This window comes from Lotus japonicus, chromosome 3 (genome assembly GCF_012489685.1).
Source record: "Lotus japonicus ecotype B-129 chromosome 3, LjGifu_v1.2".
Classification (NCBI taxonomy): domain Eukaryota; kingdom Viridiplantae; phylum Streptophyta; class Magnoliopsida; order Fabales; family Fabaceae; genus Lotus; species Lotus japonicus.
In genome coordinates, this window is record NC_080043.1 from 37649540 (window position 1) to 37721628 (window position 72089).

The 72089-nt window shown below is 38.5% G+C and overlaps 2 protein-coding genes across 2 annotated transcripts; one reads left to right on the plus strand and one right to left on the minus strand.

Moving 5' to 3' along the window:
• The first annotated feature begins 182 nt into the window (after positions 1 to 182).
• Positions 183 to 2789, plus strand: LOC130744087 (uncharacterized). The gene is made up of 5 exons (XM_057596282.1): positions 183 to 497; positions 985 to 1883; positions 1964 to 2196; positions 2312 to 2589; positions 2706 to 2789. The coding sequence occupies exons 1-5, from the start codon at positions 183 to 185 to the stop codon at positions 2787 to 2789; spliced, it is 1809 nt and encodes a 602-aa protein (XP_057452265.1).
• A 20173-nt stretch (positions 2790 to 22962) lies between these two features.
• On the minus strand, positions 22963 to 56595 carry LOC130748452 (gibberellin 2-beta-dioxygenase 8-like). The gene is made up of 4 exons (XM_057601670.1): positions 56496 to 56595; positions 55495 to 55943; positions 44869 to 45190; positions 22963 to 23193 (listed from the first exon to the last, which is right to left on the minus strand). Exons 2-4 carry the CDS (start codon positions 55935 to 55937, stop codon positions 22963 to 22965), a joined length of 996 nt encoding a protein of 331 aa, XP_057457653.1. The 5' UTR covers positions 55938 to 55943; positions 56496 to 56595.
• Between the last annotated feature and the right edge of the window lie 15494 nt (positions 56596 to 72089).

Consider the following 72089-nt stretch of genomic DNA (forward strand, 5'->3'; position numbering starts at 1 on the left):
GGCCTCTGGGTTGAGGCGCAAGTCCTTGGTCCGCTCATCACCCTGAGCTGGCGCTCTTGGGCGAGGGACCCTTGGGTCTCGCCCAGTCCATTCGCCGAGTTTATGTCGGCGATGTCAAGCTCACAGGAAAGGACAAGCATGGGAACATTGTGGAGATTCAGCGGATAACAGGAAAAATCATCATGCCTTATCCACCACCAAGGTTTTACTACCCAGAGGACGTAGGTTCACAAGTCGCTTCAGTGGAGACAGATCCTTCTGAGGAAGTACCTGTTGAAGTCCAAGCACCAGTGGAACAAATTGTGATTCCAGCTCAGGAGCCAGTTGAAGAACCCAAACTTGATGAACATATGGAGTTGGCTAATCGTGTTCCTGTAGCACCGGATTGGTGGTGCGATGAGAATGCTTGTTGCAGTCTTGGTTCTTTTGATCTTCCACTAGAGTCTCTGCCAGTAGCTGAGCCACCTTTGAAGAAGCGCAGCTGCAACCAAGATTCAGTTGGGGTTGAGCTTTTTAAGATCTCCAGTGACGATGAAGACTAAGTTGGAGGGTAGTTTACTTTGGAAACCCGAGAGCGAAGACATCGAACTTTGATTACTCTATATTTTTGTTGAACTTTTATCAAGGTTTAATTATTTCTTTCAGTTGTAATTTAGTTGACGGTTTCCATACTTGGTTTTTACACACATGGGTGTTGCCATAGTACTTTTATTTTTAATTACAGGTTTCATTTCATTTATTTCGTTAATTCGTATTTATTCGCGCGGTTTGATCTTAAATGATTTACGAATGAAGTTAAGGGTTTTTGGTAAAATGAGTCTTTGTCACTAATTAATGGATTATAATTAAACCGACGAAAATTCTTTCGAAAACTCATGATGATTTGTTACTAAGTGACACTCGAGAAATCGAGGCATTACATTGGAGACTCTTGCTGATGTTGCTACTGCACAGGATGTCGCACCAAATGTTGAATCATAGTAGGATCGTGATCCTGATTCTAATTCTGAAAAGAACTCTCATGAGTCTGATGCAGAGGAGGGCGATGATTATGATGTTGCAAGCCATGATTCTTCAAGTGAGAAGACTCCCTCTATTGAGATCCCCCCTGAGAAATCTCTTGAAACCTTATCCAGAAAGGGTAATGAACCAGTGTTGATTGCCTCTGAAGAAGAGGAATCTGATGATAAAGAACTAATCAAGAAACTTGCAAGAAAAAATGCTACTGCTTCTGCAAGCAAGAATACTACAAATAAGAAGAAAAAAGGTTATGGTGCTCAGACCCCCAAGACTCGAAAAGCATCTCAGGTCCCAGTTCCTGAGAAGAAGAAAAAGAAAGAAAAGAAAGAGGAGAAGGTTGCTGCCTCTACTGGAAGGAAGAGGAAACATGTTTCTGACACTAACTCTAAACCAGATGTCGAGCAAGTTGTCCCAGACATCTCTACCAGTTCAAAGAAGAGAGTCAAGGGGAAGATGATTCCTTTGAATGTTCCAGATGCACCCATGAATAATGTGTCTTTCCACTCTGCTGAGTTTGCTCAGAGATGGAAATTTGTTTTTCAGAGGAGAGTTGTTGTTGAAAGAGAATTGAGTGAAGAAGCCTTAAGCTACACTAAGATCATGACTATTATTGAACAGGTTGGGTTGATGAAGACTGTGACTGGACTTGGTAAGTGCTTTATTCAACTGGTAAGGGAATTCACTGTCAATATTCCCTCTGATTGTGATAATGAGGATAGTGCTGAGTATAGAAAGATGTTTGTGAGAGGAAAAGACATTGATTTCTCTCTTGAAGTGAACAATACCTATTTGGGCAGAAGCCCTGATGCTGTGACTGATGAGGAGTCTGACTTGGACAGGGTTGCTAACACCCTTACTGGGAAGTTGGTCAAGAAGTGGCCAAAGAAAGGGTCGTTACCCTATGGAAAGCTGACTACTAAGTATCTTGTGCTATACAAAATAGGAACTGCAAACTAGATGGCTACTCAACATCTCTCTGGAGTGACTCCACCCCTGGCCAAAAGCTTTACCTGATTGGCACAAGAGGTGATTTTGATTTTGGTAGTCTTGTTTATGAGCAGACTCTCAAGCATGTTGGTTCTTTTGCTGTGAAGCTGCCTATTTTGTTTCCTTGTGTTCTCTTTAGGCTCATTTTGCAACAACATCCCATCATTCTGAGGGCTGATGAACCTCTAGGTAAGAAGCCTCAACCTCTGAAATTTGACTATCACATGTTTGTTGGACCACATGTTCCAGACATTATGCTATCTGTTGCTAGAGGAACTACCAAGACACTGTGGCTGAATTGCAGGAAGTTTCCAAGACACTACAAGACACTATACAGGCTTGCAGGTGAGGAAAATTAATATTGATCAACTGATCAAAGCCCTGACTGGGGTTCATGCTGTTGATGAGGAAGAAAAGGTTGAAGAGGAAGCTGAGAATGCTGAGGATGAAATTGCTGCTGTTGAAGAAGAGGAAGCTCAATATGAAACTAATGGAGAAGAAGACAGTGAGTCTGAAAAAGAAGAAGAAGAGTCTGATGGAGAAGAAAAGGAGGATGTAACCGGTTCTACCAGTTCTGCCTCGGTTAGTGCTTCACTTTAAGTTGTTTTTTAGTTCTTTTGTTTTGGATGTATTTGTTGAAGACTGATTCTCTCATGGTCTGTAATAATTCTACAATATTTTTTGTACACTTTGGTTAGCTACTATGGCTCAATTTCCTGGATAGGTTTCTTCATATGATCTTCACTGAGCGTTTGCCAAATTGTGCTAATAATGGGGAGTAGTGTAGTTGTGGTTTGCAGAGTAGTTCTGGTTGTTTCTTATCTACTGTAAAGGTTGTATGCAAATCAAAGGTTATCTGATGTGCACTCTGATCTGCCTTGTGTGTTTAGTACTACTTCTGGACTATTTCTGATTGTGTAAAGTTGCTGTTAATAGCTATGTGTGATATGTTTCTTTAGCTACCTTGGCGTGTTCCGATGCTCTTATACTGCTGGATGAAAAGAGCTTTATGGTTGTGATTGGTATTAGCTAAAATTTGACAAAGGGGGAGATTTTTGTTCCCTTGTTATGGTTGTCTGCATTTTAGCTAATGTTTGTGTGTGCCAAGTTTTTGGACAAGATGTTGTAACATCGTGTTATGACATTTGTCCCCGGGAGACGTTCTGTTACTTGACAGTTTTTGTGAAGCTTTGTGTTGATTACTTTGTGATCAAGTTAGGTTATTGTTGGAAGTTTATGTGCTCAGTCAAAGGAGATATTTAGTGTTATCAAACCCGGCTCACAAGGGTTTGATTTGGGGTTATTTGTGGAAGTTTGTATCTGCACCTTAATTCACAGTTTGGAGATTCTGTGCAGATTTGTTACTTGTTTGTTTCTGAAACAACTTCATGATTGCGTGTGTGTGGACTCTGTACTGTTTCAAGCCCTACGAAGACAATGCCTGGAAGACTACTACTTATGAAGACCCAAGACCTAGTTGCTAGGTGCTGACCGTGTGTTTTGTATTAGGGTTTATTGAGTTCATACTTGTAAGATCAAGTTTTGATCGAGTAGTACAACTCTATGTTTTGACGATTAGAAGTTAACATTTTAGTATGAACAATTATGGTACTCTAACGTGTTTTTCTGAGTATGCTATTTACAAGCTCTGACCTCTATCTTATCTCACACGAATCAGAAGCACTGTGCATAAAGAGTGACCCAAGCAACGCTTTCGCAACATCTATGTTCACTATGAACAGTAGAAACGCTTCAGAAGATCTGAAGTCATACAAGCTCTGATATGGACTCAGTCACTTGAAGTTCTGAAGATCTAGACGTTCTGACAACCAAGAAACTCTGAAGGTTCAGATGTTCTGATGGTGTAGAAGACTCTGAAGATCCAGAAGCTGAAAAGTGGAAACTCTGATGTCCAAAAGCAAGATGACTCTGAAGACCATGTACTTCCCTCTGAGTTCAGAATCAGAAGATACAACGGTTAGAGGATCTCTGCTTCCCTCTGACTCTGATCAACGAGCTTCACAAGTTCCAACATGAAGCATTCCCCTGATCCGAAGTCTACTAGGTTTAAAGGTCAAGTCACTATCCAAGTACAAAAGCAAATGTACTATCCTGACGACCTACCTAACATTCTCAACCACAGCAGAAGCTGGAATTTCCAGAACTGCCCTCCAACGGTAGCATTCCCATGCAGCATTCAAACCCTAATCCTTTGAGTATAAATAGAGGTTGAAGATTGAAAGATGTGGTTGGAAGAATCACACACGCGCAAGCTATATTCAAACCTTCTAAGCATTCTTTCATCTGAATTCATTGTGTTTACTATTAGCTTTTCAGAAGCAAATTCTTTGTAAACATTCTTTCTTAAACAGTTGTTTAGTTACCTTTAGGAGATCAAGTTTGATCGGATCCTAGAGAAGATTAAGAGAGTGAATCTTAGTGAGAGCTAAGTCAGTGTATTGTTAGTCACTTGTAGGTTTCAAGTGCAGTTGTAACATTTACCTGATTAGTGGATTGCCTTCATTCTAAGAAGGAATAAATCACCTTAACGGGTGGACTGGATTAGCTTGAGTGATTCATCAAGTGAACCAGGATAAAATCCTTGTGTGCTTTTCTATCTCTTATCTTAAGCACTTTGTTCTCGAAAGATTTGTTAAAATCTTTAAGGTGGAAGTTTTATTTTGAAAACGTTATTCAAACCCCCCCTTTCTACCGTTTTTCATACCTTCAATTGGTATCAGAACGCAAGTTCTGATTACCACACCTAACAGTGTTCAGTGATCCGGGCCGGTGTGAAAAACAATGGCTACCACCAGTGAAACGCAAAAGGATGGTTACAATGCAAAGCCTCCTATGTTCGATGGTCAAAGGTTCGAATATTGGAAAGATAGACTTGAAAGTTTCTTTCTGGGTTTTGATGCAGATCTCTGGGATATTATTGTGGATGGCTATGAGCGTCCAGTTAACGAAAAAGGCAAGAAGATCTCAAGGTCAGAGATGACTGCAGATCAAAAGAAGCTTTACTCACAACATCACAAAGCTAGAGCAATTCTTCTAAGTGCTATCTCTTATGAAGAGTACCAGAAGATTACAGATCGTGAGTATGCAAAGGGCATCTTTGAATCCCTGAAGATGTATCATGAAGGAAACAAGAAATTCAAAGAATCAATGGTGTTGTCTTTGATCCAAAAGTATGAATCCTTCATCATGGAGCCAAACGAGTCCATTGAAGAAATGTTTTCCAGATTTCAGTTGCTTGTAGCTGGAATACGACCTCTCAACAAGAGCTACACAACAAAAGATCATGTCATAAGGGTCATCAGAAGTCTTCCTGAAAGCTGGATGCCCTTGGTGACTTCAATAGAGCTTACGAGAGATGTTGAGCGTATGAGTTTAGAAGAACTCATCAGCATACTGAAGTGCCATGAGCTGAAGCGCTCAGAGATGTAAGATCTGAGGAAGAAGTCAATAGCCTTGAAATCCAAATCTGAGAAGGCTAAAGCTGAGAAGTCAAAAGCTCTCCAAGCTGAAGCAGAAGAATCTGAAGAAGCATCAAAAGATTCTGATGAAGATGAGCTGACTCTGATCTCTAAAAGACTCAATCGTATCTGGAAGCACAGGCAGAGCAAGTACAATGGCTCTGGAAAGGCCAAAGGAAAGTTTGAATCCTCAGGTCAGAAGAAGTCCTCAATTAAGGAAGTCTCATGCTTTGAGTGCAAAGAATCAGGGCACTACAAAAGTGACTGTCCAAAGTTGAAGAAGGACAAGAGGCCAAAGAAGCACTTCAAGAACAAGAAAAGTCTGATGGTGACTTTTGACGAATCAGAGTCAGAGGATGTTGACTCTGATGGTGAAGTCCAAGGACTCATGGCCATTGTCAAAGACAAAGGAGCAGATTCAAAGGATGTTGTTGACTCTGACTCAGAATCAGATGGAGATCCTAACTCAGACGATGAAAATGAGGTATTCGCTTCTTTCTTAACCTCTGAACTGAAACATGCTTTGTCTGATATCATGGATAAGTATAACTCTTTATTGTCTAAGCATAAAAAGTTGAAAAAGGACTTATCTGCTGCTTCTAAGACTCCTTCTGAACATGAGAAAATCATTTCTGATTTGAAAAATGATAACCATGCTTTAGTGAATTCTAACTCTGTGCTTAAGAATCAAATTGCTAAGTTAGAAGAAGTTATTGCCTACGATGCATCTGATAGTAAGCATGAATCTAAGTATGAAAAATCTTTTCAAAGATTCCTGGCTAAAAGCGTAGACAGAAGCTTAATGGCTTCAATGATCTATGGCGTAAGCAGAAATGGAATGCATGGCATTGGCTATTCTAAACCGATTAGAAATGAGCCTTCTATGCCTAAAGCTAAATCCTTGTATGAATGCTTTGTTCCCTCTGGTACCATTTTACCTGATCCATTACCTGCTGAAGCTGCTAAACCCCCTCTCAAAAAGGGGTCTTTCTCCATGTCTAAATATCATGCAAAAATTCCTTTACATTACCATGTTGAGAAACCCAAGGTGATCAGAACCTCTGGGGTAACTAACAAGAGAGGACCCAGAAAGTGGGTACCTAAGGATAAGATTATCTATGTTGCAGATATCCTTGATAGCTCCACTGAAACACCAATCATGGTATCTGGACAGTGGATGCTCGCGTCACATGACGGGAGAAAGGCGTATGTTCCAAGAGCTAAAACTTAAGCCTGGAGGCGAAGTTGGCTTTGGTGGCAACGAAAAGGGTAAAATTGTTGGTACTGGTACTATTTGTGTAGATAGTAGTCCATGCATTGACAATGTTTTATTGGTAGACGGCTTAAATCATAACTTATTGTCTATAAGTCAATTAGCTGACAAGGGTTATGATGTTATCTTCAATCAAAAGTCCTGCCGGGCTGTAAGTCAGATCGATGGCTCTGTTCTGTTTAACAGCAAGAGGAAGAACAACATTTATAAGATCAGATTATCAGAGTTCGAGGCTCAGAATGTGAAGTGCCTTCTGTCTGTTAATGAAGAGCAATGGGTATGGCATAGACGGTTAGGGCATGCCAGTATGAGAAAGATTTCTCAGCTGAGCAAGCTAAACCTTGTCAGGGGCTTACCCACTCTGAAGTTCTCTTCAGACGCTCTTTGTGAAGCATGTCAGAAAGGAAAATTCACAAAAGTCCCTTTCAAGGCAAAGAATGTTGTCTCAACCTCAAGGCCGTTGGAACTTCTACATATAGACCTGTTTGGACCAGTGAAAACTGAGTCTATAGGTGGCAAGAGATATGGGATGGTCATTGTTGACGACTATAGCCGCTGGACATGGGTAAAATTTCTAATCCGCAAGGATGAGTCTCTTGCTGTGTTCTCTACCTTCATAGACCAAGTGCAAAACGAGAAGGCTTGTAGGATTGTGCGTGTCAGAAGTGACCATGGTGGAGAGTTTGAGAATGACAAGTTTGAGAGTCTGTTTGATTCCTATGGAATTGCACATGATTTCTCTTGTCCCAGAACTCCTCAACAAAATGGTGTTGTTGAGAGGAAGAACAGAACTCTTCAGGAGATGGCAAGAACCATGCTCCAAGAAACTGGCATGGCTAAGCACTTTTGGGTAGAGGCAGTAAACACAGCGTGTTACATTCAGAACAGACTCTCTGTGAGACTAATTCTGAATAAGACTCCCTATGAATTGTGGAAGAATATAAAACCCAACATTTCTTATTTTCATCCTTTTGGTTGTGTTTGTTATGTTCTTAATACTAAGGATAGATTGCATAAATTTGATGCTAAGTCTTCTAAGTGTCTATTACTTGGTTACTCTGAGAGATCTAAAGGTTTCAGTTTCTATAATACTGATGCTAAAACAAATGAAGAATCTATTCATGTTAGATTTGACGATAAGCTTGACTCTGACCAGTCAAAGCTAGTTGAGAAATTTGCATATTTTAGTATAAGTGTTTCTGACAAAGGCAAAGCTCCAGAGGAAGCTGAGCCAGAGGAAGATGAACCAGAAGAAGCTGGTCCCTCTGATTCACAAACTCAGAAGAAGAGCAGAATCACTGCAGCTCATCCTAAGGAATTGATTCTGGGCAACAATGATGAACCAGTCAGAACCAGATCAGCCTTCAGTCCCTCTGAAGAGACCCTGCTTAGTCTGAAAGGATTGGTGTCCTTAATTGAACCAAAGTCAATTGATGAAGCTCTTCAGGACAAGGACTGGATTCTGGCCATGGAAGAAGAATTGAATCAATTTTCCAAGAATGACGTTTGGAGCCTAGTGAAGAAGCCTCAAAGTGTCCATGTAATTGGAACAAAATGGGTGTTCAGAAACAAGTTGAATGAGAAAGGTGATGTAGTCAGAAACAAGGCAAGGCTAGTTGCTCAAGGCTACAGTCAGCAGGAAGGAATAGACTACACTGAAACATTTGCTCTAGTAGCAAGACTAGAAGCAATCAGACTGCTGATCTCGTTCTCTGTGAATCACAACATAATTCTACATCAGATGGATGTTAAGAGTGCCTTCCTAAATTGATACATATCTGAGGAAGTCTACGTTCATCAACCCCCAGGTTTTGAAGATGAGAAGAACCCAGACCATGTCTTCAAGCTGAAGAAATCTCTCTATGGTCTGAAGCAAGCTCCCAGAGCATGGTATGAGAGACTCAGCTCATTCCTCCTGAAAATGAGTTTGTAAGGGGTAAAGTAGATGCAACTCTCTTTTGCAAAACTTACAAAGATGATATCTTAATTGTGCAAATTTATGTTGATGATATTATATTTGGTTCTGCTAATCAATCTCTATGCAAAGAATTTTCTGAGATTGTGCAGGCTGAATTTGAGATGAGTATGATGGGAGAACTCAAGTACTTTCTGGGAATACAAGTTGATCAAACACCAGAAGGAACATATATCCATCAGAGCAAGTACACTAAAGAACTTCTGAAGAAGTTCAATATGCTGGAATCTACAGTTGCCAAGACTCCAATGCATCCTACATGCATTCTGGAGAAAGAAGATGCAAGTGGTAAAGTTTATTAGAAGCTCTATCGTGGTATGATAGGATCACTTCTATACTTAACTGCATCTAGGCCAGATATATTTTTTAGTGTTCACTTATGTGCTCGTTTCCAATCAGATCCAAGGGAAACCCACTTAACTGCTGTTAAGAGGATCCTAAGATACTTGAAAGGTACCACTAACCTTGGCTTGATGTATAAGAAAACATCAGAGTATAAGCTTTCAGGTTATTGTGACGCTGATTATGCTGGAGATAGAACAGAGAGAAAAAGCACTTCTGGAAATTGTCAATTTCTGGGAAGCAACTTAGTCTCATGGGCAAGCAAGAGGCAATCAACCATTGCACTATCTACTGCAGAGGCAGAATATATCTCAGCAGCAATATGCAGCACTCAGATGCTCTGGATGAAACATCAGCTGGAGGATTATCAAATCCTTGAGAGCAATATCCCAATCTATTGTGATAACACTGCTGCAATTTCATTGAGTAAGAATCCTATCTTACATTCAAGGGCAAAGCACATTGAGGTAAAGTATCATTTTATTAGAGATTATGTACAGAAGGGCGTACTTCTTCTGATGTTTGTTGATACTGACCATCAATGGGCAGATATCTTTACAAAGCCCTTAGCAGAGGATAGATTTAATTTCATTCTGAAAAATCTGAATATGGACTTTTGTCCAGCATGAAGATGAATCAGAACCTCTGACTATGATACTTCTTTATCAGAAGATGTCTAGTCCAGAAGGTAACTCTATCAGAGTTTATGTACCCATTGGTGCTGACTCTGAAGCTGAGACAGTAAATGTGTGTCAGTATCTCTGATACATAGTTCCTTGTGCCCGTGCTGACAGTCTGTCGTAATGAGTGTTGATGTGCTTCTCTCCTACGTGTGATACATGTATTAACTGTTACTATGATGGCTTTAATTTTTTAACCGTTGATTTTTAATTTGCTTTTTGATCAACAACGGTTATTTTTCAAAACCCACTATACACACACGTTCTCCTACACTTACGGTTTTACCATCTCTCTCTTCAGTTTTTCAAAACTTATCCCCACGATCTCTCTCTCTCTCTCTATTCATCATTCTCCTTTCTACCCAAAACCTTCAACCGACCGTAAGATGGTGAGACAAAACAGAAACGAAACTGCAGCAACAACCAGATTTACTCATATGGTAGTAGGCCAAGCTACAGGTCAATTGGGTCCTGAAACTCCAAGTCAAGGTCAGGCTCAAGAGAAGATGATTCCAATTGCAGAACAGGGCTATGCCGTTCACTGTGTTTTTGCTCCGGAAGAACTCCAAGTGTATGCTGAATGGAGATTCGACCTGGATAATATAGCTGCTAATGGGTATGATCTTCGTCCTGAAGTTCATGTTCAAGGCTGGGAAGAGTACTTCAACAGGCTTCGAGGTCCAATCTATGACAAATTGGTCAAGGAATTCTGGAAACATGCGGACTGCGATGACACACAAGTGGTTTCCTACATTGCTGGAAGAAGAATAATAATTACTGAGAAGTCCATTGTGAATCTTCTGGGTGCACACACTGGAACTGGGTATAGATTCCAACTGACGGAATCAAAGGTGAAACCCAGAACCAAGGATGAAACCAACAAGGCTCTTTACACAACATACAAACCTGGCAAGAGCGACTACAAAGTGGTGGATCTTCATCCCAAGCTAAGAATCTGGCACAAGATTCTGCTCCACTGCATCAACCAGAGGCCAAAAGGAAGCTCTCCTCACTACATCTACTTCTGCCAGAAGGCGATGCTGTTTTTCATTCAGGATCATACGAAGATCTGCCTTCCTTTCTTCTTGTTCTCTTACCTGAAAGAGTGTATCAGGAAATCCAGAACCACTGCCTCCATCAAGTCTGCTATCAAGTACATCCCTTTTGGGAGACTGCTTTCAGATCTCTTCATTGAAAGCAAATTCATAGAAGATCTTATCAAGGCAGGATGTACAGAGGATCTGTCGACAATTGTCAGTGATGTCTTCACATCCACATCTTTGAAGAAGATGGGATTGGTCAAGAAGAAGGTTGCCCCTGCTCATGAAGATACTTCTGATGAAGTAAGACAAGGAAGGGTGCCTCTGAATGATTACCCTCTGTGGTCCCAAGCAGATAACCCTGAAGCTATTATGTGCTACATTGATGATCTGAAGCAACAAGGGTATGAGATTGATGTGGATGAGTTCTTCAGAAAATTGCCACCAGCTCTAGAGTTTGACTGTCTTCCCAAGAAGAAAGTTCAGAGGAAAATGATCTTGGAGGAATCTTCTGAAGAGTCTGATGCTCCTCAGAAGAAGAAGAAGAAGGCTGACAAGCCTAAGAGGAAGCACGAGGAAACCACCAAGCCTGATGATGACGATGGTGATAATGATGATGCTCCTTCTCCTCCAAAGAAGAAAAAGAAGCAAGTGAGGATTGTGGAGAAGCCTACCCGTGTGGAACCTGCTGCTGCAGTCATCAGAATGGAGACTTCTGCCAGAGTGACTCGGTCTGCCGTGCGATCATCAAGTAAGTCTGCTGTTACTGAATCTGATGATGATTTAAATTCACTTGATGCACTCCCCATCTCTACACTCCTTAACCGCACAGCCACCCAACTCACTCCTATCCCAGAGTCTCAACCAGCTGCCCAAACCACATCTCCACCAAATTCACCAAGGTCTTCATTTTTCCAACCTTCCCAAGAAGAAGCACCTCTGTGGAATATGCTTCAGACTCCACGTCTCTCTGAACCAACCTCACCCATTACCATTCAATACAACCCACTAACCTCTGAACCCATTATTCTTGAACCCTCTGAACCTGAACACAGAACTTCTGATCACTCTGTCCCCAGAGCATCAGAACGTCCTATTCGTAGAACTGCTGATACAGATTCTTCCACTCCCTATACTTATGTATCCTTTCCAACCAATGATGCTGATTCCTCACCTTCCAACAACTCTGAGTCACTTCGTAAATTTCACAAAGTTAGGAAAGAAAAAGTGTCTGCCATTCCTGAGTACTACCTCACAGTACCAAGCCCTAGGAGATACCCTGGGCCTAGACCAGAACGTCTAGTTGACCTAGATATTCTATTCATGCTGACCCTTTACATGAAGCAGACCCTTTAGCCCAACAAGTTCAACAAGAACCCATTCAACCAGAACCAGAAAACTCTGTGTCTAACCACTCTTTGGTTAGATCACCACATCCACAGGTTGAAACCTCTGAACCAAACCTTGGAACCTCTGAACCAAATGTCCAAAATTTTGATGTTGGTTCTCCTCAAGGTGCCTCTGAGGCAAATAGCAGCAACCACCCCACCTCTCCTGAAACCAATATCTCCATTGTTCCCTATACCTACCTCAGGCCAAACTCTCTTTCTGAGTGCATTAGTGTTTTTAATCCTAAAGCTTCACAGATGATTCGCAATGTGCAAGGTCACACTGACCTGAGTGAGTACTCTGACTCTGTTGCTGAAGAATGGAATCGTCTGAGTACTTGGTTAGTTGCTCAGGTTCCTGTTATGATGAGTCATCTCACTACTGAAAGGGATGAGAGGATTGAGGCTGTTAATCAGTGGTTTAACAGAAGAGTGGCTATGCATGAACAACAGCAAAGAACTAAGTTACTTGAAGCTGTTGAAGAAGCAAAAAGAAAGAAAGAGCAAGCAGAAGAAGCTGCACGTCAAGCGGCTGCACAAGCTGAAAATGCAAGATTAGAAGCTGAGAGACTAGAAGCTGAACCTGAAGCTCTTAGATGTCAAGCTCTTGCACCAGTGGTCTTCACTCCTGCTGCTTCTGATTCCACTCAAGCTCCTCACTCTGCTTAGCATGTTCCCTCTACCTCTACACAGCCAAGTTCTTCCAAACTTGACATCATGGAACAACGTCTCAATTCTCATGAGACTCTGCTGGTGGAAATGAAGCAAGTTCTTCAAGAACTCCTGCGTCGCTCTGACAAGCCTTAATTTTTAGGATTTCTTTCGTTTTTCTTTCTTAACTTAATGTATTTTTATTTCTATTTTATTTTGCATTATTTGTTATGTTTTGATTACTTATCGTTTATCATTGCATATATATATATGACATTGTGTTTGCAATTTTTTTTTCTTTATTCATATCAATCACGCTATTACATCATACATTTTATTCCCTACATCTAGAATGGAGGATCCATCCTCATTCTTCTGCACTTCCGGCGTTGCTCTGTTCTATCCTTCTCCAGCCGCTCAAGCGCATACTCTATATTGCCAAGCTTGATGCTAAGCTCAGTCTTCTCCAGACTATCTTCTATAGTCTTGATTCTTCTTTCCACTGACTCCTTCTCTTCCAGAAAATTCAGTTCCAGCTGGCTGAGCTCCTGAATTTCCTCCACGAAGCCAAGGAATTCTTTCAGATCTTTCTCCAGCTCTGGACCAAGATCTTCTTCAAAAAGTGTCTTCGTCAGCTCTTGTATCGTTCGTATACCATCAGGGTGCCGGATGTTAAGGAACATGTCTTCCTCGAAGGCCTTCCTTCTTAGCTCTTCCAGTGCAACCATGTATGAAGCCATTTCTTTTTATGGTATTGATCGAGTTGTGAAGCTTACCCTCTTCTAAATCGCTTTATATAAGCTTTATCCTCTCCTTGGAAGTTATTGCTCCTACAGTTTCTCGAGGTTAAGTCCTTGGTAACTGAAGCTTCTTTTTACTCCCGTGGCCGGTGGTAAACGTTCTTCTTTTGCATTAACTCCCTTCTTTAATTCGCGTAACTCTCATTCCTACATCGTTTACATCTCCATCTTTTCACTCAGACCTTCTCTAAGGGGGAGTACATTGTACTTCAGGCTGAGTTTTTCACACCCCATACTTTTTGCTTATGACAAAAAGGGGGAGTACACCCAGTTTTTGATGTGTAAGCTGTGTTAGTGTGATTTATTTTGGAGAATTTAAGAGTCCCACCTTTATGACTGATGACTCGGGTTTATATGATGTTTTTAGGGTTTTCCCTTGTAGGTTTTGAGTCTTTTTCTTATGTCTCATGTTGTGTTTCATGCATTCTCATGCATTTTAACTTTTATTTGTGCATTTGCATTAGTTTAGTAATTTTGTAGTTTTATAAGGGCTTTAGTTGCATTTTATTAGAGTTTAAGAGTCATAGGCAATTTCCACTTGTTTTGGAGCCTTTGTGCAAAACTAACCTCTGAATTTCTAGATATTTTCCTAGCTTTGTCATCAAGTTTTCAGGTTGTAATAGCTGAAGATGGAGTGTCTAGGGGTTTGGAGAATTGAAGGGAGGCTTAAAGAGGCTTAAAGAGGAGTAAAGAGGAGTTAAAATGAAGATCAAAAGACTTTCCAGCGAGTCTGAGCGCCTAGGCATGCTCCATTGGCGCCTAGGCGCCAATTGCCCTGTTCCAGAAATTGGAATTGGCGCCTAGGCGCTCTGAATTGGCGCTCAGGCGCTCTGGAATTGGCGCTCAGGCGCTCTGAATTGGCGCCTAGGCGCCAATTACCTTCCAGAGGCCATATTTCAGAATGGAATTGGTGCTCAGGCGCTCTGAATTGGCGCCTGAGCGCCCGGAACAGCCCAAACTCGTGATTTTTGCCTATAAATAGGATTTTAGTCATTTTCTTTTGGAATCTTTGATACTACTTTCATTTTGACATAAACTCAGAGGTAGAGGAGCATCTAGGAGAGTGTGAGAGGGCTTCTAAGCTTGTAATTCAGGTTTTTAGCCTCTTGCCATGCTTGGCTAATCTCTCTTCTTATGCTTTGGTTTTCATGTAAGACTTTTTATATTTGAGTTATAATCTTAAGTTCTTTCCCACATGATCTTCTTCTTTCCTTGAATCCCATATTCTGAATTTCAATCTAAGCTTGTATGCTTGCTTGCTTTTTGCTTTTCTATAATCAGAACGGATGTTTGTTATATATTAGGGAACCGATTTGGGATTACCCCTTCTATGCTTGCTACTAGGAATAGAGGAAGGGTTGGGGTTTGATGGCCTGAATTTGCATGATCTAAAACCTCATATAAATGACTAAGTACACAAGGAATTGGGCTTAGCTTTTAGTATGAGAGAATTGCTTATGTGAGGAATCAATAAGTGAGTAACTAGGCTATATCATCAAGGAGAGATCCATGAGAACATGTGCATAGAATGATGTGCTTAAATTGACTAGTTGAACAAGAACCCAAAGCATGTTATTTTCTGAATTGTCTTTTTATTTTCCTTTTCCCTTATTACTACTTCAACATATCTCTTATTCAATAAAACCAACCTTCAAACTCAAAGCTTAAACTGAATTTAGTCACTCACAATCCCTGTGGTTCGATATTTAAAACCGGGTGGATTCCGTACACTTGCGGATTTACCAACAATGACCATAGATGTGTCACTTGGCAAATACAAGGAATACATTTCACTTCTTCTGAAGTGATTTCATTTGACTCTGATACCCTTATTGTTGACTCTGAATACTTATGCGCTCTGATTATTTTATTTCATCTATGTCATGCGCTTTCACTCTAAACTCTTACATTATTTAGCTCAGAATCTAGACATTTCTAACGTTTTCATTAAGTCTTAGATTCAGGGGGAGCTATGCTCAGAATCAAGCTGTGACTTGGATTCAGAATGAGCAAAATAAACTATTCACACCAGGATAAGTCTTATTCTATCTCTCTAAACTCTGAGTGAATTCAGTTTATTGTTTATGTAAGGCCCAAGTTTTTAAGCTTTGGATAAGTGAATAAAATATAAGAGTTTATTTGATTAAAATAAATTTATGAAGGAAAAGGTTCAGGAAAAGTCCAAGCATTGTATCAAAAAAACCGATAAGAGTTATAGCACGACTAACATTCGCCTAATCCTAGGTCAAAGGTTTTAGTGAATAGTTAATTTACACATTAAGACACGATGGAAGCTAATTCCAAAAATCTTCAGAGAAATGATAGAACTTCTCTTTTTCGTCTATAAACAAGTGGTTCGACGCGAAAACCTGGAATGTACGAACGCCAAATTCCAATTCTCGAAAGTTTGCCGTAACGGAATCCCTGATAGTTCATGAAACCTGAAATTAATGGACGATGAAGACTTTTTCCATTCGAAGCTTCAAATGAAGATTCCACCCGCGATCACCTATTTCTCTCGTTATTTCTAATCTTTCTTCAGAAGGAAGTTTTCTCTATTGACGATCACTGCAAAAAGTAGTTTTTCGGGATAAACCGACTCACACCGACTTTGGATCGTTTGCTTTAATTCCAAGAATCCTGTTTTGAGTTCTGGAATTCTGTTGCCATAACCTATCTTAGAATTCGCAGAGGAACGCGCAGGAAAAATCGGAATCACGAAAAAATCATTTTTCCGCATTTTCCAAAACCTATAAATAGCTTGAAAATTAGATTTTTTGCAAAAACCCACCCCATTCAAACCCCTAAACCCGCGGCCAGCAAGAGGAGAAGAGGAGGAGGTGATTTTCGCCGATCTTTGCCCGTTTGCTTCGCCGATCGTTGCTAATCGAAGACCTTGAGGTAGGTAAACTATATCTCTCTTCTGATCGTCGTTTCTGTCGACTTCTTCTATGTCTTTCTGTGCTCAAAGTTTTGAGTTTTTTGGAAAATTGTCCAAATAGCTTGATTTCTCTGTCTAAACATCTTCCCTACGTGCCCAAGAGCACTTCTGTCGGATTAGTTTTTCCGTAATGTCGCCGAAATTCCGCCGGAATCAATTTTTGCACCAAATACCCATTTTTAAGCAAAGTCGCAACCTTTAAGCTGAACACTATCGACTTGGCTTAGTGCTAGTAGGATTAGTCGTCATAAACGTCGTTGTTGACGTCCCCATCCAATTTGTTTTTCAAAAATCCAATTTTGAAATTCTGAGCTGAAAATAATGACCAAACTACCCCTATATCAGTTTTCGATCCGAAAATTTTTCCGAGTTTAGATTCGCCTTAGTTACGGCGTATGATATAACCTAGGAACCAAGTTTGATCGAAGAAAAATCGACCCTCCCAATTAAGGAAAGTGGCCGAGAGCTATACCAAGGGGGGGAGGAAATCCGACTTTTTCGAAAACTTGTCTTAAAGCGTTAGATTGTCGCACCACGGAGTTTGTAATGTACCGTGTAACCCAAGGACTTATTGTTTGCTGAGTTTTTGACTCATTGTGTTGATTTCTGTGATTTTTGCTTAAGGTTCTTTTGAGGAGTTTCCTAGAGATCAAGGAGAGGAGCGTGAAGGAACTTGTGAGGAGGAAGCTAGAAGACCCACCGGTGAGGGCTACTCTCTGAATTACTAGATAATGCTTTAGGTGTCGACGAATTCGACTTGATTTATGTGTTATGCACTTACTTGCTAAATGCCTGAAATGTTTTCTGAGGCTTCGGCCGATCTTGTTGAGTACTTGATGCCATGATATTGTGTGCTAAATGATTCACATGTTATGTGCTAAATGGTTAATCTAGGATGTGTTGGAATATGCTGTTTATGTTTATTGACTGAGCTCATTTATCTATGTTATTCCACTTATATCTGTGATTCTGAGGAGTGAGGATTACGGGCAGGTCATGCCGAATTTTTATGAGATTTTTGAGAGAGATTGATAGGACGAACGAAGTTCGGGCCTTGTTATGTTTTAATGGATCGAGACCTTCTCAGAAATTATTTGGGATTATGGGATCCCTGAAACTCGTAGGAAACGTTATAAGACTAAAAGAAACCTATTTTCTCAAGGAAAATTCATAAGACATTAATTAATCTCTAAACCCCTTGAACAATGATAACAACCTTAGATAAGAGCTTAGAGCTTGAATATTAGTTTTGAAGATATGAGAAGTGTCGTCGAGTCCAAGTTTCGAGGAAACTTACAAGTTTCTGAGTATGTTGAAACTCTTTTGCTCGATGAGCAGGTTATTGTTTGGCTATCTAAAGTTTAGCCGGAGACTATAAATTTCCAAGTACATTCGTACTCTTTTCGCTCGATTAGCAGTTTATTGATTGGCTATCTAAAGTTTAGCCGGGAACCATGAGTTCCAAAGTACATTCTTCTTCTCTTTATTAATTCATTTTGTCGCAGAATCGACATTTACCTTAGGGTATTCTTTTAGAGACATTAAGTTATTTAGAACACGTGGCGACGTGTCGAGTGAGGTCGGAGACGTTGTTTGGCTAATCACTTGCATTCATGCACTCATTTTGAGGTTAATACACGGCGTGATACCGGACCTCGGTGGATTCCAAAATGGTCATAAGACCCAGATTTCCATATTTAGGACACTACGGTGGTCCTTAGTAGCAGACGGAATGGCAGACCTTCGGGTTCACTGCTGATCTGACTACTTTTGTGTGGTGTAAGAGACACGCGAGCAGGGAGGTACCCACCGTGGCTGGTGTTAGGGCCGTCTCGTTGATGTCCATCCTTCTTCCGGAAAGCATCTTGTTAACCAGCATTACATTTCATGCAACATACATTCTGACTTAGTTGCGGAGTGTGATTGGTACTTGTTTATCCTATTTGAGGCATGATAATTGTTATTATGATCTTTTATATTCATTGTGATACATGCAACCCTAGGATGTTATCCCTAAACTTCTAAGCCTGAGAGGCTAATAATTATTATCCTATATATCTGGTTTTATTATTTATATAATTCTTTGGAGTTGACCCTCGCGTCTTCTGTGTGTGTTTGGGCGGACTACGCCATTGTCAAATGAGTATAGCGGATTGGTTTACGATGGTCAGCCCTTCGGGGGGGACCAGATTCGAGATGCTGGACAAGGACGACCCAGGTGCATGGGTGGTCGACCCCGTAGGCCACCGTGCGACTACACCGGCCGGATCATGGAGGACCGTGTGGACCGTTTCGGACGCTTGACGGAGGGGGTATTGAGGAGACATATATTGAGCTTCAACTTGCCGCCCGGCGTGCATTGTGGACCCGGCTTGGGAGGACCACCACCACCACCATCATCTTCGAATGATGAGGACCCCTCTGAGGAGGTGCCAGTGGGTGGGACTTTGACGGAGTCCAGTTCGTTTACTGCTGCTGTCATCGAGGATCATGGTTCGGGCCCCGAGCCCGAGAGACCAGTGCAGGAGCGCGTCAAGGTGGATAGAGAGGGTAGGATTGTGTATGTCGACTTAGTTGTCCTGGATGCAGATTCGGACGACGACCGCGCTAGCGTGTAGGATCGAGTGCTAGTGTGGGCTCCTCGAGCTGGGATTAGTGTAGGAGTAGTGTCGTAGCTCTGACCGTCATGTTTTCAGATTCGGGACAGGGTAGTTTCCTACCGGTAGCTTTTTGTGTGGTTATCCTACGGAGATCACGGAGAGCTAGTTGGATTTAGGAGGTCTTTTCTTAGGCCGATGGGCCAACTTGTTCTCAGTTTTTGAGGTATAGTGTTGCGGACACAGTATTTTACCTTGGACTGTACATATTGCCTTCGGGCGTTACTTTCTTTCTGTCACCCGTCACTGGAGGCTACTCGTGACGTGGTTGGTATTAGCGGGGCATGTATATATAGTTGTACATTAGTTTCTTTTATCTTTTGTTGAGGTGTTTATTATTTTTGTCTTTAGTTATATTGTCGAAAAAAAGTAATTCACGTTTTTCCGCTTAAGTATTTCTTTTGGTTACTAAAGTGACGCCACCGAAATCGGGGTGTTACAGTTTAAGATTTGTTCATCAAAATACTTGGTTTTGTCATCATCAAAAAGGGGGAAATTGTAAGATCAAGTTTTGATCGAGTAGTACAACTCTATGTTTTGACGATTACAAGTTAACATTTTAGTATGAACAATTATGGTACTCTAACGTGTTTTTCTGAGTGTGCTATTTACAGGCTCTGATCTCTATCTTATCTCACACGAATCAGAAGCATTGTGCATAAAGAGTGATTCAAGCAACGCTTTCGCAACATCTATGTTCACTCTGAACAGTAGAAACGCTTCAGAAGATCTGAAGTCATACAAGCTCTGATATGGACTCAGTTACTTGAAGTTCTGAAGATCCAGACGTTCTGACAACCAAGAAACTCTGAAGGTTCAGATGTTCTGATGGTGTAGAAGACTCTGAAGATCCAGAAGCTGAAAAGTGGAAACTCTGATGTCTAGAAGCAAGATGACTCTGAAGACCATGTACTTCCCTCTGAGTTCAGAATCAGAAGATACAACGGTCAGAGGATCTCTGCTTCCCTCTGACTGTGATCAACGAGCTTCACAAGTTCCAACATGAAGCATTCCCCTGATCAGAAGTCTACTAGGTTTAAAGGTCAAGTCACTATCCAAGTACAAAAGCAAATGTACTATCCTGACGAACTACCTAACATTCTCAGCCACAGAAGAAGCTGGAATTTCCAGAACTGCCCTCCAACGGTAGCATTCCCATGCAGCATTCAAACCCTAATCCTTGGAGTATAAATAGAGGCTGAAGATTGAAAGATGCGGTTCGAAGAATCACACACGCGCAAGCTATATTCAAACCTTCTAAGCATTCTTTCATCTGAATTCATTGTGTTTACTATTAGCTTTTCAGAAGCAAATTCTTTGTAAACATTCTTTCTTAAACAGTTGTTTAGTTACCTTTAGGAGATCAAGTTTGATCGGATCCTAGAGAAGACTAAGAGAGTGAATCTTAGTGAGAGCTAAGTCAGTGTATTGTTAGTCACTTGTAGGTTTCAAGTGCAGTTGTAACATTTACCTGATTAGTGGATTGCCTTCATTCTAAGAAGGAAGAAATCACCTTAACGGGTGCACTGGATTAGCTTGAGTGATTCATCAAGTGAACCAGGATAAAATCCTTGTGTGCTTTTCTATCTCTTATCTTAAGCACTTTGTTCTCAAAAGATTTGTTAAAATCTTTAAGGTGGAAGTTTTATTCTGAAAACGTTATTCAAACCCCCCCTTTCTACCGTTTTTCATACCTTCAATACTGAGTGTTCTCTTAGCAGCTATATGACATTGTTGTAAGCTAAGATTTGTGTTAGTTGTGGGATCTTAAGATATGTCTTTGTACGCTTGTTAGAGTTCAATCAATGTGGCAGTGATTGGGAGGGAGAAAGTGAGAAGAGTTCTCATACTTGGGGGGGACTAAGTAATAAGCCACGAGTTGAGAAAGGTAGAAAAGATAGTTGAACTAGGGCAGTTTTGTTGAGACCTTTTGTACACAATTTCTCCATAATAGTGGATTTTTTTCTCGGGTGAAAACACTCCAGACGTAGGTGATATTGCACTGAACTGGGTGAACAATCTCTTGTGTGATTATTAGCTTTTCTGCACTTTAACTTGTTTAAGTGTTTGATGTGTTTTGTGTAATGTTGTACAAGAAGTCTTAGACATCTGGTTGGTAAAACATATGTCCTACAGTTGCCAAAATTTCAATTACTACGGGCAACTTTGTAAACTTGCAAAGGAGCTATCAAGAAGTCCTGGAGAATACTTGTAGGAGAAACCATTTATACTTGATTAGTGAAATCTTGGTATAGTCTAGGACTGGATGTAGCCCTATCGTTTTGGGGGTGAACCATGATAAAATGTTTATGTCTCTTGATTCCTTCTCTATGCTCACTCATCCGTTGCACCAAACGATTTCAACAAAAGTCACAAAACTCTTAATCATTTGAAAATTAAAGTTTTAGATGACACAATTCAAACCTCCTTGTGATATTCATGACTATCTCACTTTCTACCCATGCTTCTTCAGCAGCTTCGATTCCAATTTCAATCAAGCAACTATGAGTGTTGAATATAAAACATACATCAAACTAAATTCTATTGCAAACACTGTCACTGTTAGGAATGATTTCTAATTTTTAGCAAATACCACATAAACTCATACCAAAAACACAATCCCTAACTAAAATTCGACACAATTAAGTTGAAAAAAATAAAAGTAAAAAATAAATAAATTTAGTGTTACAACTTATAAGTGTGAACTGAACAGAGCTTCAAACACACCGCCCGATTTTATGCCAAGAAATTCCATTTTTACATTTGTTCTTATGTGCCCAATGATCGTTTTTCTTCTTCCAATTCTGAACTTCAGCAACCCTAACGACATGGAAAGTGAATCAGAATCAGATTTGGATTCGCATTTTTCGAAGTCAGAGAAGAAAATGTCCTTGGAGTTTGTGCTAACGGGCAGAATCATGGAGTTGAGGGTGAACACGTCGTAGACGTTGTTATTGGGATCGGGTCGGAGGAATGAGGACTTTGTGGTGGATGTCGTTGAGCCAGTGAAGGAGGGGGATGTGAGAGGAGCGTGTAGGGTCACACCCGATCCTCTCGACCACATCGATGGATGAAGCTGCATAACATTTGAGATCATACTTTGTTGCAATCGATTGGTTCCTCCACCTCGATGGAAGGAAGTTATGTGGTCCTGGGAGTTTTTTGGAGAGAAGATAGTGGCATAAATTTTTAATAGAGAACCATGAGTCCCATTGGGCAGCGCCTAAAATGACTAAGTAAATTGTGGGAGTTAAAACCGCCCTATTAAAACAAGAAACCGCGACAATTATTTTTTCATTACGGTGGTCAACCAACCCACTGCATTGTATAGTAAAAATGGCGGTTTTGGGAAACCGCCATAATTTTTAGGTTTTTTTTAAGTGAAAACACTATCTTAATTTGGAGATAATAACATAATACTTCTAAAAATGCGCAATCAAAGTTTGAGAAGAGAAAGGATCCTGACCTTATATATCATATAATAATATCCGTAGTTTTCATCAATCATACCCGCTTAGATTACTTCACCCAACACTATAAACTAACACTTGCTAATTGGATTTAAACCTAATAAATATAAATATATACATTTCTAAATATATAATGGATCAACTAGTTACCTTGTCTTCCGGAGTAAATATCATGTCATCACCTGTTCAACCTGTTTTATAACATTAAAATGCACCAACATATGAAAGCTCAAACTCAAAAATTGTTTAACATTTATATCTAGAGAACAAATCTAGATAACCCAACTTTATCACCGCTGTGCTTGACATCTATCTGGGTCTGCTCTATATACTCCCTCAAAGTGAATTTCCTGTATATAGTTGGCTTGAGGTTGCTTTGTATTTCTGCCTGCTCGGAGGGGCAATAGAAAAATGCTATGGAAAACCTCTCTACCTTTTCAGCAGCAACCACACGGTGTTTTATACTTTTATAAACGTCATTGCTCAATGCCTGCAAGGACATGCAATTAAAAATTAAATGGATAATCATCAAATATTGATCCTTGTGTAAGGCTGTTTGCGTTTGGTCCCTCGCCGGAGGGCATAGCTCCGACAAAGATGTTGAGTGGCAGACCGGAGCTAACATGACTTTATCCACGTCATTTTTAATAAAATTTTAAATGACACATAATACATATTAATTAAAAATAAAATCCAAATAATTATTAACTAAACTTATATCTCTTGTTACCCAAAAAAAAATTCAATCATGAATCAAAGTATTATCAAACCCAGAAAAAAAATCCATCAATCAAAACCAAAATATAAACCCTTCATACAATCAAATTTACTCAGCCCTTCCCCTTCCCTAATCTCCAACTTCTTCTCTGCCATTTGTTCCTAAAGAAGAACAACTCGTGTTCGTGGCTCTGTTGGTTTGCGCCTGTCAGAATGGGATGGATGTCGGCTAAAACCACCTCTGAAGGCTCAAACGCTGACTGCATGGAAGATGGTCAGTCTTCCCCAACCCCTGTAAGATCAAGATTTGATCAGTGGTTGCATCTCTATGTTTTGGTGATTACAATTAAGGTTTGTGATGATGAACAATTATGGTACTCTAACGTTTGCCTCTTTTAGTTGTGACAAACAGGTTCTGATTCTGACCCAAGCTTATTCTATCAGAAGATTAAGACCCAAAGGTAACCATAAGAGAGTTCTAAAGCTTACCATGTTCGTTCAGAACAGTGACATTTACTTCAGAAGTTCTAAAGTTAGAAGCTCTCACAAGGTTCTAAAGAACCGGAGTCAGAAGTTCTGAAGACCAGTTGTTCCAGAAGGAACGGTTCTGAAGAAGAAAGACTCAAGTTCTGAAGACCGGCAAGAAGTTGGCTTTGAAGACCCAAGCTATTCTAGCTCTGACGTCAGAAGTTCTGAGGAACTTGTCCAGAAGCAGAAGCTGCAAGGTCAGAGGATCCAAGCTTCTGTTTGACACTGATCAGAAGCTTCACCAACGTCCATTTGAAGCAATCCAGATCAGAAGTCAGCTGGTGAAAGGACAGGTCGCTGTCATAGTACACACTGTACAGTCATAGCCTGCCCGCCACCTACCTCGTTCAGTCTAGCAGTCTAATATCACAAGATTGCCACTCCAACGGACAAAACCCTAGCAACGGCTACATCAAATGTCTTGGAGTATATAAGGGCTGAAGATAGAAGAAAGAAGCCAAGAAACTTTGCTGAAACCATTCAACTTATTCGAACCAATTTCCTAGCATTATTTCTTCACTGTTCTTAAACATCTGAGTTTACTATTAGCTTTTCAGAAGCATCTCTTGTAAACCCGAAACCTTTTACAAACACTTTGTAAAGTTCCTTCAGAGACCAAGGTTGGTCGGATCTTGAGAGGACTGAATCAAGGTTGATTCAGTGTTTAGCTAGTCTTAAGAGGATCGGTAGATCAGCTTCTTAAGAGGATACTAGTGAGAAAATCAGTGTATTGTTAGTCACTAAGCAGATAGCAAAGTGCAGTTGTAACACTCATTGATTTTAGTGAATTTCCTTCATCAGAAGAAGGAAGAAATCACCTTCACGGGTGGATTGGATTAACTTGAGCTTTTAGCTCAAGTGAAGCAAAGAAATTAGCGTCGGCGGACATCCGAAAAGTGAAACCTATCGTGCGTACAGTCCAGAGTTCCGAAATGAAACGCTGGTCGATGGAAAAATAAAGAGAATCTTTAAATTTTCCGAGAGTTCGAAATCTCACTTAAAACGTTGCTTTAAGAGCGAAATAGCCTATTCTGGACACGCTCGCCCTAAGGCAAGTGTGCAGACGACTCGCACTAACTCCGAAAACAACTACGCAACATTCCTCAAGCAATTCCTGAACTTTCTTCTTCATTAATCTTCCTCAAATATCAAACTCCTGTCACGCTTACACTGATTCTACGCGTGAGTCGGAAACTAGCTTGTTCTGAAAATTCAGGTCTTACAGAAGACAACCTGATATCTCTTACTTCCATCCCTTTGGGAGTATCTGCTACATGCTCAACACAAAGGAGCAATTGGGTAAATTTGATTCTAAAGCTTTAAAATGTTATTTTCTTGGTTATTCTGAAAGATCCAAAGGTTTTAGAATTTACAATATTGTTCATCAAACTGTTGAGGAATCTATCCAAATTAGATTTGATGACAAGCTTGGCTCAGAAAAGTCAAAGTTGTTTGAAAGATTTGCATATTTAAGCATTGATCATTCAGAAGTGAATTAACTAAAGAACAATCCAGAGGATGCTGCTCCAGAGGCAGAAGCATCTGAAGATGCTCCACCAACTTCTGATCAACTTCAGAAGAAGAAAAGAATAGCTGCCTCTCATCCAGAAGAACTGATTATTGACAACAAAGATGCTCCCGTCAGAACCAGGTCTATGCTCAAACCTTCAGAAGAGACTCTTCTGAGTCTGAAGGGACTTGTATCTCTCATTGAGCCCAAATCAGTTGATGAAGCTCTTGAAGATAAAGGTTGGATTCTGGCAATGCAAGAAGAGCTAGATCAGTTCACCAAGAATGATGTTTGGTCCTTAATGCCAAAACCCAAAGGTTTCCATGTCATAGGAACCAAGTGGGTATTCAGAAACAAGCTGAATGAAAAAGGAGAAGTAACAAGAAACAAGGCAAGACTGGTGGCTCAAGGCTACAGTCAACAAGAGGGGATTGATTACACTGAGACCTTTGCTCCTATGGCAAGGCTTGAAGCTATAAGGCTACTGATCTCCTTCTCAGTAAATCACAACATCATTCTCCATCAGATGGATGTCAAGAGTGCCTTCCTAAATGGCTACATTTCTGAAGAAGTGTATGTCAAGCAACCTCCTGGCTTTGAAGATGACAAGCATCCAGAACATGTCTACAAGCTCAAGAAGTCACTCTATGGACTGAAACAAGCTCCCAGAGCTTGGTATGAAAGGCTTAGCTCTTTTCTTCTAAAGAATGAGTTTGTAAGGGGTAAAGGTGACAACACTCTTTTCTGCAGAACCTATAAGGATGATATTCTTATAGTTCAGATTTATGTTGATGACATTATTTTTGGTTCTGCTAATCTCTCCTTGTGCAAGGAATTTTCTAAGATGATGCAGGCTGAGTTCGAAATGAGCATGATGGGAGAACTCAAATACTTTCTGGGAATTCAAATTGATCAACGACCAGGAGTCACTTATATTCATCAGAAGAAGTACACCTTGGAACTTCTGAAGAAATTCAACATGAGTGACTGCAACATCTCTAAGACTCCAATGCATCCAACTTGCATTCTTGAGAAAGAGGAAGTTTCCTCTAAGGTTTGTCAGAAGCTCTATCGTGGAATGATAGGCTCTCTTCTTTATTTAACAGCCTCCAAACCTGATATATTATTTAGTGTGCATCTCTGTGCTAGATTCCAATCAGATCCTAGAGAGACTCACTTAACTGCTGTTAAGAGGATCCTCAAATATCTGAAAGAAACCACTAACCTTGGCTTGATGTATAGAAAAACATCAGAGTATACACTTTCAGGTTTTTGTGATGTTGATTTTGCTGGAGACAGAGTGGAAAGGAAAAGCACCTCCGAAAGCTGCCACTTCCTTGGAGCAAATCTTGTTGCTTGGTCAAGCAAGAGACAGAACACAATTGCTCTATCAACTGCAGAAGCAGAATATGTCTCAGCTGCCACTTGCTGTACACAAACCATATGGATGAAGAATCATCTCGAGGACTATGGTTTGTCTCTGAAGAAGGTTCCTTATTACTGTGACAACACAGCTGCTATCTCACTCAGCAAAAATCCCATTCTACACTCAAGAGCAAAGCACATAGAGGTAAAGTATCATTATATTCGAGATCATGTTCAGAAGGGCACTCTATCATTAGAGTATGTTGATACTGACCATCAGTGGGAAGATATTTTCACTAAGCCCTTAGCAGAAGATAGATTTTTATTTATTCTTGAAAACCTGAACATGGACTTTTGTCCAGAGTAAGGTACCTTCAGAACCTCTGACCATGGTGCCTCTGAAGTCATCAGATGTTACATATTCAGAAGGTACTCGATCAGAATACACTTGACCCACTAGTTAAGCTTCTGTGGTAGACAACAATACACGTGTCACTTCTTTTGTGACATAGTTCCTTGTGTTGCGTGGTATATCTGCTATAATGATGGTACCTACTCTCCTCTACTATGCTATTTTCAGACTAATTATTTTAATAATCGTTGATCTTGCTTTTTACTTTATGTCCTGTAAAATCTCAATGGTTACCATTTAACCCACTATACACACGACCTAACCCACACACTCAATTAAACGGTTTTCAAACTCTTCGTGTGCATTGCATTTCATTCATACTCCTCCCTCCAATATTTCCCTTTCTCTCTGAACCCTAAACTTCACATATCTGAGAATCATGGGCAAATCAAGGAAATCAAAGACAAATGTTACTGCTTCATCCAAACAAACCGCCAAAGATCAAGAAAAGCAAAGATTTCAAGAAGCTCAGCAAATTCTGAACACGCCCAATGTGGTCACCTGCGTCAAGAAAGCTGAAGAACTGATTGTGTGCAACGAAGCAAGAGTGGACTTCGACAATCTGGCTGATCATGGGTTTGATATCAGGGATCAAGTTAACTTGCAAGGTTGGTCTGGCTACTTTGATAGGCTCTGTGGTTCTATCTACTACAAACTGGTTGTGGAATTCTGGAAAAATGCAGTCTGCAACGACTACTACGTAGTTTCTCATGTGCTGGATAGGAAGATTGTGATTTCAGAAGAGTCCATTGCAAAGCTGCTGGGTATGGAGTTCCAACAAGGAAAAAGGATCAAGAACGTGGATGCTAACGTTCCTGGCATGAGGAAGTTAGTCAATTTTGCTATTTATGACAATTGGTCTCTGGATAGGACCAAGTATTCTCTAAAGGATCTAAAGCCCAAGATGAAGATCTGGCAGAAGATTTTCCTTTTCTGCATTCATCCCAGAACCGGAGGAACTGATTACCTCAATGCAACTCAGAAGGTAATCATGTATTACATTTCTAGAGGTGAGCCTGTATGTCTGCCGTTTCTGCTCTTCAACTATGTGAAAGAATGTGTTGAGAAGTCAAGAACTACTGGAATTGAGAAACAGAGGTCTATATCTTACATTCCTTATGGAAGGTTACTCTCAGATATCTTCACTCAGAATCAACTGGTCAAGACTCTTTCTGATTTAGGCCTTCATGATGATTTGGCTATGTCCATTGGAGATGCTCTCAATGGGACTAAGCTGAAGAGAATGCAGATTATTGAGAAAGTTCAAATTGAACCTAAAGAAGACACATCTGAAGAGGTTCGTCAGAAGAACTACCCTGTTGATGATTTTCCTCTATGGTCTAAAAAGGACAATCCAGCATGCATTCTGGAGTATGTGAGAATGCTCAGAAGAGAAGGAGATCCAATCACCCTTGAGGAATTTGTCAAAAACCTTCCTGATAGTCCTCCTGAGATGGCAACAAGAAAATCCAAAAGAGCAACAAGGAGCAAGCCTTCAGATCCTAAGGGCAAAGGGATTCTGATAGAGGAACTTAAAAGGAAGAAAGCTGCATCTAAGTCAGTGGTCATCAGGGAACCCACTCCAGAAAGTCCTCCTAAGAGAACTCCAGTGCAATCACCTCAACTATCTGAGTCTGAAAGCTCTAAGAACTCTTTGGAAGAATCCTCAAGTGAGGAGACTGAAGATGATGATGTTCCCCTGGCCAAGAGGCGAAAAGTTCTTGTTGAGGAAGAAGTTGAGCTGGATGATTGTGACATCATTGAGAATGTGCTCCAGGTTATAAGGGAATTTTCAGAAGCTGAAGAATCCACGGATTCTGATGAAGCACCCTTAGTCAAGAAAAAGAAACTGTCTCTGAAGGGTCCACTTCAGCAGAAAGGGCCAGTATCAAAGCAAGCATCTAACTATGCTTCAGAGGCACAAAGGGAAAGAAGATCAAAGAGTACTTCTGATCCTGCAAGGGCTGCAAAACTCACCAGAACCACTACCCTCAGAAGTCCAAGTAAGGTAATTACTGAAAGCATTAACTAAGATTCTGCTTTAGTAGTTATTCCTGAACAACCTTTGCCTATATCTACTTCCCTGCCTACTTCAACCCAAACAGCTCCCACTCAAACAGAACCTGAAACACAAGCCCCCTAATTCAAACCTCTTCCACATCCACCACAACTGAGCCTGTACCTCTTTTCAGTTCCTTCATTCAAGGTATTGTTCAAAGTGAAGCTACCCTGAGAAATCTGGTTCAACAATTCACTCCTAAGCCTCCATTAATCTCAAAGACCCTCTTGATAACACAAACTGGTGAGATTCCGGCTGAAGAAGACAAAGAGGATGATGATGTTCAGATCCTCAAAGCTCCCTTCAATGTGAAGCCTATCCAGCAAGTAGTTTCCAGTTTTGAAGATCAGCTCCAAGATACTGCTGCTGAATCTTCCTATGTGTCCTTGTCTCACTATTCCGCAGTGAACTCATGAGAACTGAGTTTCACCTCGCCTGAAAAGACTACTTCATCCAGGCAAAGGCAAGTGACTATTTCTGAGGCTGAGCATATGGATGAATCTGATCATTCAGGAATAGAGAAGGATCGTGAGATTGTTTCTGCTCCTTCAGGACAACACAGAACTGAAAGCTCTAATGCTTCAAGCTCCAATGCAACAAAAACTCCTCTGCCTATCTTGACCTTGGCACCCTCCTTCAGACCTCAAAATCTTATTCAACTCATTCAGGAGTTCTCTGAAGAAGCAACCAGAAGATTGCAATGGTTATATCAGGTAACTGATAATCAATTTAATGCTTCATTGGTTGATGGTTTGTGGTCTGCTTTCGGAAGATGTTCAGAAAGGAGAGCTTATGAGTTTCAGAAGCTGCTTAGCACTGAGAAGCTTCTGAGAGTTCATGATGCTTCTGAGAGAGCTCATGAGCAAAAGCAGAGATTGCTACACATGGTGTGTGAACCGATGAGAAGAGCTATGGCTGAAAGAACTGATGTTATCTCTGAACTACCTCAGAAGATGCTGAGATGATTCCGGCAGAGGTTGCAGAAGACAGTTCTGACGGAATAGTCATTTTGGAAGATGCAGATGTTGATGAAGTTGAGAAGCAAGTGCCAATTCAAGTTGATGCTACAATTCCATCAGAGGCAGAAGTTCCTACTCCTGCTCAAGCTTCAGAACCTTCTCCCCATCCAGAAGTTGCTACTCTTACTGCCAGGATTGACAGAATTCAAGATGATCAGCAGAGGCTGTTTCAGACGGTTGAGCAACAAGGACTTGTTCAGAGTGAACAAAGTATGCGGATTCAGGAATCCTCCAGCTGTATGGAAGCTATGATGAAGTATCTGATCGAAAATCTTCCCTCTTCATCAAAGCCTTGAACCCCTCTCATCTATCTTGCATGCATTTTTTTGTGTGAATTTATTTTATGTTTGACCGTGTTTATTTCTGATTCACTTATTTAATGCACCACATGCTTTTATGATTTGATGAGTAACTCACATGCTTTTATGATTTGATGAGTTTTATGCATGTTTTTCTATTACTTTTCTTCCTTATAATCTGATGCTTTCCTTCTTCTCCATCATAACGCAATTCACTTCAACTCAGTCAATTCCTTTCTCTTCTAAATCCAGACATGACTTCTGTTGAATTAATCTCTGAACTCCAGGCTCTGGTATTTGACTAGGTCTTTTCATGGAGTGTTAATCTCTCTACTTCTCAAATCTCTCAAGCTCTTGAGAGGATTGACAATCTTTTAGATTGTTGGTTGACTTCCCATCAGACTCACTGTCTTCAGAATCTTCAGGAAGTTTTGAAAGACCTCCTTCGTCTGGCCTCTCGCCGGAAGGACCTTGAAGTTCAGTTCGAGGGCATTTGTATGCTTCTTGAACAAGAAGAAGATCAAAAAGAAGCAGGTCAGGATGCTGCCTCCACCCCTGGTATCCGTGAAAGCGAAGTTCTGAAGGAAGAACTGGCTACTCAGTTAGCCTCAGTTGATCAGGACATTCATCCTTTACACCTTCAGCTTCTATCTATGAAGAATACTCGTGCTTTCTTATATAACTAGAAATTGTTCTTCTAGTTCTGTTTTCTATCCTCTATACTCATCTTCGTTCATTAATAATAACAAGCGTCTTATCTGCATTAATTCTTGATTGTTATTGTTATTAGTTGTCTTTTTCACTCTTTTTGCTTATGACAAAAAGGGGGAGTACATAAAATGGTTTTGATAAACTTTTAATTATCTTTTATTATATAAAACCAGTTGAGGAGAATAAGTATCAGCACTTATAGCGCATAGATATTGCCATGCGTCCTAATCAAGGAATACATTACTACTTGAACAATACTCTATGTTTCAATATGATCTACGCGAGTTCTGAACCATCAATTTCTGATGAGTAAACATCCCTCTACGCGTATCTTCTGATCACATCGCTAAGACTCCGAATCTAGACTCTTCATCATTTCATCAAGTCTCAGATTCAGGGGGGAGTCAGGGGGAGTCCCCAGCTCAAAATCAGGTGTTATCCTAGATTCATAAGAAGCAATATAAACCGTTACACAAGGATAAGTTTAAACTCTGATCTCTTCTCTCTTGTGTATTCAGTTTATTGACTTAGAATTGTTCATCAAAATACTTGTTTTGTCATCATCAAAAAGGAGGAGATTGTAAGATCAAGATTTGATCAGTGGTTGCATCCCTATGTTTTGATGATTACAATTAAGGTTTGTGATGATGAACAATTATGGTACTCTAACGTTTGTCTCATTTAGCTGTGACAAACAGGTTCTGATTCTGACCCAAGCTTATTCTATCATAAGATAAAGACTCAAGGGTAACCATAAGAGAGTTCTAAAGTTTACCATGTTCGTTCATAACAGTGACATTTACTTTAGAAGTTCTGAAGTTAGAAGCTCTCACAAGTTTCTGAAGAACCGGAGTCAGAAGTTCTGAAGACCAGTTGTTCCAGAAGGAACAGTTCTGAAGAAGAAAGACTCAAGTTCTGAAGACCGGCAAGAACTTGGCTCTGAAGACCCAAGCTATTCTAGCTTTGACGTCAGAAGTTCTGAGGAACTTGTCCAGGAGCAGAAGCTGCAAGGTCAGAGGATCCAAGCTTCCGTCTGACACTGATCAGAAGCTTCACCAACGTCCATCTGAAGCAATCCAGATCAGAAGTCAGCTGGTGAAAGGACAGGTCGCTGTCATAGTACACACTGTACAGTCATAGCCTGCCCGCCACCTACCTCGTTCAGTCTAGCAGTCTGATATCACAAGATTATCACTCCAACGGACAAAACCCTAGCAACGGCTACATCAAATGTCTTGGAGTATATAAGGGCTGAAGATAGAAGAAAGAAGCCAAGAAACTTTGCTGAAACCATTTAACTTATTCGAACCAATTTCTTAGCATTATTTCTTCACTGTTCTTAAACATCTAAGTTTACTATTAGCTTTTCAGAAGCATCTCTTGTAAACCCGAAACCTTTTACAAAAACTTTGTAAAGTTCCTTAAGAGACCAAGGTTGGTCGGATCTTGAGAGGACTGAATCAAGGTTGATTCAGTGTTTAGCTAGTCTTAAGAGGATCGGTAGATCAGCTTCTTAAGAGGATACTAGTGAGAAAATCAGTGTATTGTTAGTCACTAAGCAGATAGCAAAGTGCAGTTGTAACACTCATTGATTTTAGTGAATTGCCTTCATCAGAAGAAGGAAGAAATCACCTTCACGGGTGGACTGGATTAACTTGAGCTTTTATCTCAAGTGAACCAGGATAAATTACTTTCGTGCTTTACTTCATTTCCTTCAGCACCTAGTTCCTATCTTTGGGTTTGGAAAAAGTTCAAAAGTTTATCTTTTATTTAAAAACCCTATTCAAACCCCCCCTTTCTAGTGTTTTTCGCACCTTCAACCCCAACCTTCTTCTCTTCCCCTCTCCTTCCCTTTTCTCATTCTCAACACCCTCCCTCTTCCTTGTGCGAATGGTTTGTGAACCCGAGATTGAGATCTTCGTTGTAACCTGTCCCACGTGGCCGCTTAGTGTTCTCCGCCGCACCAACACTATCACCGCCGCCATATCTGAACCCGAGGTTGAAGTGTTCGGAGGCGTGAGGTTCACGTTCAATGTCCCAGGTTCGATCCCTCATCTCTCTGGTTCTCAATCTCTCTCCCCATCAAGTTCTTGTATTTGCTTTCAACCCCTACTATGTTCCCATATATTCAACCTCTTGGATCTGGCGTTGGGATGGCTCCTTCTAGTACTAAAGAGATGCGATCGAGAGAGATCGAGAGTTATTTCCAGTGACGAGATCGAGAGAGGCGGTCTTCAAATTTCAGGGAAGGAGAGGATTGTAGCGTCACTGAATTTAAGTTGGGGAAGATGAAGGTAGAGGGGTGGCGCCAGGGAGAGCTACGGTTCATTATGGGTCTAGCGATGATGAAGCACATAAGGGCCTGATGATGATTTGTCATAAAGCTTCCTCTTCTCTGTTGGGTCCAGGTGGGCCAGCATCCTGCCTGCAGGTAGCATTCGAAACGGGGCGCTGTCTGCTACGCTATAAGAAATAACGTTGCGCCCTCACTAACACCAATTGGTTTTGGCGTAGTGGTAAGCGCGTGATCCTACAAGTGGTATCAGAGCCAGGTCCCGTGTTCGAATCCCACGGAAGGCATGCTGTGCAGCTAGTTTGGCTGGCAGGTGCTGGGGGGGGGATTGTTGGGTCCAGGTGGGCCAGCATCCTGCCTGCAGGTAGCATTCGAAACGGGGCGCTGTCTGCTACGCTATAAGAAAACGTTGCGCCCTCACTAACACCAATTGGTTTTGGCGTAGTGGTAAGCGCGTGATCCTACATTCTCTTCGATCTGGGTTTTGGTGTGTGAAACTGGATTCTGATATAGATTTTGAGTTTTGGTGGAGGAGGAGGAAGAAGAAGTTGGGGGATAGGGTTGAGATATGGTGTTAGATTTATTTTTAATTAACTCTCTCTTTTGTTATGTGGATTAACATTATCAATTAATTAAGATATATTTTGTTTGGTCATTAATATCAATTATGTGAATTATTAATTTAATTCAATTACATGTATTATGATGGATGGTAGATTAGACTTTTGTTATTAATTGTCCTATGATGGGTTAGGTCAGTTAACTTTGCCTAATGAGGGGACCCTGGTCTCAACTGGTAATATATAAACTGCTGCCCTATTAGACAATTTATCTAGAGAACGTATTACCAGGTGCTGAGAGCAGTTTCACCCTTCTCGTTCATTTTCACCTTCATTCTCTGGTAGACTATGGATTCTTCAATCCTTTCAGGTGCACAATCTCTTTTACACTATTGAATCACAACATGCTATAATCTCTATCTATATTTATATGTCTATATGATCTATTTGGATCAGTTAATTTCAGCAATTGGTATCAGAGCCTGAGTAGATATGAATTATGGCTGTTCTATATGTGTGCCTTTTGTTCTGTTCACGTTTTGTAGAAAACCCGGTTTTGTTCGATTTTGATCCATAAATTCGGTGCATGATTTCGAAAAATTGTTTTAGGGGTTTTGATCCCTGTTGTTCTGCGACCCACATACTTGAATTTGGAGCGATTTTGTTGAATAGTTTGTGAGAAATTGATACTTTCATTTTGGCTTTCATGAACCCTAAAACTTCTGATATGTAACTTCTCTCTTTCTTATGCATGATTTCGAAATTTTCTTGAGGGTTCGTAGTCTTCTTGGACCTGCGGTTAACATGCTCCAAAATTTCTTCATGAGATAGCTTGAAGATAGAAATCGAAGGGTTGAAATGTCATGTTATTCATCGTTCTTTCTGTTCTTGCGTTTCAATCAGGGAAAGAGAAATATACTAAGAAAAAGAAGTTCTATTTCCGTTTTGTTATTGTGGCGAGAAATTCTGCATGATTTGAGTGAATAGACCAAAACATGTTCTCACACACGAACCGGAACTGTATTATCTAGCCAAATAACTTCAGTTTTATTAATTTTATAAGTCTCATAAACGTCACTTTGATTGGACCATTACGTGGCTTATATAGTATGTAGATAATGTAATGTGATATATCATACATGTATGTATGCACAATAGTGATATATCATATGAATATTGGTTTTAGATCTGTCTGAGTATCCACCCAAGGTCCTAACTCCCAATTAACTTCCAATTTGGTGGGTCAAAGCAACTTTGATCATTCTTTTTAACTCCTGTACGTGGCTTGTTGCCTTGACTTGGCTTGAATAAAAGGTTGAGTATTGTGTTTACAATATTGAATATTTTCAGATGATGATAATATTTATCTATTTTAAATAATCTGAGAAAGGTTATTATAATTAAATTTGTTATACACATCTTTTAATTTTAGATCCTTATGCCAAGGAGTATATGTATGAAATCTTGTTGGTTCTTCTTACAAGGATATAAGTCACACTCTTTAGATTTGATGATAAAATCTTTATATACTGATTGATCATATAATTGGAGAAATTCGTTAATAAAATTAATTCTCCAATTGATGTTTATGTTTATTTTAGCTATGCAATTATATTTGTGTGGCATTCAAGACATCGTGACATATATTTATTTATTTATTTTTTGGAACTCTTTCAATGATTTATTATTTAACCATGTAATACTTTGGTATTACTTTGTTTATTAAAGTGGCAGTTAAATGTAAGTATATGACATGACTACCACATTCTCATGGTTAAATTTTGTCATATATGTTTCATTTTAAAAATTTAACATTTTTTTGTACGCTCCTATTTATATAAACCAAATATTGAATAACATTTTTTATTACTATGCTATAGGCTCATGGACCTTAAAATTATGGAGAAAGTTCTTTAGTTTGCTAGTAATATTTTTAGTATAATTTATTTGCTAGTTTCTTTGTATATGGAACTAATAATTTTATGTCTTTATATAATTTAAGCCTATAATCTTTGTATATAAATTACATCTTATGGTTTATACAAATCTTTGGTGTGATTACGCGCGCTTTATTATATTGTGTGTGACTGTGACCTCACTCATCGTGAGCGCAGTTATTCATAATACTTTGGTGTGATTACATGCGCTTTATTATATTTTGTGTAACTGCGATCTCACCTTTCGTGGGCGTAATTATTTCAGAATTTAAGAAAAATATATTACCTAAATTCCTTAAAGAATTTACTTGGAGTGTGTGTATAGTTACATTAATGATAATGTACCCTATCGGTATATTATTATTAGTGTAATTTGTTGTTTTGTTTGTAATGTACAATGCGTTGTTAACTTATGTCGATTCATTCCACTACCCTATCGGTATTAGAATTTTCATGGGACATAAGATTAGATACATTACATTAGTTGGGCAATTTGTTTGTACAATACATTATCTTAAAGATTTGCATTTGTCTATGGCAAAGCAAATTTATATTGATATATTTTTCCTTATTTTTGCATTGTGTAAGTAATGGGTATACCCTATCGGTATGACATTGCTTGACATGATCATTGTGTGATGGAGAAAATAGTTTAGGGTATTTTTTTTAATTTAAAATACTTAAAATATCCTGTTGTTTTATTTTGGTATGGTTAACTCAACTATTTTCTCTATAAAGTGGGAGAGACTTATTTGCTTTTATCTTTTTCAACTGAAGTTATGAAATGTCTCTCACTCCATTAATTGCTCAATTAGTTGAATTTGAAAATTAATACACTTATGTGTGATATACTACTAGATATGACTTTATAGTAGGACCTATATTGAGATATTATTAAATCTCTTTTGAAAATATTGGAATACAATGAACTTCCAATGATTGTTAAGATAATTTGTCAAGCTACCAAATTAGCGTATTGACTTTGAGCTATTGTTTCTTATCCACAATATATAGTGAAAGTGGAAGTTAGAGACTACTTGTTACCATATCCTCTACAGTGATTAATCATATGTCATATATGCTTCCGCTGATATTATTGGTAAACCCAACTTTATATTCAAGTGTGTTTAGTTATTATCTTATATTTTAGCACTTGAACTTTGAGTGAGTTATTGAAAGTGATCTCAAATTAAATTAAGATACTAGAAATTTTAACTCACTCATTTTGTGATAAATTATGGGTTGCCTCATTGATAAAATCTTTTAAAGATTTTATGTATGTAACAATATAAGGAGATTTTATGTTGAGAAATGTCAAATGGACATATATAATCTCCTTAATCTTATATGCTGAGTTTGTGGTTAGTTTCATCACAAATTTCATAAAAATTTGGGGTATATATATTGGGTTCCATTTTGTGATTCTTTAGTAACAACTTCTCATAATAACTCAGCATTATTTTAGTTCTCTCTAATTAATTATCCTTGGAGAGAGAAAGATTGTGAGATCCAGACTCACATTGACTTTACCACAAAGTCATTATCCCACTATTAAAGGTTGTACCATTTAGAGTATTTTGGTTCTAGTTGGCTCCAATGGATTCCTAATGTTACCAACGGTATATTAGATTAGTGGGAGTGTACACACTCTTTTGGAGACTTTGGTACTAAATCTCGTTCTAGTTACTGAGAGATATATATGTATATATATTTTCTTGAATCTCAGTAAGCACTTTTAATGAGTGCTTGGGGCTATTTTGTTGGTACAACCAATTTGACATGTAATTTTATGGTGCTTTTGTTTTGGCCAACATTATTCGATTGGTACAACACATTTGGCATGCAATTTTTGGTGCTTTTGTTTTGGTCAACATTATTCGGTTGGTACAACACATTTGACATGCAATTTTTTTTTGTGCTTTGTTTAGGCCAACATTATTCGGTTGGTACAACACATTTGGCATGCAATTTTTGGTGCTTTTGTTTCGGCCAACATTATTCAGTTGGTACAGCACATTTGGCATGTAATTTTATGGTGCTTTTGTTTCGGTCAACATTATGTCTGGTACAGCACATTTGACATGTAATTTTATGGTGCTTTTGTTTCGGCCAACATTATGTCTGGTACAACACATTTGACATGTAATTTTATGGTGCTTTCGATTAAGGCCAACATTATTTTGTTGGTACAGCACATTGGCATGTAATTTTACTGTGCTTTGGATCATAGCCAACATTCCACGTTATGTATGGTCATATGTATAAGTGACTTGGATGTATAGTATCACTACTCCTATCGAGTATGATTTCTTGCATTTTAAGGTACTTATACTCTTGTTTTAGACCAATGGTCATAACTGCTTGCTCATTATTGACATTTTGTGTTTTATTAATTCAAGATATCCTTTTGCCAAAACAAGTATCGTCCATGCTATTATAATGCTCTAGCTTCACATGGATTTATAGTCACTTGTTTAGGAAATCTTGAATTGATTTTATGTCAACTTTTGCAGAGCATTTTGTTGTTTAGCCAACATGTAATTTTTACTTTTGTTGGGCTTAAATGCACTTAGACCTTTGTGGAATTTAGTTTGTGGCTTTGATGGTACCTAAAGAACTTCTAAACCCCTTGTGATAAAATTTCATACTCTAGTATTGGAGTACATTATCAATAATGGCATATTCACTGATCTAAGACTTTATTGTTGGAATCACATAACTCATGTGGTTAAAGTCTTTTGATGTTCAGGATCAGTGGGAGTCTGAATTGTAATTTATGAGATATTTGTTGGGTTTGTTATCATATCTCTTATAGCATTTTAGATGCTTGGGTCATTTTATTGAATAGCACTTCTTGTTACTATTGTGCTATCTATATCCATCTTTGTTTTATATGAAATATAAGTATTTGTTACATATGATTATTATCCATATCGGATATGATCTTTTGTTTAGTAAATTTTGGTGCACAGCTTATATTTCTTTGGCTTACATGTATTTTTCCATAATTGATGTTTCGTTTAATGATACATATATTTTATATTAATTGACAAATGTTAATCCCAGTGGGAGAATGTTAGATTTATTTTTAATTAACTCTCTCTTTTGTTATGTGGATTAACATTATCAATTAATTAAGATATATTTTGTTTGGTCATTAATATCAATTATGTGAATTATTAATTTAATTCAATTACATGTATTATGATGGATGGTAGATTAGGCTTTTGTTATTAATTGTCCTATGATGGGTTAGGTCAGTTAACTTTGCCTAATGAGGAGACCCTGGTCTCAACTGGTAATATATAAACTGCTGCCCCATTAGGGAGGAATTTATTATACACCTCTAAAAACTTGTGCATGGTTGCACATTTGCTTTTTAACCTGCAATAGCAAGTTTAGTAGGTTTTTTTTTTAAATAAAAAACATATATATTAGTAAACTAATTAATGAAGGATTAGGTTAATTATTAACTCAGTAATTAAAACCCAAAAAAAAAATTCTTCATTAACGTGAATTGAAGGTGGGTGGGTCGTTTCCATCGCACCACCATCTCCTTCCCTCAACCAGAACCATGCTGCCACCATCCTTCTTTTCCTCCCGGGCCGCGCAGCACCACGCTCCTTTAGATCCGCCACGCACCACCATCTCCTTCCCTAAACCAGAACCAATGTCGCCACCACCGCAGATCTGGGAGAGAAACACACATGGAAGAAATTGGAAAAAATGGGTATTGATTGAAAAGTTTCAATTTTTCTTCCAGTAGAGGCATGAAGTGGGCTATTTGATTCAGATCCAACGTCACGATGATGATTCTCATAGTTTCTGAAGCCTTCCACCTCGATCTCCAGTCTCAATCGATGAAGCCCTACCTTCCTCCAGGCCCAAGGTGTCGGGGCCGCCGCATCGGAATATCCCTCCGGCGGCAAATAAATTTCCACGTTCTGGATCTCCTTCTCTCCAGAATCCCTTCTTTGCTCGATCCCTTCACCAGACGCGCTTGAAGCAAGCGGCCATGGATCAGATCTCTCCTCACCCTCATATCTTCTTCTTCCTTAGATCCAACACCAGCACCCCAACTTTGGAAAGTTTGTTGATGTTGATAGTTTCTGGGTTTGTTCATGATTTGTTCATGGGGCCTTGATAATGATTTCTGGGTTGTTGATATAATCATTCACTAACTAGAGAAGGTAACAAAAGATCTGAACAAGAGAGATGATAAGGAAATGTTGATGATTTTCTGGGGTCTCTTTGATTTTCTTATTAATTTTTTGTTCAATCAACTCAGCCTCATATCTCACTGTCTTCTTTCGGCTTGCAAATGTTCTGGAAATGTTGATGATTTTTTTTTTGATGAGACTGGAAATATTTATTAAAGATAAATGTTTAATTAAGAAAATATGAATTTTGATTTTTTTTTAAAACCTGTTATAGTGGGTCAAAAGTGCTTGGTGCAACCTTACACAAGTTTTTAGATGACCATAATAAATTTTTCCCCCCATTAGAAAATTTATCTAGAGAACGTATTACCAGGTGCTGAGAGCAATTTCACCCTTCTCGTTCATTTTCACCTTCATTCTCTGGTAGACTATGGATTCTTCAATCCTTTCAGGTGCACAATCTCTTTTACACTATTGAATCACAACATGCTATAATCTCTATCTATATTTATATGTCTATATGATCTATTTGGATCAGTTAATTTCAGCATATGGGGGTTACTGGGTTGTGGTTAGGAGATTGGGGTTGTTGGGTTTTTTTGGAAAAACTGGGTTGAAGAAGATGAAGAAGCAGATGTTGATGAAGAAACAGATGATGAAGATGTTTATGATGAAGAAGATGCACTTTGTTTTTTTTTAATTAATGTTTAATTGAAATACTATTTTGTTTAATTATTAATTAAATATGTAGAATTTGAAAATTAATTAAAAATGACATGTGGTGTTACACGTCAGCTCCAGCCTGCCACTCAGTATCTTCGCCAGAGATATTCGCCCTTCGGCGAGGATCAAAGGCAAACATGGTGCAATCGTGGGGATGGGAATCATATTATTTTCCAGCGAGGGACCAAACGCAAATGACCTTACAAAGACAGGGACCAATTTGCTGATTAACCTAAAATTAAATTGAGAAGTTATATTAACTACTCAACCAATGTAGTGCGGATTCAAAAAATAGTATGATTATATAAATTGAAAGTTATATAATTGGAGATTCGACCGATTAAATCCATATCTTTGAGCGGGAATGATGTAGAGGACAATGTATATTGGGGATGGATCAGTAAGACTGGTCTCTTCAGTGTTAAATCCACCTATTTGCAGCTGCAAGCCAAGAAAGAGGAGAATGTTGCAGGGGGCTCGTCACCTGGTGCCTTTCCTTGGGTGAAGCTTTGGGCTTTAGGAGATCCAACCAAAGTAAAGCATTGCATGTACAAGATTGCAACAAATACAATTCCATGTACAGAGAACTTGGCAAAACGTGGAATGGAGGTGGAGCATTGATGTGTTTTATGCAAGTAGCAAGTTATGGAGACACAGCGACATTTGTTTCTTCACTGTGAATGGACACGTGCAGCCTGGTTCTCAAGCTCTTTGGGAATTTGCTCTGGCGAAGTTCAGATGCATGTGGCTCAATGGATAACAGGGTTTCTTGATTCTCACGAGGAGGAGGCCATGGCACAGCTATTGCCGGGTCTATGGGCAATTTGGAAATGTCAAAACAATCGTGTTTTCAGAAATAAGGAAACTCACCCAGCAATGATAATGCAGGAGGCCATGAGTCAACTTCGATCAAGAGTGGACGGAGGCTCAAGAAGTGCAGGGACAACATGCAGTGAGGTCCCATGGTGACATTGATCACGATTACTGGCAGCTCCCTCCCTCAAACTTCATTAAGACCAATTTTGATGCTGGCTGGGCAGGTGATAATGGCACTGGACTTGGTTTGATCGCTCGGTCAAGAACGACAGAGCCTCTAATGGCAGCGACATAGTTGCATGATCCACGCTTGGACCCAACCGTAGCTGAAGCAATGAGGTGGAGCTTATCGTTGGCACGAGAGTTGGGATGAATCACATATTTTTGAAGGTGACTCGGCGATTGTGGTTAGAGCTATGAAATCTGAAATATGTCCTCCACCGATAGCTAATTTAGTTTATGATTGTAAGCTATTCGCAGCGTCCTTCCAAGCTATTGATTTTTCACATGTAAAACAAAAGGCTAATACTGTATAGTGATAACCCGGATTTAGTAGTATTTTTAGGGTCATTTCCTTGCTAGTTTTAAGTCTTTTTCTTGTGTTTCATGTAGTGTTTCATGCATTCTCATGCATTTTTACTTTTATTCGTGTTTTTGCTTCATTTAAGTAATTACATAGTTTTATAAGGGTCTTTCTTACATTTTTATAGAGTTTAGGACTTGCATTAGTTTTTCCATTAATTTGTGAGGACTAAGGTGATTAAAAACCCTTTGAATTTCTTGATATTATTACTTGTCCTTGTCTTTAAGTGCTTCAGCCTGAGAGTAGCAGGTAACTCATGAAGAGGGAAGGCCAATTGCTTGAAGAATTGATGGAATCATTCAAAGGGGGGGTTACAAAAGCTAAAAAGTCACCAGAAACGTGTGTCTAGCGCTCAAGCGCCCATGCCTGGCGCCTGAGCGACAGCACTCCAGAAGCCAACTTTGTGTCTGGCGCTTGAGCGCCCAGGGCAGCGCTTGAGCGCCCATACTCGCCCATTTTGCCTATAAATAGGATTTTAGTCATTTTATTTTGCAATCTTTGATATCTTTTCATACTTTGTAAAATTCAGAGGTAGAGGATCATCTAGGAGAGTGAGAGAGAGGCTTCCAAGCTTGTAATTCAGGTTCTTCGCCAAGCATTTCCATGCTTGGCTAATCTCTCTTCTTATGCTTTGGTTTTCATGTAAGACTTTTCATATTTGGGTTATAATCTTAAGTTCTTTCCCACATGTTCTTCTTCTTTTCTTGAATCCCATTTTCTGAATTTCAATCCAAGCCTGTATGCATGCTTGCTTTATGCTATTCTATAATCAGAACGGAAGTTTGTTGTAGATTAGGGAACCGATTTGGGATTACCCATTCTATCTTGACTACTAGGAATAGAGGAAGGGTTGGGGTTTGTTGGCCTGAATTTGCATGATCTAAAACCTCATATAAATGACTAAGTACACAAGGAATTGGGCTTAGCTTTTAGTATGAGAGAATTGCTTATGTGAGGAATCAATAAGTGAGTAACTAGGCTATATCATCAAGGAGAGATTCATGAGAACATATGCTTAGAATGATGTGCTTGAATTGACTAGTTGAGCAAGAACCCAAAGCATGTTCTTTTCTGAGTTTTTGTTTATTTTATCTTTACTACATTGACATTTCTCTAATTCAATAAAACAAACCTTCATACTCAAGGCTTAAACCGAATTTAATCACTCACAATCTCTGTGGTTCGATAATTAAAACCGGGTGGATTCGTACACTTGCGGATTTACCAACAAGTAACGGATACTTTAACTTCACTAGCTGCTAGCTACCCCTCTAGGATATGGTGGGGTGACTTTCCCCTGGCGGTTGTCCAGGCTCTTTTTGTTGATTTGGCGCTTTCTTAATGATTAATATGACATAATTGAATTCAAAAAAAAAAATTATAATTATAGCGCTTAACCACTTGATGGATATTGCTGTTGGGCTCTTATGAGCAACTCATAATGGATTAGATTATTTATTTATGCCCATGAGAGGTATCTGCTCTCATCTAATAAGTTATATACTTGTCTCTCCATTAGGCAGCTAACGAAGATAGTCTACACATAATAAAAAAAAGAGCAAGGTTGAATTCTTCTCTTGTATCAGGTACGTAAATATATTATGATTTAATTTATATGTGTAGATATTATTGAACATGCTATGATTTTGTATCTACAATTCTACATGCTTGATCTAGGGTACCTTTATCTTCTCTTTTTTTGATCGAGCAACTCGAATCAGATCTTAGTAGATACGAATTATGGTTGTTTTTATACAATGAATTCGATTATACTAATAGTATAAGGTTGCTTTTCCTTTAAACAATGTACGTGTTTAATATCAATCCAGAAAAATTAGTACATAATTTTAGAAATTAATTGAGGGGTTTTAATCTATATTGTGCATAAAATTAGTAAATTATATCTCTTTGGTGAGCAATTTCAAAAATTTCTTTGAGGGCTTTTAGTATTTGGATTCTATGTTAAACATGCTGAAAAATCTCTACCTTCCACAGTCTATAATGAGAGATCAAAATGGGTCTTTTCTTGGTAAATGCAACTCGTTTAACTAACTAATACAATTTGGTGTTATTTTCAGTGAATCTGTGTACCCGCATCTTTTTTTAGGTGTAATATTCACATTAGGTTTTTTTTTATAAGCATACTCACATTAGGTGACTCAACAGATTAATGATATGTGGTAATTGAAATTATTATTTCCAGTGTTATAATTCTATTCCAATAGTGCTCTCGTTTGTCGGACAACTCAGCTCTCCCCCGACGGCCGTTGTTGACGTCCCCCACAATCTTGCAGCGGTTGCAATAATTCTTGGACCTTCCCCTACTCACCCATATGTCCGCAACTCCTACCACTTGAGCTATTATACGTACGGAGATATTTTAGTTTTAGTTGTGCAATTATTTATGAGTGTGATTTTTTTCCCCTGATTTGAAAAAAATACTCTAATAAATTGCGAGAGAGAAAAATCCCACCTGAAATAAGTCGCCAATATTAACAACTAGAGCACGTGGATTAGGCTTGACACCAATCCATTTTCCATCTTTTAGCAATTGCAATCCCCCAACATGATCCTGATAAACGATGGTAAGGAAACTAGTGTCATTGTGAGGCAATAAACCGTACACGTTTGAAGATATTGGGCATGGAGGATATCTGTTCAGTCGAATGTAAGAGCTTTTTGGCAAGCAATTCTGTGGAAAATAGCTGGATTTCACATTCACTTTGCAGGCTAGAATTTCAGCCAAGCTTTCCGCAAGTGGGGCCATTCTTGTTGCAAAAGCATCAAGGCTTGATCTAAAATTGAAAATAATGTACTGTTAAAGATCAATACCTTAAAAAAGGCACATCATGAAAGTACACTATTTTTGTGTAGACGAATTTCAGCCATGCTTTCAGCAAGTGGGGCCAGTCTTGTTGCAAAAGCTTCAAGGCTTATCTTAGTAACTCATTTCAAAAAAAAATCTTAGTAACTCGTGTGATACACGGTTTCTTGATTTTTTAAACCAAAACTATATTGTATCATATATTATACAATAAGTTACAATTAATATAAAATACATTTTATTTTATTTACATGTATTGATCAAACCAAAAGTTTTAACAATATTTAATCCTATTAAAAAAAAAACAATATTTAATCATATATCTTCACTCTATCAAATATTAGAGTTAGAATGGAGAGGGTTAGAGTTAGATGAGAGAAGGAGAAACCAACCTTATTTGGTTTAATTTGTAATGGGTAGGAGGAGAGTAAGAAGAAAAGGCGGACTCCAGCTAATTATAATTGGGTAGAAATATCATTTTAATTATGTATAAAATGATTCTCTCTTTTTATTTAACCAAAAGAAAAAATGTGAGAAGCCACAATATTATACTTTTTTTTCTTTTTTATTTTATATATTATATTATTTCAAAATATTATATATATTATATAAACAACTTACAAACTCTACTCTACTTTATTTATCACATCTTCTCTCTACTCATTCTTGTTTTTTATTCTTTCTATTTACTCTTTTTCCTCAACCGAACAAAGCATTATTGTTTATTATTCCATAGCCTAAATAGGAAAAAAAGTTTCTAAGATGTTCTGAAGCTTTTGTTGCCTTAATTGATCATTCTGAAACGTGTACATACAAATTATGCCAAAGTAGCAAGAAGCACATCAGTCATGCTTTACTGATCAATCAAGCTTTCATTAGATTGCATTTCGAGATATTCATGTCCGTTATTTATATTTATAATAGAGAAAAAGTTTGATGCATCGACGGTGTAAAACTTTACACCGTCAACCAATAAGATTTCAAGGATGTGTTACGTTAATTAATGAAATTAAATAAAATGAGAAATTTTCTCACATCCTTAAAATTTGATTGGTTGATGGTGTAAAAAAACTTTACACAGTCGGTGCATAGAAATTAAACTTTATAATATGTTGTAAGAATCTTTTTTAATAAATACATATAATGACATGAAAAAACTGATTAAAAATAAATGTTGATAAATAAATGAAAATTTTACTAAGAATATCTAATCCAATATTCCTATAAAAGAAAATTTTCATTTCAAATTGATGTCGACCAACTGACCCTCCACTGACAATATTAAACCACCAAAACACAAAAGAAAAAAAAAAAACACTTAGAATGGAAATGACATCACCAACCCAATAATATAAAACAACACCAATTAGATAAAAGATGCCCCGCGAAAGTTATCTGATCGATTTGACCCACAGAAGTTAGTCTTCTCCATCGTCAAAGATCATAGACCAAGAGAGAAAATTAGCACCCGAAATTGAGCACCCACGACCTTCAATCAACCAGAAGAATTATGGGACAATCCACCTCCAGCAGCAAACTAACGTCAGCACACCAACACGAGACACTTACGGCATGTTTAGTTGCAGTTTTGTTTTTATTTTTTAAAAACAATTTTCAGAAACAATTTTTAAAAACAGTTTTTAGAAAAAGAAAACTGGTTGAATGATATGTTTTTAAATATTTAGAAAATTGATATATAAAAACTAAAAACAGAAACTGAAAACATCTTTTGACTGTTTTGATTTTTTTAGTTTTAAAAACTGAAAATGAGAACTGTTTTTGAAAACAGGTCATGCCAAACAGGTTTTCAGTTTTAAAAAGTGAAAATTATTTTGAAAACAGGAAATAAACATACCCTTACTACTTCATTTTTTCTCTCATCTCATTTTTTTTTCTCTCTATCTCTATCTGTATTTCTTATCACATCATCTATCATATTACATATATATTTCTTTTCTCTTCATATTTTATTCAAGTATGAGTGCATATTAAGTGTGAACATAATGCTTCCCGTGTTTATCTCACAGTATGTAAAATGTATTGAGATTTGCAAAACTCAACTAACTTTCCATTAATCAGAACAGTACTTATACAAGACACAGTAATAGGACTCTATCAACAAACATAGACAACACAATCAATGGGCTCGGGCTCAACACAACCAGCCCAATACACATACTGACCCAATATCAAAGTCCACTAATTCTAACACCCTCCCTTAAACTGAACTTGCAACATGCAATTTAGTTTACTGACTCAGTCTACACATGCCTAACCTACTCCTTAGCTTCATGAAAGTCTCCACTTTCAAGGGTTTAGTCATTATGTCTGATACCTGCTCATCTGTACTGCAATGGACTAACTCAATCTTCCCTTCTCTGACCAAATCTCGCAGAAAGTGATACCTAACATCTATATGTTTACTCCTTCCGTGCATAACTGGATTCCTTGACAGTTTAATAGCTGAACTATTGTCACAGTGGATCTTAGAACATCCATCATGAAAATGACCAAGATAGAAAAGTATTCTTCTGAGCCAAATGCATTGACAAGCACACAAAGTTGCAGCAATAAACTCAGCTTCAGTGGTAGAAAGACTCACCACTGCTTGCTTCTTTGATGACCAGGAAACAGAACCTGTTCCAAGTAGGAACACATATCCTGAAGTACTCCTTCGATCATCCAAGTCTCCAGCATAGTCACTATCAGTAAAAGCTACAAGGTCCCCTGCTGCTTCTCTTTTATACAAAATGCCCAGATTAATGGTTCCATTCAAGTACCTCATGATCCGTTTCACAGCTTGTACATGTTGTTCAGTGGGCTTTTCCATGTATCTACTCACAAGGCATACAGCATACATCAGATCAGGTCTAGTAGCAGTCAAGTACATCAAACTACCCACCATTTGCTTATAATGAGTACCATCAACTTCAGATCCACTGCCCCTCTTTGACAACCTAGTTCCAGGAACCACAGGATTATTGACTGGATTGCTTCTGCTCATACCAAATCTTTCTAATACTTCCCTTGCATATTTCCCCTGACTGATGAAAATACCCTCAGAACTCTGTGTTACTTCTACACCCAAAAAATAGCTCATTCTCCCAAGATCACTCATGTCAAACTCCTTCTTCATTGATTGTTTGAATTCTTCAAACAATGAATCACTATTGCCAGTGAAGATCAAATCATCAACATACAAACTCACAATGAGAATCTTCCCATCTTTTCTATTTTTGACAAATAGAGTGTGCTCAAAGGGACACTTCTGAAAATTCTCCTTCTGAAAGTAAGACTCAATCTTACTATACCAGGCACGCGGTGCCTGCCTCAATCCATAGAGAGCCTTGCTGAGTTTATACACTTTGTCTTCCTCACCTTTCACTTGATATCCTTGTGGCTGATTGACATAAACTGTTTCATTTAGTTCTCCATGCAGAAATGCACTCTTTACATCAAGTTGAAACACTGTCCACCCATTAAGTGCAGCTAGAGCAAGAATAGTCCTTATAGTATCCCATCTAGCCACCGGAGCAAAGACTTCGGTGAAATCCACTCCATGTTTCTGTGAGTACCCCTTAGCCACCAATCTGGCCTTATACTTCTCAACTTCTCCCCTCTCATTGAGCTTAGTCTTGTAAACCCACTTAACACCAATACTCTTTGCTCCTCTTGGAAGAGTTACAAGTTGCCAAGTGTTATTTCTCTCGATGGACTGAATCTCTAAATCCATTGCTGTCCTCCATTTTTCACTTTTAACAGCCTCTTGAAATGACATAGGATCAGTTGCAGGAGTACAAACTGAGAAGCTGAACTCTTCCCCTTCTTCACCATCTAACTCTTCACCACTTGTGAACTCTTTCATCCAAGAGGGTTGAGTGACTTGTCTTTTCCTCCGCTCTTCTCTCTCTTGCTGAATACCTTGCAGATCCTCATTAGGCAAATTTGCACTGGAAGCTCCTGCTTCTGCTAAGTGACCAGGAGGTACATTTGCTGGTTCTAGTTGTGGTTCTGAACTTCCTATGTTACCAGTAGAATTCTCATTGTCAATGTCTTCTCCGCCAACATTAAGCTCCAAAGTTTGTTTACCCTGATCCTCTGTCCAAGTCCACTTCTCTGATTCACTAAAAACTACATCTCTGCTGACAATGATTCTCTGTGAAATAGGATCAAAGAGCCTATAGGCTTTGCACTCCTCACTTACTCCCAAAAGAATGCACTTAGTGCTTCTATTATCCAGTTTCTATCTCTGAGTGTCAGGGACATGAACATGTGCAATACACCCAAAAACTCTGAAAAAATGAACAGAAGGTTTAACCCCACTCCAATATTCCTCAGGTGTGACATTCTTCACTGCTATAGTGGGACTCCTATTCTGAACATACACTGCCCAGTTGACTGCTTCAGGCCAAAATTCACGTGGTACATCCTTTTCAGATAACATACACCGCACCATATTCATTATAGTCCTGTTTTTCCTCTCAGCCACTCCATTCTGTTGTGGAGTATAGGAAGCAGTGAGCTGTCTCTTAATGCCATGTTGAGCACAAAACAGATCAAATTCTTTTGAAGTAAATTCTCCCCCTCTATCAGTTCTAAGACACCCTATCTTTTCACCACATTCCTTTTCTGAAATTGCTTTAAACTTCTTAAAAGATTCTAAAGCAGCAGACTTTTCAGCAAGGAAATATACCCAGGTTTTTCGACAACAGTCATCAATAAAGGTAATAAAGTACCTTTTGTTGCTATTAGACTCAGGTGTAATGGGGCCACAAATGTCAGCATGAACCAGTTGAAGCTTCTGCGAGGCTCTCCAAGTTCTCTTTTGTGGAAAAGGGTCTCTATGTTGTTTGCCTTTGAGACATCCTTCACAAAGGCTGCTAGAATCCTTCAAAGCAGGTAGACCTCTTACCATGGACTTCCGAACCAAGGTTTTTAGTCCATTCTGACCAAGGTGCCCATATCTACGATGCCATAGATCAGTTGTATCCTCTTCTGAAACCTTGTAGCATTCTGAAGTAAGAACCTTTGCCATGACAGCAAACATCCTATTTGAGGACATTTTTGACTGAATAATGAGGCCTTTTCTTGGATGATAAACTCTACACCAGTTCTTATGAAATATAATCTTCAAATCCTTTTCCTGCAATTGCCCAACACTTAGCAAGCTATTCTTCAATTCAGGTATGTAGTAAACCTCAGTGATAGTCTGATTCAAGCCACCAATCTGCAACTTGATCTTTCCCTTTCCCTTAACTGTCATCTTTGAATCATCTCCTAACTTTACAGTGGTGGCAAATCCCTCATCGATTTCATGAACCCATTCTTTTATGCCACACATATGGTTGCTGCAACCAGAATCAAGAAACCATACCTGGTTTTCTAACAAATCATCCTTCAAATTTGACTTAGCCATCAGCAGCAATTCTTCATGATCTTCATCCTTCAAATCTGACATTGCCAACAACAGCAATTCTTCATGATCTTCATTCATTTCAGCATAATTTGCACTTTCCTCCCAACTTGGACACTCATATTGGAAGTGACCAAGTTTGTGGCACTTGTAACATTCAACGGATTCCTTGCTTGTGTAGAAACTTCCTCTACCACGACCACGATTGCCATAGCGTCCTCTGCCTCTTCCTCCTGCTCTGCCCGAGTTAGAAACCTTCAAAGCCTGTTCCTCCTCCTTGTAACCTTTCATCCTCTGCTCATGAACAAGAAGGCTGCTTTGAAGTTGGTCAATAGTAAGAGTATCTACATCATTCGATTCCTCAATGGAACATACCACATAGTTGAATCTTTCCGTCATTGACCTCAAAATCTTTTCAACAACCATTGTTTCCTTCACCGATTCTCCATGAATCTTCATCTTATTTGCAATACTAAGAGTTCTTGCAAAGTAATCATTGACAGTTTCACCTTCCTTCATTCCAAGAATTTCGAACTCTCTCCTAAGGGCCTGTAGCTGTGCTCGCTTCACCTTGGTAGAACCATGAAACTTCTGCTTCATGGATTCCCATATATCTTTTGACGTGTCTTTGCACAGGATGGTCTCAATGATGCTTCGTTCAATTGATTGAAACAGATAGTTCTTTGCTTTGAGGTCCTTCAATTTGCTTTCATCATGTGCTTTAACCTGTTCCGGTGTTGCATTTTGAACCAGAGGTGGTACTCCACCTTCTACCAGATCCCAATACTCCTTGGATCTCAGCAAATTCTCCATAAGCATTGCCCAATGATCATAGTGACCATCGAATTTTGGAACAGCAGGAAGAGAGAAATTCGAACTATCCGCCATGATGATCACGAACCCAAACTCAGTTGATGACAGAGTGAATTTCTGGATTTCACCCTCAATTCGATCACCCCTCTCTCTCAGACAAACGATCCCTTCTTCTTGAACCTTTCTTGCTCAGACTCGATTCTTGACAGGGTGAGATTTGCGATTTCACCCTCAACTCAATCAATCTCTCAGATGAGAAATTCCTTCTCTTCGAACACGATCGATTCTGGCAAACGATCTCTTCTCTCACGAACACGATTTCTTTCTGGATGGAAAAAGCTGCGGTTCTTCCCTGGTTCAGGCCCCTTTCGGAGCTCTGATACCAATTGTTTATCTCATAGTATGTAAAATGTATTGAGATTTGCAAAACTCAACTAACTTTCCATTAATCAGAACAGTACTTATACAAGACACAGTAATAGGACTCTATCAACAAACATAGACAACACAATCAATGGGCTCGGGCTCAACACAACCAGCCCAATACACATACTGACCCAATATCAAAGTCCACTAATTCTAACATCCCGAACATAAAAGACAGGTCGTGAAAACAAGAAAGCCAACCATAAAAAAGAAACAAACCTTGTTATACAAAAAAAATTAACTATCAAATTGATTTATGTGTTTGTCCGCCGATTCAATTTTTGTCTGTCATCAGTAGAAAATTTGATTATTTTATTCACTGGTTGCAGAAATGTTGGCATTAATCATTTAATCCTCGCTGAACGCGTTGTTTCTGGTCATGTTGCATAATGGCATACCAAGGCTAAGATGAATAAGTGTTATTTTTTCTTCATATTTATTTTACATGTTTTTGGGTATTCAATGTTTGAATGGATAAAAACTTTGTGGGTATGCATAGAGTCTTTGTAGTTGCTGGAGGGAATGAAATAGATATTGGTTCGCTTGCGGGGGCTATGAAGCAGAGTGTTGTATGTTGGGTCAACAAGAAGTCAGCTCTAATTTGGAGCATTTTTAGTGGTTAGGCATGGGATTTTCTGTTGCGGTTCAAAAAATTTTATTGTTGGGGCTGGTTATATTCTGGATTGATCTTGACATCCTTGCAAGTTTTGATGATGTGCAGAAGGTTGTAACAAGCTCTTATATTTTGTTGAAGAAAAGAGAACAGCGATGGTGCTAATTGCAATTGGATTTGACATTGAGTGGAGACCCAGCTTCATAAAAGGTTTGATTGATGGCTATGCTTGAGCTTAGTGAAGGTCGGGAAGCAGTGTTGGAGTTTCTGGATGCACTTGCTCGCTTGTTTCTTTTGCTTTTGTGTCCTAGTTTTTATCGTTTTTTGTGTTTGGGTCTCAGCTTTATGGCGTGCGTTGTGGTGCAATCGACAAAGGTGGTTCCCTGTTCAGGTGTCGTGCGACTGATAAGTTGTTTTCGACTTTTTAGGGACCATTCTCAATGCTGTAATCGCTTTATTCGATCGGGGTGGTCTGATTGTGAGTGTTCTTAGAGGTTGTTAGTGGTTTTTGCTGTAGTGGCTGAGTTTATGCTGGCATTTGATGGCTTGATTATTATACCCACCCATGTTGAGAGAGTTTTTCTCAATTTTATCTATATTTATATATCTTTTACCTTTAAAAAAATTTACTAATTAAATTAAATTAATTAATTTAGAAATAAAAATTAGAAAAATATTCTCAATCTTTAATTTCATAAACCCCATTATATTAATTCCTAATGTATTTAATCCCCGAACCCCAATTCATGAACCATAGTCATCCCCATTTCATAAACCTCATCATGTCTCCAACATTCTCCTGGAGTAGAAAACTTGAATAATGTTACTTTCACACCTTAAAGTGAGGTGAAAAGAGGTGGAATGAGGAGAGAGATAAGAAGAAAAGAAAAGGTAAAAAAGAGAAAGTATGAGATGTGATATATGATAAGAGGAGAGAGATAGAAATAAAAATAAGTGAAAATGAAGTGTTTAAAAAATGAGGTGTAAATATATCATTATTGTAAAAAACTTAGATCAGATAAACGAACAGATCTATGACCATCATCAGCAGTATCAGACCGGCCTTATAAAATTGCGTAACAAATCCATCAAAATAGAAAATCCAATGTTAGAGAGCCTCTTATTACAAGTTTCAGTATCTTTTAGAAAAATAAAGAGTGTTTCACTCTCAAAGATTGGATGTTATGTTTTGCTCCGGCGAAGAACTAAAGAACGACATTGACCCTGCTTCTCTCAATCAAGGTTCATGCGTCAGCTCGTGGCACTTCACTCTTCCAATGCCACAACCTCTTCAGTGAAAAATTCACGTGCGGGATCAGGTTGACTCACCAAACTCAACCTCGACCAGGCGGGTTACTCTAGATTGCTCTCCACCACCCAAAACCTTCCCTAGCTTGTCACCCTCGACATTTCAAACAACAACTTCTCAAATCGAATATATACCCTAGTAACTAACCAACAAGACTCGCTTGCATCAACTCGGTGTGGCAAGAAACTCGTTCACTGACAAGATAGGCCTATTCAATTTCTCTAACCTCGATAGCTACAACCCAAAAGGAAATCCATACCCTATATCCTTCGCAAGAAAACAACACCCATTTGGGAAAAACTCAAAGGCTTTAAAATCCAAAGAGAAGATCTGGTCGGGATTGTTGAAAGGGGGAAGAAATGTTGGGATGATGAAAGCAATTTCATGAGTGTTCACTTATGAATTTATGGGTTTTTGTTGTTCTTGGAGGAAGAAGATGATGAAAGATTCTAGAATTGTAGGATGGAGATGAAGAACACCATGATTAAGAGTTTCTTTTGTAATGGGTTATTAAATTACAAATTAAGAGTTTCTTTTAATGAATTTTTAAATTAACACCAACTCTGATCTGCCGGGCAACGACACCGATAGCGAGGGACAAAAATTGAAGTAGCTAATTAACACATGAACCAATTTGACAATTATCCTAAAAAAGTGGTTATAGTATACGCGATCATAAGTTATGTCACATAAACATGTAATTACGACTAACCGAAAAAAGACAAGGACGACCAAGTTGAGCGTCACAATTTCTTTTGCATGTATTCAAACATTAGGTCCTCAAAGCGATGAGCATATTGTAAAATTTGGGGGTAGCACACACAAATTATTTTATCCCCTGACAAAATAGCCTCGATTTACATTTGACAATAATTATAGGAATAATAAGAAAATATTAATAACAAAGAATGATTAATGTTTTAAAAATTATATTATTTAAGAATTTAATTATAAATATTAAAATTTTAATTAAAGATACTTCTGCCATTTTACAAATATTCATTTTTCTTCTCTCCCCACTTTTATTTTAATTTCTCCCCAATTAAGTAACTTAAAAATCATCAATTTTTTTACTCTTTTCTCTTTTATTCTTATCATTTCCTTTTCTCCTTTTTTATTCTTCTATGTTCCAAACAAACTAGCTATTTATTTGATGTACGCTCAAGTTATGATTCATTGAAATCTCATATTTCTTTCTTATTTTCATAATATTTCACTTATCATTTGTGTCATTCCTCTTTGTTCCTTGTAACTTGATTTTGGGTGTGAAGAGAGGATATCCCGTACACCCTCAACATGCATGCCTAATATAGCTATAATTAGTTAAGAATATCTATTACCTGTTTCACCAAAACAAGAAAGAAACATTAGGTGTAAATCCAGTGGCCGTACTTGATCACATCATATAGTAATGATTGAAGCATGCACTAATAAAGGTATCCTTTTATATATTATTATCTGTCACTACTATTTTTGGTAAGAAAAGATAGTAACAACGCTTGGCGAACACACACGTTTTGTGTAGACACTCAAAAAATAGAGAAAAAGAAATATATAAAAGAGATAATTAATTGATAGATACCAGGTGATAGAAATAGAGAGATATAAAGAAAGAAAATGAGATGTATGAAGATGTCATTATTACTCGTTGTTTCCTGTTTGTGAATGAGGATTTAAAAGATGGAGATGGTGATTAATTACCTTAGACTTATGTGTTGGTGGTGCATCCTTGATATATCTGTGAGAGGAAAGTGAAAGGCTTCTGACCATGAAAGCTGCCTCAGATTGGTAGCAGATGGGTTCCCCCACCTGTAAGTTTTGGCTGATAAATCAAAGACATATTCTGAACACTTGTTCACAAAAGGCTGATAGAACACTTTCCTTTGCTCATATTGTATGCTTCCCAAAAGCTCCTGTGAAATCCCATGATTAACAACTTGAAAGAAACCCCAACGACTAGCAGCTTCACTGACTTCTCTTATGCATTCATCTCTCTCTGGATTTTCAAGTGCTAACCGGCTCAGATCAATCAAAGGTAGCTCACATGTCTCCACCACAGAGAAGGAGGAATCTGTTTTTGAGTCCCCAAGGTGTTTTTGCAGAAGGGTCTTGTAAGTCTCCAAGAATGGAGGTTCATAATCCATTGTTGGCTGTTGAAAATTAATATTTTTAAAAAACCAATAAAACAACAATATTATTTATAATGAGTACAAGATGGGTAGCAAAAAATTGATGTTAAACTAGTGCGATGTGTACGTAACTGCCTCTTAATTAATCATGCGAGACCAGTGTACTTTTGAAACAAATGATAAACTTTCAGATTCTATGGTGTATACTAGGAAACCTAAAATAAACAATTACAAAGTGATTCATCTGTATTTCAAAGGTTCATAGAGAAGATTTAGGTTTAATTTAAAGCAAAACACGTTGAGCAAATTTTCCCAGCTAGTAGTTTCGGCTGAGCCCTAAATTTTACACACAACTACACAAGCAAACCAAGGAACTTGTGGAGTTAATTTCACTTATATTCATGATGAAGATAGACTTTGCTTTGATTTCAAGGGAAATATATACTTGTATTATTTGATTAACCTACACAATTAATGAAAAATATATGTATGTATATTATTTCCACCAAGCCGGCCATAAGGCTTCATATAATTATAAAGATAAATGAAAAAGAAATATGATCAAATATTTACCTGTACGTGCTTGTTATATTTGAAATGATGATTATGACATATCAATCAATTAACTTGAAGCTTTCAGATGCTACCACCTCTAAGGATGGGAAAGCAAAGGACACTGAAAGAGAGGGATCCTGCGGTAGCTATATATACACGGACTTCATTCTTCTTGAAGAATATGAACAAATTATCAACCAACTCATTATTCTAAAAGTTTAAACTTCTAAAAGTTTCAACTATTAATTAAGAGTCACACAAATGAATTTATATTATATTCTAACATGTTCCCTTTTTGAAAAGCAAAAGTCTTATTAGATGAAATAGTTGATTATATAAACATAATTCAACAAAATGAGCATAATCCTTTCAATATTGCATAGAAATACCTAAAAATCAAAATGCTCTAGTGCACCTAAAGATATAACTTTAAAAATCCAACAGTTAATAAACACCTACACTGCACAAATTGCACGAAAAACCCCAAGCGACATCAACAACGTCCAAACACTACAAGAAAACAAGACATTCGCGGCAGACATTTTGCGGCGGTTTTTAGCAAACCGCCGCCATATTGTAACTTGCGGCGGTTGGTGCGGCGGTTTTGTTAACTGTCGCTGATGGGCAACTTTTGCGGTGGTTTGGGAACGGTTAGCGGCGGTTTTGTGGGTTTAATTTATTTTATGTGAATGATGTCTAGTTTGCGGCGGTTGGTTATGGTAACCGCCGCAAGATGAGTTGTTTCTGCGGTGTTTTAGAGTCATTCAGGGGCGGTTGGATTATTTTTTTATTATTTTACCCTGCGGCCAGAATGCCTTATTTTTCTTCACTCTCCCTCTCACCCAATTCACTTTCCCTCTCACGCTTTCTTTCTCAAACCCTAATTTCTGCATACTCAATCATCAGCCATGAATCTGATTTCGCCTTTACCTCTCTCGTCTCCTTCAACAGGTATGTTCATCTCTTCTCTTCTCTTCTCCTCTCTCGACTCAGTCATCGACCCTCAATCTGATTTCAGGGTTCCCTACTTTCAGATTCGTTTATGATGGCCCGCTCCACGGATGCTAAACCCTGTTCGTGGTCTCATCCGTCGTTCGTCGCTGCGTTGTTCTGACTCTTCTCTCGCTTTCGTTGGTCGCTCTCTCTGGTGAGCCTCAAATTCTTCATGTCTTGTATTCATTTTTTTGGTGGACTTTGAGCAACTCTTCACACTTAATCTGGTGTGGGGACTTTCTTTTTCTATTATCATCTTAGGGTTTCTTTTTTTCATGGCAAGTTCTGAGTCGACTCTGAAAGCCCTCGACGGTGTTTTTAGTGCCTCCGCTCTGCTCTAGAGCAATGTTGACATCATTTTCAACCCGGTTCTGCTCAATGTTTGTGTCTTCTTTCTCAAATTTCTTGCTTTGCACATGCTTTTATGGTAATTAATGTTAGTTAACTAAGTTTTGGTTTGTTACTATTAAGTGATGGGTCTTTTACTACCTTTGTTATATGTGAGACTCGGATTTTTAAAGCTTAGAATAAATTAATTAATTTCGTGTTCACAATTAGGATTTAATACAACGTGAAAGGAATTTACATAAGTGGTTGCTATTTAAAAATAATTTAATGAAGAAGAAAATTCATGGATTAATTAATTCTATTCCTGTAGTCAATTTAGTCGATAACTTGACTCATTTACATGACTATCTTAGAACGAGAGCGTTTATATAGAGCCAAAGTACTCTTAAAACACTGTAGAAATTAAGTCATAAGAATTCTGGAGATATACAGAATTGCTCATATACCTTCCTACGACAAGCAGATTAATACGAAACCCTGGAATTTACGAACACTCATTTCCGATACCGGGAGGTTTGCCGAAACTGAATCCCTGGTTTTTCTAGAGCTATTAAATTAACCTACGATGAAGACTTTTCCTGTTCGGAGCTTCAAATAAAGATTTCATCCGCGTACGTCCACTCTAATCGACGTTCCAAATCTTTCTTCAGAAGGAAGTTTCTGCATCCGAGGTCAAAACCATAAAGTGCATTTTAAGCCGGTAAACATTAAAAACAAGCCTCGTAAACCAAAAATCATACTGATATTTCTTTGAAGAATTAGAAGATTCAGCGGGAAGAATATCGTGTCTAAAATACGTTGGAATTAGTAGGAAAAATCGGAATCGCGAAATAATCATTTTCTCACGTTTTCAATTTCCTATAAATAGGACTTCAAAAACTCAAAAAAAATCACACCATCCTTTTCATTTTCTTTGTTGGCCGTGGGTGAGCTTGAGGGAGAAAGGAGGAAGAGTTTTTTTCCGGTTCTTACCTGATCGTTGCTCTGTTCGTTGCTACGCGTAGGCCTCGAGGTACTGATGTTAGTTCTTTCTTCTGATCTTAAATTCCGTCGCTTTTTGTTATGTCTTTCTGTGCTCCAAGTTTTGAACTTTTTGTAAAACTGTCAAAATATGTTGATTTTAGTGTCTAAATATATTCTCTTCATACCCAAGAACAAGAATACGCCATTATTATCGTCAAATTCCAGCCGGTTTGTCCTAGACCTCTATAACTGTGAAAATGACTCATTTCTTCTAAAGTTTCTGTTTTTATCATCTAAAACTTGCGACTGAGCTTAGCCTCAGTAGGATTAGTTGTTCTAAATAATTTTAGGAACGTACCCATCTAATTTATTTTCAGAAATTCCAACTTTGTGTTTTCAAGCTAAAAACACTGACCAAAATACCCATGTGTTAGTTTTCGACCCGATAATTTTTCTGAGAGTTTCTCTGGCCTAGATATTGCCTAAGAATACCTAGGAATTAATTTAGATCGAAGAAAAAGTTTGGGAAAACCTTGTTTCTAGCACTGGCCGAAACTTGTAGTAATTGGACCGTGTCCAAAAATAATTTTTGGGTCTGTATGGCCTAAGCTATAGCGAAGCTCTCTCCGTTGTCAAAATTTTGGCTTTGGTTTCGTGTCATTCTGAGTTCTGTAGCTTGAGTTATGCGCATTTTAGCGAACAAAGGTTCTGTCGTCTATTCGTGCTTAAATATTGTACTCTTAAGCTTCTTAAGCTTTGTCTAACGCTAGTTAGTATTGTTTTGACCGAATTGACTTTTTTTGATTGACTTTCGCTTCGTTTGCTCAAAGATTCGTTTGGAGGAACACTTGGAGCAGGAAAAGAGGATTGTGAAGGAGCCTTGCTTGAACACACTGGACGAGTTCGAGGTGAGGGCAACTTACTTACTAGCTATTTTTGTGTGTAGGCGTCGATAAATTCGACTTGAATATATTGTGATAGTGAGTGGCAACTCACCGTTATTAGCTAATGACCTAGAGTCGACTTGTTTGTTAAATTCTGCACAAATATTGCATGAACTGTTCTGAAAAATGTTTTCTGGAGGCTTCGGCCGAGTGAACTGATTGAGAAGTGTGTCTCCGTTTTCTGGGCTTCGGCCGACATGGGAGATTAGGATTTATCGCATTGATATGTTGATAATTGACTCACATGATTAATTGTTAAATGGTTAACTATAGGCTATGTGATTATTTGTTCACATGATATTTGAATTACATATGGGATTACTTGTTCACATGATATTTGGATTATATTGATTATATTATGTCTTTCTATACGCACTTGAATTGCTGACTATATTGAATATACCGTGCAATTGTGCGAATGAGTGAGGAACGTCAAGATAAATGGATAACAGGTAGTTATGCCAGACTCCTGACGAGTTTTTGGATAAAGTTTGATGGGACGGACCGAGGTTCGTACCCTATTATTGTTTTATGGATCGAGACCTTCTCAAAGGAAAATTGAGTTTGAAAATGATATTGGAAAAAACCCCATTTGAATTCACGTAAGAACTTGGGTTGTTCTGTCTAAGGCAAGAAGGGCTTTTAATGGGGCATTGTGCCCGACCAGCTTACCTGGGAACTTCTAGGGCCATTACTTTGGTGATGATGGACCTTTTGTTTTGAGACCTTCTCCAGGGAATCATTGGAATTATGGGATCTTTGAAACTAATAGGATTAGAGACGAAACTTAAACAATTTCATAATGAACCTCCATAATGTATTAAACAACCTCAAAACCCTTAATATAATGATAAAAGACTCAGACGAAAGTTTAGGGCTTGAACATTAAGTTTTGAAAATGAGAAGTGTCGTCGGATTCAGGTTTCTGGGGAAACCATTGTGCGTTGGCACTTTGCTCGATGAGCAAGTTTTATTGGTTGGCCAATCCAAGGGATAAGCCGGGGAACTAGTCAGTTCTGAGTATGTTGATACTCTTTTGCTCGTTGAGCAGTTTGTTTGGCCATCGAGATGGTGAGCCATGGTAAGTTGAAAGGTCACTGAGTGCGAGCTGCATTCTTTTGCTCGTTGAGCAGTTTGGTTGGCCATCGAGACGGTGAGCCCAAGTGACTAGGAAAGTTACCAAATGCGATTAGAACTTCCTTGTTTACCTTAGGGTATTGTAGAGACAATGTACTCTAGCTAGACACGCGTACCTTGGTGAGGACGATTCGTTGTTTGGCTAACCATATTGCATTCATGCATACATTTCTTGGAAAGTGTGCTGCTTTCCGAAGGACGATCTCAGATCGGACTTCATTGGAGCGAGATGCTTCATAGAAGCGTGCTGCTTCACAGGAGCGAGATGCTTCATAAAAGCGAGATGCTTTATAAAAGCGAGATGCTTTACAGGATAGAGATGCTTCATAAAAGTGAGATGCTTTACAGAAGTGAGATGCTTCATAAGAGCGAGATGCTTTAGCGGAGCGAGATGCTTGGCTCGTCCCATCCATCGAGATGGTGACATTTTATCCGAATCATCTTTTGAGCATGACATAGCATTGGCACACCATGCACTTAACTATATTTGTTGATATATTGCTTATCGAGTTTTCGAGATATAAATATTGAATTGTTATTAGAAATCTGATAACATGTTATGTATATACCTTAGGGTAGACGATACAGAACTTATATGTATATATACAACCTATATATATATACCCATTTATTCATCACATGTTGCTTGTATTATCTATTATATTCTGTGAGTTGACCCTAGCGCCTTGGCTTTGTGTGTATGGTTGTGTTTGGGCAGTCGGCCTGCTGCCAGACGTCCAACAGCTGATTCAAGATGGTTCGTCGTTCGGGGAGGATCCTGAGCGCAATGACTACTACTGAGCCTTCGACGTGGACCCGGACTTCATGCATGATCGGATGAGGGTCGATGTTAGGAGTGTAGTATATGGGGGATTGTTTTCACAGCTCTGATTGTCATTTCTCATTTTGGGGCAGGGTAGGTCCCCGACTATTAGCTTTTGTGTGGTTCTTTTCCAGGAGGATCACAGGGAGTTTGTTGGGCATAGGAAGTCTTTCGAAGGCCGTTTGGGGCTGACTTATCTTCTTGAAAACTGTATTCATAGAACTCATGGCTCTGACCATGGGATGTACTTATTCACCTACGGGCACTATCTCCAATTACTTTATGTTTATTATCTTTGGGTTGAGTCTTCATTATGTTAAGTCTTCTATTTGAAAAGAAAACGAAAAGAAAAATATTTACGCATTTTCCGCACTATTGATTTAAAGTCATTAAAATGGCACTACCGAAATCGGGGTGTTACATTATATTTCACCTAATAGTGTTTAATGTTGAGTTGTTTGATTTTCTTTTCAAATTTTTACCATCCTCAATTGATCGATCATGGGGTGGTGGTTAGTGTGTTTGATGCATTATAGAGATGTGTGATCATTGAATCAGTATTCATACCTGATTCAACTTGCTTTTAATAGGACAAAGAGTCACATACAATTTGTTGTAATGTACTTCTTACCAGATACAAGTGGGAGAAGGTCTGGTTGTGGGTTGCGAGTTCGTTGCCTGTTGTATCTTGTTTCTGCATATTTATCTTATTAATATCTTTGTCTTGGTTTTCCTATATATTCTACTTGGCTAGAATTGGTGTGGACTAGTTATCATGCATTTGATCTCAAAGCTTAATCTAATGATTCTATCTGTGGTTTTATTAATCATTTGATTTCATTTTGTGTGGATATAGATACTTAGATTTAACTGATGGGTATTTACTTATGGCTTCATCTTTTTGTTCCTAGCGGTGATGTTTGAGTTTGATCTGATTGCTTTTGGTTTCATTGTTATTGTTGAGCAGAGGAGGAATATTGTGAGTCACTCATCTAATCACTCTCACCTATTTTGGTTGCTTATTTTCTTAAAGCCCGCTTGAATATGCACCAAAGAGCACTTATTGGAGCTTTTTCACTAAAAAAAGCGCTAGATAAACTTCAATAAGTTCTCTTTAATCCGCATCCAAACGAGCTCTTAGTGCTTTTGCTATGTTTGCGTGTCATATGTGTCATATTTGGATTCAATTGCTATAGTTATGTGTTTTCTTATTAAGTACATTTTTATAGGAAAAACAAAGAGCAATCATGATATCCAATTGAAAATTTGTATGTTAATCATACATTTAGACGTTTTAGCAATGCAATGAAAGAGAGAAAGTGGAAGAAAATAGTTGAATCCAAGCATTTAATATTGATCTATTACATGTGCAGGGGATACTTATGATTGGCAAGATGATATTACATATGCAAAACAAATGGCTGACAGGTTAGTATATGGTATAGAAGGATCATTACTTTACTTTTTATTATGATGGTTATGACATTTTCTTCTTCTTAATTTACTCTTCAGTGAAAATAATATTTGAGTTGTGTGTTATGTTGCCATGCATTAGTTCTCGAATTCTCATGTTCTTTGGTATGTTGTTACATGTTAGGGATGAGCAGGTACAATTAGAGTATTCCACATTTAAGAATTCATCTAATTGCAATTAACTTCACCTACTTAATTCAGCTTGAAGTTAGTAACTTCCATGGGTACTCGAGTAGGGAGAAATTTGCGTCATTGCATGGCATTTGGCAAAAGTACCTATTCAAGCACTTACTTTTCTTCCTACTCTTTCTTAGTGCATAGAGAAAAAAACTGGAATGTTTATTTTCTTTGTTCTGTAGGTGAGGGCATCATCTTCAATAATTTGAAAGGCTTCAAGAGTTATATGAAATGAAGTTGTCCTGGTTAAGTGAAATTTGGGTAAGGCTTTCTTTTGTATGTCTTTGTTCTTATATTTTCTAGAATTTTCCATAGATAGTAGAATGAAGGGATATGATATCATTTGAATTCATGTCATGGTCTTCGATCTTCATCTATTCTGGTTTCTTCACTTTCACCTTCACCATTTTAGATTGTTTGCTCTAAGTTTAAAGACATTGTGTATTAGAGTGGCTTGGGTATGCAACCTTACCACCAAGTCAAGTACTATGGTTGTCTACTTGTCTTTCTTTTAAAGTATGCATTATCCTGACACTTTAATTGATTAGTAGTTATCATATTTTTGTGAGGTATAAGTTTGTTTTATCTTACTATTTGATTAAAATCCAAAAACACTTACAGGAGGTGTGAAAATTCAAATTTATTTTTTTTATTTAAATTTCAAATTCCGGCGGTTGTAAACCGCCGCAAAGACAACTATTTTTTTTTTACCTTGAACTTGTAATCCGCGACGATTGGAACCGCCGCGTGATTCAAATGAGATTTTGCGGCGGTTGTTCCAGCGGTTGTAGTAACCGCCACAGAAAGCGCAGCGACGGCTGTAACCCAAGCGGTTTGGCAACCGCCGCAAGTTGCATTTAGCGGCGGTTAAAACCTCCGCAAAATGCCCCAGGGAACCGCCGCAAAATGCGCTGTTTGTTGTAGTGAAACCCGGATCAAGCACCAAACTACCAATGAGGAGGAGCATCCGTCGGAGAACGAGATGTGGCAAAGAAAAGCCACATAACCCAACAAAAACATAACACATCTCACTATTGGAGGGGACGCGAATTAGCACAGGACATCAACCAGAAAATAAAAGCATTGGGCGCGCTGCTGGTGACCCCAATCAGCACACGGTCATCCCAAAACCTTCACCATCGACCTTAAGCAGCATTCCATAAGCCCAGAACCAAAGCGCCTAAACCAGATACGTGATAAAAATGAGGAACAACGCCACATTGACAACACCCTTCATGCGGCCAAAACTCCGCCCAACAACACCTCGCAAACAGAGCTGGAAGAAGAACTAGCTTTGCCGCCTACACCATACAAGAGCTTGTTTGAGCTTGCTCGTTTATACTTGAAGAGTGGATAATACACATGCCCACCTACCACCTGCTTTTAATGTTTTCTCACTAAAAGAGTGGGGGGCGACAATGATTGGACTCTAGACCACTTGGTTATAGAGGCTCTGATACCAAGTCAGGAAATAATTATTCCAAAAGGTAAAGCTTTTAGGTAAGGGTCACATAAATGGTTTTACATTATACTCTAACACAAATGGAAGATAAGTGAACTGGTGTGGCCATATGAGAGATAGAGAAAAAAAAGTGTTTTAATGTATATGCATTTTTTAGCGGTACATGTATCATTACTGCTTATTTAATGCTTTGAAGGTAAACAATTCCTTGCCAATTCCAAAACAATAGAAAATTCAATTTAGGAAATGAATAATGCTGTGTTGACACCCTAAATTAAACTACGGTCAGATAGAAAAAGAAATAAAAAGGCTGTTTTGATTTCTTAGTTTTAAAAACTGAAAATGAGAACTGTTTTCAAAAACTGTTTTTGAAAACAGGTCATGCCAAACAGGTTTTCAGTTTTAAAAAGTGAAAATTGTTTTGAAAACAGGAAACAAACATACCCTTACTACTTTATTTTTTTCTCTCATCTCATTTTTTTTTCTTTCTCTCTCTATCTCTATTTGTATTTCTTATCATATCATCTATCATATTACATATATATTTCTTTTATCTTCATATTTTATTCAAGTATGAGTGCATATTAAGTGTGAACATAATGCTTTCCGAACATAAAAGACAGGTCGTGAAAACAAGAAAGCCAACCATGGCATGTTTGAAATCTGTTTTTAAAAACAGTTTTTTGTTTTTGAAAACCAAAAAACAAAAAAACTTACTTGGTAAACCTGTTTTTAAAATCTAGCTCTGAAAACAACTCTTTGTTTTTCTGTTTTTAAAACAAAAAATAGGAAACAACTAAGTTGTTTTTGTTTTTTTTTTAGTTTTGTTTCCCAAAACACGGTGAAACACGGAGAATTGCATTTTTTATCAATGACACTCCTGTAATTATGTGGTGTTGTTTTAAGGCTATACGATGTGGGATTTAATTTAAAAAGAAGTTGGGTGCGGGCTATATAACAATTGTGTATATCTTGGTCATGATGACTAGTTTTCATTGGTAGCATTTGATGAGAACACCAGGAATTACAATTACTATATGTGGAGTGCTGGTTTTAAACTTGATGAACTAACTCTATGAGTCCCATTGTTTAGTAGGTAGGGGAATAATAATAGACAGAAGGAGATTAATGGGGTGGGGATGCTCAATGCAACGGATTGCACACGCAAGATGATAGGCCTTTTTGACAGCCAAAGAGAATCTGATAGTGAAAATTAAAAGAATTTGGTGGGGGCTGTAATTGTCCGGTGGAGTGGGTTTGTTTCATTCAGCCCAGTGATTGTATTATTGGGAAGAAGTTGTGACTGATGCATACATTTGACAGAGGTAGCAGACTAGCAGTTGTGTATGAAATTAGAAGTGATGAGTTTCTAAAATTGCCATTGATGGTGAGGAGATGAGCACCAAGATCAAATATGAAAATATTTTATTGTCCAACTCAATTAGCTCTTGACTCAGTGCCATATTAAGAGTAGTTGTTACAGTAAAGCTGTACAGGCATATGGATTATCCAGTATAACACTGAGACCATCAATGGTACCTTTATCCTTGATAGATTGGCACTGATCAAAGCTGTTGAAAAAATCAAGCGAACTCTCCTTTTTTTTTTTTCAAAACAAGATTTTGAAACAAGTATATCAAACACGATTTTTAGTTTTCTTTCCTATAAAACAGTTTCCAAATTACTATTGCCAAACAAGTTTTATCTTTCTTTTGTTTTGAAAAACTGTTTTACAAAATGGTTTTACAAAATAGTTTTTGAAAACAAAAAATAGAAAACACAATCAAACAGGCAAACATGAGTCAAATCTATAAAAATATGAAAATATGGGTTAAGTGAGACAAATCTAAATTTAATGCGATAAAAAAGAAGAATTAACTTGAGAGATATGAAAATATGGGTTAAGTGAGACAAATCTAAATTTAATTGGACTTGGAAGCATGAGTCAAAATGTTACTCTAATTTGAGGTGTGCGGTATTGAGGGTCCAAATCTGATCTAAAACCCTTAAGACAATTTGACCTTGAACACCCAAACTTATAAGCATTTGAGATGTTATCAAGGACTTCTCCTAAACCAAGTATTCTCCAGGACTTCTCCTAAACCAAGTATTATCAAGGACTCCTCCTACCATCTTTTTCAAGATCGTTTGCTTCTACAAAGCTCTCTTCTCACAAGAGTAATAGTAGAAAGTTTATAAACTCAAGAACTACAAAGTAAAGGTATGAAAACACTAGAAAAGGGGGGTTTGAATAGGGTTTTGAAGTTTAAACGCTTTCTCTCAAAGATTTTGACAATCTTTTCGGTGAAAGAATATAAGGTGCTAAGGATGAAGGATAGAGAAAAGCACACAATGATTTTGGCCCAGTTTGGAAGAGCTTATTTGAGCTTATCTGACAGCATAAGCTCTTATGCCAGTGTTTGGGAGAGCTTATGCAAACAACTTATGGTCTGCAATAAGCTATTTTCAGCTTATTTTCATAAGCTACTCAGGATAGCTTATGAAAAACAGCTTATGCTTATACACAGCTTATTTTTAATTTATTTCAATAAATTTTTAAAAATAGCTTATGAATAAGCGCTTATGTCATAAGCGCTTATGACCATAAGCGCTTAATTAAGCTGTTTATCCAAACGGGGCCTTTATCCTGGTTCACTTGATGAATCACTCAAGCTAGTCCAGCCCACCCGTTAAGGTGATTTCTTCCTTCTTAGAATGAAGACAATCAACTATTCAAAGATTGTTACAACTGCACTAGCACACCTTGCTCAGTGACTAACAACCTATGAACTAGCAACACTAAGACAACCTTGTCTTAGTCTTCTCAAGAATACTGACCTCACTAGTCTCTCAAGGAAATACAAACAAGGTTTGTAAAAGGTTTGGTTTACAAAGAAATGCTTCTGAAATAAGCAGAAGTAAACACTATAAGAACAATGAAGAAAATATTGCTAAGGTATTCGCTTGTTGTTTATCACTTGTATTGCACAATAGTTTCTTAGCCAATTTCTTCTATCTTCAGCCTTTAAATACTCCAAGGTTTAGGGTTTGTATCCGTTTGAAAGAATCCATCCGTTGGAGGGCAATTATGGATTTTCCAGAACCTGCTGTGGTTGAACGTCGTAGGTAAGGCGGTCAGAAAGGTACACTTTCTTTTGTACGAATGACAATGACATTGCATTATGCCTAGTTGACTCTTGATCTATAGCGACGCTTCATGTTGGGACCTGTGAAGCTATGTGATCAGAGTCAGAAGGAAGCTTGGATCTTATGACCTTCAGAACTTCTGCTTCTGGACCGTTCACCTGAACTTTTGGTCTTCAGAACATGAAGTACTTTTGGTCTTGTGAGCCAGCTTACTCTTGGACTTCAGAGTCTTCAAGTCTTCAGCTTCTGGACCGTTCCTCAGAACATCTGGTCTTCAGAGCTTCAACACTTGAGTTTTTCAGAGTCCACATCAGAGCTTTAATCTTCAGAGTATCTGAAGCGTTTGCTACTGTTCAGAAGAACGTAGTGATATCAAAAGCGTTACATTGGTTACTCTTGGGTCTTCAACTTCGGATATATATAGCCTATGAATCAGAGTCAGAGCCTGTTTGTCACAACTTAAAATAAAAACGTTAGAGTACCCTAATTGTTCATACACAATAATAACTTGTTATCATCAAAACATAGAATTGTACATGATGACAAAACCAAGTATTTTGATGAACAATTCTTAATAATAAACAGAATATACTCTGAGTTTAAGGTATCAGATATAAATGTATCCTGATGTATACAGTTTATATAGCTCCTTCTGAATCCAAGTAATGAGCTTGATTCTGAGCTAAGCTCCCCCTGAATCTAAGACTTAATAAAAAGTTAGAACAGTCTAGATTCTGAGCTAAAATAGGTAAAATGATCAGAGTAATGTATCAATCAGAGTCAGGCATTTTAATGATTGAACATAACATATAAGCATTAGTGTATCATGGCAATTAAAGGAATTAGAGCATAAGGTCACTTTAGAGGAAGTGAAATGTATTCCTTGCTAGTGCCTCATGAAAGATCTATAGTCATAACAATTGATCACTCGAAATTCTCCAAAAGGAAAAAATTACACATCAAAAACTAGGTGTACTCCCCCTTTTTGTCATAAGCAAAAAGGATTAAGAGTGTGAAAAACTTAGCATTGAAGTACAATGTACTCCCCCTTGGAAAGGACGAAGTTAACAAGATTAAAAAAGAAGATAACACAAGGAAATAGTCACAAGCAAAAATTTGTATATATATAAATAGTGAAAATCATAACATAAGAGAAAAACTAACAAAAATAGAGACAAAAGAAAAGAAATTCCTAATAAACTAAGGGTTTGGGTCTGGGAGTCTTGACAGAATTAGGTCCATCATCTGTTTCATACTCAGATGGAATGCAGTCTGTTTTTCAATGTGCCTCTGAAAACCATTAATTGTCGTGGCAAGCGTTGAGGGGTCAAGTTGAGAAGAAGTGGGCGGAGCATCTTGAACTGATGAGGTATTAGGAGCAGCAGTAGCAATCGAGGCAGTGCTTACAACCATGGCAGAGGTTGATATCAGAGCAGAGGCAGAATTAGAAGCAGAAGCAAAATCAAGAGCTTGAGCCTTTAAGGCAGCAGCTTCAGCTTCCAACTTGGCGGCTCTTTCCAGAGCTTCTAAGCGATCAGCTTCCTTCCTGGCGGCCTCTTGCTTGGAAGCCTCAAGCATGGCAGCAACAACTCTTGCCATATCTTCAGCTTGAGCAACACGTTTTTCCAATTCAGCTTCCTTAGCTTCAGCTTCAGCTCTTCTTGACTTGGCTTCTTTAGAGTGTTCTTCCCGATTCCAGGTGTTCTGACTGGCTTCTCTCAGAAGAGTGAAGAGTCTGGATTCTAGAAGAACTTGTCTTCTTTTAGCCATAACTTCTTTCTTTGCTCGTGTTGCTTCAACCCGGTCAAAGCGCTCTTGATCCGCAAAAGCATGCATGTCCTCTATGTAACCTTGCATCCAGCTACAAAATCTCTCCCATTGAGCATCAACCAGATTGAGCTTCTTACGTGAGTCAATGAAAGCTTAGAGATTTCTCAGCCTCGTTGTTGCCCTATCATTAAAGATGTTAATGCATTCCAGAAGGTTGGTAGGCTCTAGATCGGCATAGAGGATGATTGGGAGATGTGGTTGAGGAGGGGGTTGAGTAGCAGCGGCTTGGTTACAGTTGGATGCCTCTTGAGCAGAAGTTTCTGCTTCATAGGTTGTGGGATGAATCTGAGTCATCTGATCAGAAGTTGTCTGATCTGAAATGGGTTGAGGATCAGGGTTAGAGAACATAAAATCTTTTGAAATAACTGGTGAATAGTTAGACAAAGAGATCTGTGAGGAATCAGGTGAAGAAAAGGTGGGAAACACAACGCTCAGAGGTGTAGGGTTGAAAAGAGAAGAGGATGGTTGAACTGGATCAAAAATTTCATCTGGGGGTCCAGAGGTTCTCTCTTGCAGAACGTTTTGAAATTCTCTTTCTGTGGAGGATGTGTTTATAGGAGAAGATGGTAGTTCTAGGTTATTTGGATGGGGAAGTTGAATAATTGGAGGAGTTGGGGCAGAGGCTGCTTGGCGGATTCGATCTAGAAGATCTGGTTTGGGAGGTGGAGAAGTGTTTTGTTCTGGAGTGGTAGTGACTGCAATTGCAGATGTGGAAATGGCAGAGGTTAAGGGGAGAGGAGTTGTGAGAGATTGATATTTTGGAGCAAGTGGGACAGAAAAAGGAAGAAGTGTTTGGGTTGAAGAGGATGAAGGAATGACATTAACAGTAATGATAGATGCAGAAGAAAGAACAACTTGAGACTTACTTGTCTCCTTGGCAGAGGATCTGTTTATCATTGGAACTCTTCTCTGAGTGGGTTGAGGCTTAGCAGCCTTTGTTTCAGTCTTGATCTTCTTAGCCTTCTTCTTCTTGGATTTGTTCTCAGTGTCATAGTCTAACTCCTGAAGCCTCTTTCTGAAAGGTCTGGACATGTCTGGTGGACATTCTGGAAGTGAGTTGAAGAAATCTTCAAATTCCACATCAACTCCCTGTTCCCTCAGTAGATTGACATACTCCTGAATAGCATCTAGGGAATCCAGCTTTGTCCACAGAGGGTAGTCATCAGTGACAATCCTCTTCTGGATGATCTTCTCCTGAGGCTCATCAGAGGGAGGAGCAGCAACCTCTGTCACTATCTTCATCTTCTTCAGATTCTTCACGTTGAAGGCCTCTCCAGAAGTTGCGGTCAGATCCTCTGTGCAGCCTGCAGCAATCTGATCTTCTACCAGGTTGCTTTCCACAAATATGTCGGAGAGAATTTTCCCAAAGTGAATGCAGTAAATAGCAGTCTTCTTCTCACCGGCAGTGGTTCTGGACTTCTTAATGCACTCTTTGAGGTAGGAGAAAATGAAGAAGGGTAGGCACAACTTCTTTTTCTTCTGGATCAGATAGATCATCAACTTCTGAGTAGCATTGATGTAGTCAGAAGAGCTGGATAGCGGCCTTGGATTGATGCAGGAGAGGATGATCTTGTGCCAAACTCTCAGAGCTAGATGAAGATCACTGGACTTGTACTCTGTCTTCTTTGGCTCCCAGTTGACAAAGAGTTCCTTGTTTACTATGGGCTTCATCTCACGAATCCCATTGCTCACGTTCTTGAACCGCTTCCCCACGCCAAACTCCATTCCTAGAAGGAGAGAAATTGACTTCTCTGAAATGACGATCTTTCTACCCAGAACATGTGAGACAACATGGTAGTTGTCACTGTAAGACCCGGTTTTAGGTCATACTATTTTAATAATAATATTAAATAATATTCTGTGAATTGTTTGTGCTATATGTGATATTAAGCCTTTTAAAAAGGTGATTAATTGTTAGAAGCAATATTAAGTCCTAGAAACCTCTAGACGTTGATGAGCGCGACGATACGAGCATTTTGACTATAATATTGCTAGGGTTCGGCGACGGCGACTTTTAGGTCAAAATCGACCCGACGGCAGCGATGAGTTGACGAATCGAGTCGACGAGGACGATTTCGTGGGCCGCACCTTATGGGGAGGTGCTGGGCATGATTTTAAGATTATTCTAGGAGAGAATATTCCTTGGTTTTATTTTTGAAGGTTTTATTTAAATAAAAAGGGGTTTTATTTAAATAAAATGCATTTAAATAATTTTAACCTATGGTTTAATATCAAAATTAATTCTGAAAATATTTTTGAGGCATCATGGAGCTGGTGTACGAATTTTTGGAGCCAAAAATTATTGATGAGGATTT

What these genes read in the sequence shown, in the direction of transcription:
- LOC130744087 (XM_057596282.1), top strand. Translation starts at nt 183, where the DNA reads ATGCCTTATCCACCACCAAGGTTTTACTACCCAGAGGACGTAGGTTCA. An exon ending in GCTAACACCCTTACTGGGAA is followed by an intron (nt 1,884 to 1,963) that starts GTTGGTCAAGAA and finishes TATACAAAATAG; the next exon opens with GAACTGCAAACTAGATGGCT. An exon ending in GAGGGCTGATGAACCTCTAG is followed by an intron (nt 2,197 to 2,311) that starts GTAAGAAGCCTC and finishes GCTGAATTGCAG; the next exon opens with GAAGTTTCCAAGACACTACA.
- LOC130748452 (XM_057601670.1), bottom strand. Translation starts at nt 55,937, where the DNA reads ATGGATTATGAACCTCCATTCTTGGAGACTTACAAGACCCTTCTGCAA. An exon ending in CACCAACACATAAGTCTAAG is followed by an intron (nt 45,191 to 55,494) that starts GTAATTAATCAC and finishes TTTCAATTTTAG; the next exon opens with ATCAAGCCTTGATGCTTTTG. An exon ending in ATATTGGCGACTTATTTCAG is followed by an intron (nt 23,194 to 44,868) that starts GTGGGATTTTTC and finishes ATGTCCTTGCAG; the next exon opens with GCATTGAGCAATGACGTTTA.